Source organism: Diadema setosum, chromosome 12 (genome assembly GCF_964275005.1).
Source record: "Diadema setosum chromosome 12, eeDiaSeto1, whole genome shotgun sequence".
In the NCBI taxonomy this organism is placed as follows: domain Eukaryota; kingdom Metazoa; phylum Echinodermata; class Echinoidea; order Diadematoida; family Diadematidae; genus Diadema; species Diadema setosum.
Window position 1 is genome coordinate 38,063,401 of NC_092696.1, and position 72,089 is coordinate 38,135,489.

At 38.4% G+C, this 72,089-nt stretch overlaps 2 protein-coding genes across 2 annotated transcripts; both read left to right on the forward strand.

Moving 5' to 3' along the window:
- Nucleotides 1-46,733: 46,733 nt before the first annotated feature.
- On the forward strand, nt 46,734-50,117 carry LOC140235932 (uncharacterized). Its single transcript, XM_072315924.1, has 3 exons — nt 46,734-46,871; nt 47,429-50,073; nt 50,114-50,117. The coding sequence occupies exons 1-3, from the start codon at nt 46,734-46,736 to the stop codon at nt 50,115-50,117; spliced, it is 2,787 nt and encodes a 928-aa protein (XP_072172025.1).
- A 104-nt stretch (nt 50,118-50,221) lies between these two features.
- LOC140235620 (uncharacterized) lies at nt 50,222-50,986 on the forward strand. The gene has a single exon (XM_072315627.1). The coding sequence runs from the start codon at nt 50,222-50,224 to the stop codon at nt 50,984-50,986; it is 765 nt and encodes a 254-aa protein (XP_072171728.1).
- Nucleotides 50,987-72,089: the final 21,103 nt, after the last annotated feature.

Below are 72,089 nucleotides of genomic sequence, written 5' to 3' on the forward strand. Positions count from 1 at the left end.
CCCAGGAGTGTTTCATAAAGCTGTTCTTAAAGTTACAGACAACTTACGAGCGACAGGTGATCAGTTCTTGTGCTGAATTATTGAAATTACGATAAGTGTAGCACATCACAATTGATTGCCAGTCGCTTGTAAGTTGTTAGTAAGTTTATGAACAGCTGTATGAAACACCCCCCCCCCCTGGTCTCTCTCTTTTTTTTTTTTAATAACAGAAAGACTTGTCTACAACACACTCTTTTTGACAATGACAGAAAGACTTGTCTACAACACACTCTTTTTGACAATAAATCAAGTACTGAACCATTTGGGCCCCTTTGTATCCTTGGTCAACAACGATGATATTTCATCCTCATCTTAGTTACTACAATTAGAATTTAAAGGAAAAAAAGCCGACGATACCAATGTATTCTGTTCAATTTTACACTTACAGTCAGTCCTAAAAGGATATAAAAGCCTCCTTTACACGGAATTAGCACAATTGTGTATAAAATTATATAATATAGTTGTAGAGCGATAGATTATTATTCGATTTTATAATTTGAAAAGAGACTGGTTTTATTCATTCATACAAATGGGAAATGATAAAGATACACAACATTTCAGTATTAGGATGCATGGCTCATTAATAGAACAAAAAGAAAACACTTATTTCTTGAGAATGCTATTAATGGGCATTTGAAGTAGAGCATTATGTACATTTCCTGCAATTTCAGCAGGCTTACATTGAACGCTCTATAGTAAGTTGAAGTATTGTATTCCAATGAATATTTCATTCCTGCTTTATGAGTTTCATTTTCGTACATTTCATATTGCAATATTGAGCAACTTCGAAAAACTAAAACATACAACTTCTACAAAAGAATGTCATGCATATTATACAATAACCCAGGTTTTAATGAACATTCAGATCCCTTTTTCGCAGAATTAAAAACTCTGAAGGGAAATTACATTTTTTTTTTTTAAGATTGACTCTGATTTTCGTTTATATACCCGACAGTTATCATTTTTTTTTTGTTTCTCATGATCTTTAATAGTTCGACAAGGACACACTCTCTTATTCTACAGGACAAATTGAAAAAACAAACAAACAATAACAACAACCCTGTATTTCTGGAACTCTTTTCCATGTGATATATTCGAAATACAAAGGCTATAATGATGTAGTCTGTTAAAAATAAGAAGCTGTCAAAACAATGCTCCTCGCTAGATATCAGTGTTATAGGATATTGATGCATGGTAGCTGTACATGAACTTCTTCCTTTTTTCCGCTTTTTTTTCAAATTTTGTTGCATTTTTTTTTTTAGCCAAAAACGTTGGGGCTGCAGTTCCTTCAGCCCCCCCCCCCCCGTTCAGCGGGCAGTAATCAAGGTGATACCTTACATGAACTAAAAGGTAAACAGAGTTTCTGAAAACAGTCAAACGTCTCCCTTCCCTCTTCCCTCTCTTTTACCATATCTTAAGAGATGTAACTTTCCTCTTTCATGTTCTTTTTCTCTTCGTTTGTATTACCCTATGTATCGTTTATCATGCATATAAGGGCTGCAACAAAGCGAGCTTCACTAATGTTGGGGATAGCCCTTCTGCGACATTTATTGTTCAGCGTACACTTTTAATTCAAACTCAATTCTCTTATGCAGACTCCTATGTCTCAAGTTATATGAAATTATTAAATCATGATATTGTGCATTGCCATTAAACAGCATTGGAAATCCATTCAAGATAAAATTACTTTGTAAACAACGTACGCATATATATCATAAATGCTATCAATAATGTAAATGTGTACATGTACAATGCTGATGAAGAAACCAATTAATCAATTCAAAGGAAAGGCAAATCAGCACAAAATCCCCTTCACTCTGACAATCATCAACATGTGCACACGATATACTTGAATTATAATCCTACGGAACAAACTTTGCAGCGCGAGAGCCTCACTAGTTAGATACATCAGCTACAATACTAGTAGGTAGCTACAGTGTACTTACAGTGTACTGGCTTTCAACAAAGAGTATGATGCCTGCATGTGGGAACGAACTGAATGAAAAATAATGGGGTGCATTAACCAAGGCATTTCCTTTTTAATAGCCGAAGTTTACACTTTGTTGATAGCTTAAATCAAGGGCGACTGGCACATGCGGGTAACAGCGTGTGTTCTAGGTCGGATATCTGTTTGAGGGTTCAATGACATTTTAATCTGCGACAATTGCTCCCACGAAACATCTCTGCGATAAGACAAAGATAGACTCTACCCACATATCATAACGCTAAACCTAATTCTAATCTTCACGTCAAACTAATCCTAAACCCATATCACAACCCTAATCCCATAAACCCTATAACTCTAACCCTAAGTCCCTGGAGAACATAAGACCGAAGCAACTGTCACAGGAACAATTATCGTGTCACCCTGTTGCAGTTTTCGGTGTTTCAGGTACGTGAATTCAGGCACTCAGATATATAAATTTACAACTTGAGGGCTACATTTATATAGTAGTGTTTTAAAGCTGTACATGTACTTGTCTCAGGCAAAGACATTTGCTTGACAGACAATAAGATAACTTGGATTAAAGAGGAAATGAATTCATATGTTAATGTTTATTGATCTTTCAATCCTAATTTTCTTCTTCTTTCAACCTCAGGTAGTAAAATGCTGAATATTCATCTTTGTACATTGTCTCCCCATATTTCTAAGCCAACACGTATTACGCATACATCAGAAGCGATTATTGATAATGTATTTTTCAAATGTTCTGACTCACGATGATTTTAAGTTGAATATTTCGGAGTGGTATAATGGGATCATCTCCTTATTTTTGCTGTCACAGAAAATACGGCGTTTTACCATAATCCCCAAGCTGAATGTCGAATGCGCGGAAAAGAAACCAATGCTAACATTGATTGATTAAAACTTCAGTTTAGCGCAGGTGCTTCATTTTGTTTCACTTTACAGAAACGTAGTTTTATTTTGTTTTGGAAAGCAAAATAAATGCAAGGAAGCAAATGCCAGAGAGAACGTCAACTCATAACAACCGATGTTTCCTCTGTGTAATAGTCTCATATCAGCAATCGTGAAGTAAAGGACAATGAGACCTTCTATTTCACATAATCCCATCTACATCGTGCAGATGATAGCGATAGTATACTATACTATCACGTCAAAATAAAGATATCATAAAATCAGTACCATATCATTAAATCATAAATAATTTTGTCTTATTCATAACTTGGAATACGAATCCAAACACATGACTGTATCATTTTTACCATTCTTTATGGTGGTTTTGCGGTGACTTCACATGACGACAATGCAGCATTACATTCAGTCATCATAAACGATGGCAATTCTCTGCAAATTGAGGCCCATATTACCTCCGAGTTCATCCCGTGTTATGGGATACAGCAAGGAAGTCGCACTGTTCGAAGCGTAGTCTCTGGTGACCACCACACCGTCCCCCCTCAGCCAGTACACTGTGTCGTTGAATATGCTCACATCCCTCAGGTTTCTGCTACTGGCTGCACTTTGTATGTCAACTCCAAGTATCTGAGTCCTCCCTGAGCTCCCTGGAGGCAGGTTAATGTAGTAGCCTGCGTCGGTTCCAAACCAGTTACAATAGAGCAGTCTGCCAGCTGTGAGACAAAAATACAGATTGCGAGAATAGGAAGATTCTCTCGCAGACATTTAAAGATATAATGGTCACAATGTGCATAGAGAATGAACTTGCCGATGGCTTTCGGTATGTTCAGAAACGATATGGGCATAATTTTTCAAATGTGAAATGTTGAATTACGGCTTCATTTCAACCCCTACAGTAATAGTAAACTCCACAATAGCATTTTATTGTGCGATATGTATCCTTCTTTCTGATGAGAGATAGGCCCTACACTTGGTCATTATGTTTGACAGTTTGTACTCAACTCTATTGGCATTTATTCTTAATTATCGAGCCCTATCAATTTTCAGTGTAATGCATTTTACAAACATTGAGATGCGAAATGATAAAATTTCAAAATATCTCATGTGAAGCAGTGCACCTCCATTTAAGCATTGGGAAGAGATTAAGCTAATTTGTTTTAGTTTGGAATTACTCTCTTTGTTTCTTTAGAGCTGAATCTCAACCATATTATGTACGTATTAGTTATCTAAGCTTGGATCTGGGAATCATAATAAAATGTTCCATCTTGATTTCGTCTTTCAGGTTTGACACACTGTAACACCGTGTTCTGCAGTGGATAATTTCTGTTGTGTTGAGCCTACATGACAAATCAAATAGCAAAATGACATGTACATAGAAACAATAAAAAGAGAACATACAAAGATGTGTAGAAAAAAAAAAAAACCTTCTATGGGTTAGAAAATTATGTTATAATCTTTAAGTTTCCGTGTAATAACTGTTTGTTTCATCATTGCTTCTTTCTTTTCGTAGAAAGACTGGTTTCTTTGTGCTTTATCTATATAGTAGGATCGTGTAGTTTGTGCCATCTTGTCAATAACACGGTACGTAATGACACATGAGAACACCACGAGAAAAAGGAAGGACTGCACTGGAGGTGGGGGGGGGGGTGCTACCAACGGAACGACGAACACAGAAACGCACACACACGCATACACACCATCACGCACACACACACACACGCACACACACACACACACATACATCAGTTTCAGTTTAGAAAATAGTAGTATATGAATGATACATGACAATACTGTTGCAAACAAGTGAGACAATGGGCGATTTCAAGTCAGTTACTACTACTGGAAGGGGCTGGTGTTATGTTTCTCACAACAGCAAACACAAATGCACCCGCATGAGCAATTACATTGTAGAAGTTAACAAATAGCAGATCAGAAATTATTGCATTATTCAGTTGCATCTTGATTTTATACAAATACTATAGTGAATGATCAGAAGTGCGATGTCACACGATTTTGCACGAGGTGAAAGATAGAGCGCCTCATCTTTCACCGAGTGCAAAATCTTGTTCCACTGCAAGAGTAAAGACCATACACTATTATATATATATATATATATATATATATATATATATATATATACAACACCTCGAACGTCAACAGATTGGTCTACACATATTTTTGAATTTAGCACAGAAATGGCAACCATTTTCCGTGAAAGACGAATGAGTAGCCGACCAACAGTCGCAGTTACGTAACCGTGTACGTACGCATGCGAAACGAAGTTGTTTACAAAAAGAAAAGAGTGCCATAAGTAGGGGAGACCGGGTCTAGTTGTTACAATTTTCACATTTTTAGGTCTGTACAAAAAACGAATAGAGGAATCGGCTTCATTTTTGCTTTGATGATACCTTATTTCCTCCTTTACTTAAAAACAGTACAAACTTTGGAAGTCCAGATAATATAAACAAGATATTACGTAATCAATAAACACAAAATTTTGTAACAACTTTCCCCGATGTTGGGGTAGGTTGTTACAGCACATGGGGTACTTTGTTACACCGTAGAAAGTCAACTCAAATCGGGTAATGCAGATCTGACGTGTTAGGTAATTCTTAATATTAACCTGTCTGGGTGTGCATGTTAGCCTATGCTGGGGTGTATGAGTGTGTTGGGTGTGTGTGGGTGTGTGTGTGTGTGTGTGTGTGTGTGTGTGTGTGTATACATATATAACCATAAATTCAATTGAAAGTGCATTGGGGTAAGTTGTTACACCACTCGATTCTCCAGACGGGTCAAGTTGTTGTAACAACTTGACCCAGTGCGTTTTCAAAAACTTTTCACACGTGTGGCCAATAAACAATCAAACATCACGTGTTGCTACTTTCACCAAAAGACAGCCAAAACACGCTTCTTTCAACCACATACTCATCACTTACTGGAGAAGAATGGATTTGGTGTAATAAAGAAAAATCGAATTTTTCAAAATTTTACTCGGAGAGGTAAAAAAGTGTTTTTTGGACCTACCTTCTACATGTGACGTCCAGGCAACGCCAGATTTCGCATGCAGAGATCGTTGGCTATACGTTTTGATTTGATATTACTTGTATAACACCATCTTTTGATCATAATAGAGAAAATGACAGTGTAACAACTTGCCCGTGTAACAACTAGACCCGGTCTCCCCTATGCGCTTGTAAGCGCGCTTGTAATTGTTGAGTGCGCGCAAAATGTGCAACAAAATGTTTAATTTTATTGGGCCATTCTCCGAAAAAGTGTGCAATTACCGTTGTACAAATGACAAAAATTAAACATCAGATATTTCATTCATTTTTTATGGATTTAGAAACTTCAATCCCTTAGGAATATAAAACAATCAATGGGTGATTTTTGGGAGCCCATATTTTTTCTAAAAACATTTCTAAACGTAGAGTCATTTTTTTTTTTTTTTTTTTTGCATGTTAAAACCAAATATTAGATACGTTGCCAGAGGTAGCATCTTGGAAAACTATGATTGTCTGCTTATTTCTCGCTTTAAAATGGCAATGCTTTTGTAAAACTACAAGCCTAAACATCTACAAACATCATGAAAACATTTTGGAGTCAACCTTGATCTAATCTGGAATGAAAATGATCGTAAGTTATGAAATGAAGGCTAAATAAGAATCAAGAACATACACATATTTCTGCTTAAAATTTGTTACCCTAATCTAACTTTTTTACCTGCATTTGATTAATATCAACAATCTCATTGATTATGTATGAAACTTTATGAACAAGTATTATACTTCTCAAAAACAGCAAATGCCAGGTAACATCTCTGCAATATTAAATACATTTCGGCTCGAAAGAAGAACGGTGTGTGGTAACGTATCTGACGCATCAGACGTTCCGTTAGTATACCATTTTAAACCCAACACCAATCCGGCCAATATATTCATTATAGCTTGTAAGAACATCACAATATGATTGTTTTCGTTAAAACACCGCATTTCTAAACATACAGAATAATCTCGTCATAGATAGATTAGATAACTATTCAATAAAACTTTGAGAAGTACGTGAAATACGAGAGAGAAGCAGGCACAAATCCACAATATTTCTTTCCTGATATAGTTCCAAATTCTGTTATTATGATACACTGAAGACGGTTAGAATGAACTTGGAAAAAATTTACGCAAATAATACATATAATTTCAATTTTCCTTTGTTCCTGTCTATAATAAATTAGGTCTCAAGAACCAATAAACGATGGTAACGTATCTAACAAACTATTTATGTTCATTGACACAATAAACTACCGATTTACATGAAGCCCCGATCACACAAGCATGTGATTAAAAAACCCGATGCAAAACGTTGAACATCAAATCCAATTCTCATTTACAGAACATAAACCTACGAAAACAGGAAGTGCTCTTGACTTTAACCATAATGATAAGATCATTTTATATAGTTAAGATGTAAAATTATAATAAACAAAGGTAGACAGTTCATGTTATTGCGTTTGCTGTGAAGTTGAAAAAAAGTGGGCACCACACTTCAAACCTTAAAGTCCTATGTTATTGTGAAACAAAACACACACACTCACTCACACACACACACACAAACACACACACACACACAAACACAACAAAGCAGAAATAAAATGAATTTGTAACGTATATCTGACGGCCCTTTTTGTAAATGCCACATTTCTATTAAAGGGATAATACAGTTCTGGTTTTAATGAGCATTTAGGTTTTATGCACGATACATTCTATTGGTAACGTATCTGACATGTTTGATGGTAACGTATCGTTTTGTCCAACAGTTTCTGCTGTGTGATTAATCATTACTTTACGTATTCAAAAGTATCTGAGTTTTATTTTTATTCACAACATACTTTTTTTTTTCTAAATGAGGCAAAGTTTATGTAACGTATCTGAGTTCTGCTCATCGTAAGATTAAGCTTCCGCGGCTTCTGATCAGTATATATATATTTTTTTTTTTATTTCTTATTTATTATTTTTTGCAACAAGACATTCAATGAATAAATCATGGTTCCATGTATGCGTTAGGTTGACTCTGTTTAGCACATTTCAATCAGGTTTATTCACAATACTGCCATGGCAGCCAAATGGCTGAATAGCGGATTAACATACACTTGTATATACAATAAAATATAAAATGCCATTATCAGATGAAAACAATACATAGTAATCATATACAATCATATCATATCATATATATCATGAAATTACATTGCCATGCGGCATTTCTTTGATCTTCTCTCAAGAGTCTGAAAAAGTGTAACGTATCTGACAGCGATTTGGCGACATGATGTAAATGATCTCTTAGAGAAATATAAAGGCATCATATTGTTATGTGATTTTTTTTTTTCATTCAGGCACACGAGGGGCAATGGAATGAGGTACAAAAGATTTGATTTGAATGATGTGTTAATAGGTAACAACTTCTATATAATATGAGCACTTCCTTTTTTGGCGACATGGGGTATTTAGGGTTACATCAAACTTCGGATCGTATTCCTAATATTATCCATGATGTCCCGATAACTATTTCGATTTGTATTTTATAAGTTTAACCTCTCGGATGAATTTAACGTTAAAAAAAAATGATATCTGAGGAACAAAATATCAATTTAAACTGTATGAACATGCTGGCGACACTAAAATCACAGTTTTGCACACAGTCTTTTTTGGAAGAATGGCCCTATTGTGCCATCAGAGTCGTGCAATGGAACAAAAACTTACGGGTGACGTCAGCCATTGGGCTATCCATTTTTGCTCATACAAAATAACACGGCTGACAGCTAGGGCGTGCGATGGAACTTTTCACTAAATGTCACGTGATAGGCAATCGACCAATTAGATAGCTACATTCTAAATAGGTGTTGTATAAATGCAAATATAAGGCATACTTCACTACAGACTGGGAGTATGACTTGGGGAGACCGGGTCTAGTTGTTACAAGGGTGAGATGTTACATGATCATTTGCACAAATTGTAAACAAGAGTCGGCGTTTAAAACGATATCACATCAAGACATAAGCGTATATGAACATATTTCTGCTTGCGAAATTTAATCATATCTGGGAAAACCCTAATGGAGAAGTTTAGAGAAAAAAAAACCGCCGTTTCACCTGTCTGTGTAAAATAAAAAAAAAAATCAATTATTCTTTTATTCTATCAGAACCATTCATCCCAAGTTAATGATGGTCACGTGAGTGAAAGGAGTGTGTTTTGGGCGTCTTTCGGTCGGGTAGCAACGTCTGATGTTCGTGTGTTTATTGAGCACACGTAAGTTATCATTAAGTTATAAGTTGAATAGGGTTGTTAATAAGCACATGATCATGAGCTTGCCTGACCATGCAGCTAACCACAGAGCAAATGGTGTTCCTCGGCGGGAAAAAAAATAGGGGGGGGAGGGGGAGTAACCGACCGAAAAATCCTTCCGAGCCCCTTCAAAAAGACGACTTTCTGCCACGTGCTTGTACTTTTGAAATGTTAAAAGTGCAAGTTCAGTTATAAACAAAGTGATACACCCTCTCTATCTGCTTCACCTCCCCATTCAAAAACTTCAAAACTCTGTAAGTGATGAAGGATGAACCAAACTTGAGAGAACATTTAGCGAGGAATTAAAGCAGTGAGATAAGTTTGAGGTACAGAATCGTCAAAATGTGTGCCGTACCATTGTTGTTACGTTGATTTCCCATAGACATGGGACTCCATGCAGCCTGAGAATATTCACGACATTAGTCTTCAGTTATTAGATTTAAGTCTCATAGTTTATTCTAGATAAATGACAACAAGGGGTTTTCCGTGTCATACATCATTCTTCGTAAATACCCCTCAACATTATTCACTTGTTTTTGTTTTTTGTGTTTGATTCATATTTTATTGCGCAGATGAACCCATTGTCTAGTGCTAAACCGGGAGAGCCGAATGCTTGTTTGTTTGTTTGTTTGTTTGTTTGGTTATCCGTAAGAATTGGTAGGAATGAAACATGTTCTCATGAAACTTTTTCGAGCATGCGATATTCATATTTTTTTTTAATCCATTTTCCATTTTCCACATTCAGTTCTACATTCCATTTGCTTTTGAAAAAGAAATGTTTTTAACACAATGGTCAATTTGAAACAAAATTGCACAAATGTATAAGGACGTATAATTGACGTGTAATATGGGGAACCCACTAAAAAGCAAAGCTTGTAGAATGCGGGTTCAAAAAATATAATATATTCTTTTAGTACAGTATATCAATGTCAAAAGTGACGTAACATGCAAAAATACAAGATGTCGAGAATATTATAAAGTTTACGGAATGTACAAAGTATTGTATGATGTTTGTGATTAAACTTATGGTATCAATGCCAAGAAAAGTAGCAAGTTGATCAAACAAATGTGACCCTGCACCACAAAACGATCAAAAAGTCGCCAGACATAGATTTTTAGTTATAGTCAGATTCTGAAAGAGCAGACTCTAAGCTTAAAAATGATATATAACTCAATCCAAATTGACTGTCCTAACCTATCGAAATATTGGAAAGAATGTACACACTCTTGATGAGTGTGTACTAAGAAAAGAGGCTCTGAAGCACTGGGTCTCTTCAAGCGTATAATCTCTACCAAGCGTGCTAGCTGTGCGATGAATGGAACAAATAACATGATGATAAGCCATCAGAGCAACAACAATGAAGGGATTATCAGATTAAGCTGAATTTATGCATGCTGATGATCAATGCCAACTTTCAAAGCAGTAGCGTCGTCCCTTCTAAAAATATTGGAGTTGAAAGTGATGAGCATGGACAGGTTTTTTAAGAAACCCTAATAACCATGGGCGTAAATCCCGGGGGGGGGGGGGGATATATCCCCCATCCCCCATCCCCCCCCCCCCCCGAAATGGAGGAGGGGGGATGGCCTGTACAATCATCCCCCCCCCGAAATTTGAGAAAAAAAATGGAGGAAGCAGAAATGTGATTGTATCAATTTTGGAATATTGCATGACGTTCGTACGCCCGCCTTCAGACAGGACAGTGCTGAACAGTATTCGCTCGCGAAGAAAGTAATATCGACATAAGGTATGGTCCAGACGTTGACAACGTCAAATAGCATAGGCTTACATGTAAACATGCTATGACGCGAGCAACTCGGGACCATCTGCAAATCATGTACGAAAACGAACAAACAATAACAAAAACTATACCGCCATAATTGAACCCCCTCCATTTCCTGAATCATTCCTGAAACGATGATGACTTTGATACATCTATGGGCATACCCAGGGATGATCAGGGGCATCGAATCTATCTGGGGGGGGGGGGGGGCATTTGCCCCGCCCCTACGGAAACAAATCATAGTTGCCCCCTAAGCAATTCCCGAGATGAGGAGATATCTAGATACTTTCAATTAACGGAGGGCCCCCCCCCAAAAAAAAACAAAAAACAAAAAACAAAAAACAAAAAAAAAAAAAATGTATACACATCTGGGATTGAAATTTTCCCAGATTACATATTATGTGTTTACGAGATATTTTCATCTGAATTCTAAAAATGCAAAAGCACCCTCGTATGCAGGTGCGTCGATCCTGGAGGACGGGGAGCGCGGACGGGGGAAGAGGGCAGGGGCAAACATATCATTTTGATACACAATGATTCCCGAAATGAGGAAAAATTTCTTGCGTTTTTTTATAGAAAAGTGGAAGGGTGATGTTAGCACTCGCTCACGCCTTCTCCCTGCTCGCCCGTCCCCCCCCCCCTATGTATACAAGTAGGCTGTGGTTACACTTTGAACACAGACAGTTTTCAAGTTTTCAAAATATGCAACAAAATGTGTGCAAAATGCCCCTTATCTACACCCTCTTGTGCTTGCCTTTTTTTTTTGAATTGCTTAACAGACAGCGTTCATGATAACTATAAATCGTAAAATTGATACAATAAGTTTATTCAAATAATACCATTTTATAGGCAAATTGTTCATTGTAATCTACATCAAAATATTCTGCTACCTTAAACAAGTGGGACTGTTTAAGGTCGATAAAACTCCCAAACATGCATAAACTTGCACCATTTACAACATCAAAATGCAAAAAGTTTTCACGTGGGAGGGGGACACCCCCTCCTACACCCACTCCCCCCCCCCCCCGCCGCTCGCTCCGTTCGCTCGGGCTCGCTCACGTTCATGACATTCAGTGGAAGAATTAATACAAGAATTTTATTTAAATGATACCATTTAACGCAAATTGTTCAATAATAATCGACATCAAAATATTCTGCTACCATAAACAAGTGGGACTGATTCAAGTCGACAAAACGCGCAAAATCATGCATCAAATTGCACCATGTACAACATCAAAATGCAAAAAGTTCTCACCGTCGGAGGGGGCACACCCCCTCCCACACCCTCCCCCTCCCCCTCCCCCCTTCCACCCCCTCCCCCTCCCTCGCCCCCACCACTCGCTCCGCTCATTCGGGCTCGGTCGCGTTCATGACATTCAGTGGAAGAATTAATACAAGAATTTTATTTAAATGATACCAGTTATAGTATAAGGCAAATTGTTCAATAATAATCGACATCAAAATATTCTGCTACCATAAACAAGTGCGACTGTTTCAAGTCGATAAAACACGAAAAAAAAAAACCGTATCAAATTGCACCATTTACAACATCGATATGCAAAAAGTTCTCACCGTTCTCACCCCCTCCCACACCCTCCCCCCTCGCTCGCTTCGCTCCCTTGCATCTAAACGCTCCCCCTAAGATCAAATCCTGGCTACGCCGGTGACAGGCCCCACTATTTAGTAGGCCTTAACAATTATGTCGCACAGGCGGAGCAAGAGCTGATATACCACAATGTAGTCATTCAATTATCTATGAATATTTCTTTTTCTTAACAATAGGTCGCTCCGCTCCCTCGCACAGATATTCCAACTCCAAGTCCCTCCCCCGCCCACCATCATTAAAATGGAACGATGCCCCTGGGATGATTTGCTTTATTGACTTAAATCAAGAAAATTGAGGAATACAATTAATAGCTACAGGAAAATATCTACTACGTTATTGCATACGAAGAAATGGATATCCATACTAAATACCATCTTACTGAATTTATTTGGACATTATTCAGGACAACGCTACGTTTTTGAAGGGGGGGGGGGGTGTCAACATCGCCTGTCAGTCAAGAAGAAAGAACATGAAAAGACAAGAGAAACAACAACAAAAAAGTCTTCATACTTTTAAGGTCTGATTTTTCGCCGAAAGTTGGTAGACAAGCAAGCAAGCAAGCAAGCAAGCAAACAAACAAACAAATAAAAACAAGAACAAAAAGTCTTCATATTTTTGCTGCCACTTCCCTCCCAATTTGCATGCAAAAGAGTGGGACATTCGATCCCTGTAAAGTGTGTATGTGTGTGTGTGTGGGGGGGGGGGGGCAAGCTTCCCTCCCCCCCCCCCTCCCCCACCCCCAGGGCTGCGCCGGTCCGGTTATGGGCTTGTCATCGTGGTGATGGTGACTATCGCCGATCATCCCCCCTCCCTCCTCAGTACGGATTTACGCCGTTGCTAATCACGTGCACTATTCTACCAAAAAGGGTTTCAGAAAAACTGCTTAAAACCCAATTTCCTTATCGTTTTATGATCCCAAATTTTAGTATAACGTAGAAGAAGACTTGCTCTTTCAGAAAATATGAAAAAATCAAGATTGGCAAGGTTGACCTATTTCACCTATTTTCTGCTCTTACACAAAATCAGTGCGTGCGACTTTTTGTTCGCTTTGTGATGCATGGTCACAAATGAAGTCATCCGAGCGAGGCATCATTTTGAGTATGCAAATTTTTTTCAAGTGATCACGGCAAAATAATTAAAAGTAGGATTTAAAAAAAAATGCTTTAAGATTTTGCTTAAAGGAACTTAATGAACTTGATTGCAACCGAACGGAATCTAACTCATTCCAGAAAGAAGGGCCGGTCGAAGTAATTGTCCTAACGGCTAAAACTGTACGAATAGGGGAAAAATGATAGGATTCACTGTGTCTTGTAGGGTAAGTACACTCTTAGAAAAAAAGGTTCTTTTGAGCACCATTAAATGGTTCTCAGCACTCACAATAGCGACACCCTTTTAGGTGCTCGTGAGAACCTTTTCTAAATGGTGCTTGTCGGCACCTTTTGCAAAAGGTGCCCATTAGAACCTTTTTCCCGATGAAATGGTGCTCGTGAGTACCATTTAAAAGGTGCCCATGGGCACCTTTTTGACTCTTTTCAAAAGGTGCCCATGGGAACCATTTCACTGGAAAAGGTTCTAATGGGCACCAATGTTAAAAGGTGCTGACAGGCACCATTTAAAAAGGTTCTCACAGGCTCCAAAAAAGGTGTCGCTATTGTGACAGTGCTGAGAACCATTTAATGGTGCTCAAAAGAACCTTTTCTTTTTTCTTAGAATGTAGTATGTGAATTGATGTCTGTGTATTTTTGGTGTGTTTCACATGCAGTGCTGGTAAGGTGCTTCACTGGCACCATTCTTAACGGTACATTACCTATCTGCATTGAAATGTGCATCACAAACTCATTTGAAATGAAATGAATTCATCTGAATTTCATCTGATCAGTCAAACATACGTTCAAAACATGTAAATTAGCAATACATCAGCGTATCATACATTATCATTGACACTAGAAAAAAAAAAAGAGCAAGGATAACACACCCATGCACACACACTTTCACAAGCATGAATACATGTACATGACATTCACCAATATTTTTTCATGAAACATTACTCAATAACTGAAAACCATAGAAATTTGCTCTTTCACAAATTCGCAGAAATGTATTTATTCACCTTCACTTTTACAATCTAAAGTTGAGGTTTGTATTTGTCATGTTATAATCTGTCAAATATTCTTAACAAAATATTTTCATTTGTTCACTAATTTTTTCCCACAATATGTGTCATTTGTGTACCGAGCAGTTCTTGAAACACCATCACACATCTCTGTACAGATGATATGAAATAGCAAGAGGTGCATCAGGCTTTTGAAATACATAACAAAATTTCTAATTCTCTCTGAAATAATTCCTGCATGGATGAGATACAGTAATTGTGTAAGTCTTAAGATAGGCAGAAGTCAAGTACATTACCTGCTTAAGTAGTATGAGGAACCTTTTCCACATATGTGCTAGTTTGTTCGGTGTTGTTGTTTTTTTTTTTTCTTTTAACGCATATTTGTCCTAAAAGCAACTACATAGGGCAGGAAAACAATTCCATTAAACAGGACCTTTGGTATTGTCACAGAAAACATATATTATATTGCTGGTATGATACTTGGGATAGGATAAGCTTTACACTTCTTCGCTTCACTTCACTTCACATTCATAACGTCGAGTACTTGAATTGACTTATCTTTGTTTGTATACGAGTGACCTTTTTTGTTGTTGTTGTTCTGCAATTTGAAAGCACCATAGACACATCTATACAACTGCAAATACAAGAAGAGTATCAATTCAGGTTAATCATGACTTCTGACAATTTACAGCATGTCCTACGAAAACACACACAAAAAAAAAGAAAAGGAAAGAAAAGAACACATTGTTTTATAATGAGAAGGATAATAAGAATCCAAAGGGGAAAAGAGCTAGGATACCACACCCACACAGTTTCACAAGCATGAATGAACAAAATTCCTCAACCATGATCTAAAATATATAAAATTGGGAATCGATAAAAATTTGAAGAGTTTGATAGCAAAAACTGATAAGTTCATTTTCGAAGATTTTGAAGAATGGTCTCTGTCATAAAGTACAAAATAATACCTTTTAAATTATATATTGGTTACTACAAAAGGTATATTTTTTTAAGTTATGGTCAAAAGAAGCAAAAATTGTCTTATTGTTCTCTTTATATTTCTTGACCTTTAATCACAAATATCTCCATTTGGCAAATATGGACTTATCGGCTTTTGCAAACAAACTCTTCATTTACATTTTTTTTAAAGCAGAGCAACAAATTCATTAGAGTAAACTATATAAAATGCAGGCCTAAAGCTGAGGTTTGAATTTGCTGTCCTATAACCTGCCTATGACAATAATATGTTGTTAGCATTTGTCATTTTGTTCACCAAATTTGCCAACAGTTTTTTAAACACCACCACCACGTACATGTACATTTTGTATTTCTGCAAAAGCAATATAAACTGGTGACAAGAGGTGCATCAGTGCTTTGAAATAGATTACATAATCTTCAATTCTCTACACAATATGTAATTCCTGCGTGGGTATAAATGCAATAAGTTTTACCAGTCTAGGTGCAAACTTTAAAAGTGTGCAGAAATCGACCACACAATGACTGGAGAAGTATAAAGAGCATTTTCCGTTTGTGCTTTTAAAGTTTAGAACTATGAATGACTCCACTTCTCAGATTGGCATCTGGTCTGATCTCATTACGTCTACCCCCCCCCCCAATACAGTTGATTCAAAGCTGTTAAATGCAAATTATAGTGAAACATTATCACTGGTACATTGTAAGTTGCAAATACCGTATTGGGATCATAACAAAACATATGTGACCCTCCTTCACACAAACCAACAAAAAGTCGCCTGACATGAATATTTGGTTGATGGCAGATTCTGAAAGAGCAGCTATAAAATACACTATAAGTCAATGCAAACGGACTTACCTACCCCATCTACATATTTCTCAAAGGTTTTCTCTGGCAGCATCAGTGTTTTTTCTTTGACTCAGCTCATTCTTGGCTAGCGTAGGTTTCTGGTCGATGCTGTCAACGGGCTATCAGGCTAAAATTGTCATTCTGATCGATGTATTCTTTTGGTCACCCAGCTCATTCTTGACTAGCCCATCGGTTCTGTTTGATGCTGTCAACGGGCTATCACAGGCTGTCATTCTCATCGATGCATCGTCTTAGCCACACAGCTCATTCATGACTAGCCCAGGGTTCTGGCTGATGCTGCAAATGGGCTATCCCGGGCTCTTATTCTGATCGATGCATTCTTGTGGCCGCCCACCTCATTCTTGTCTAGTGTTAAGCCTACGGTTCTGGCCGATGTTGTCAACGGTCTGTCACGGGCTGTCTCTCTGATCAATGTAGAGTCTACCTTTTCCCTAACCGCACCAGCGACCCGAACACGTACGTACTGCTTCATCGTCCCGGCCAGAGTTACTTGTTCCCTGGTTTCTGTGCATGTAGGTGTGTCCACTTCCCTGATATATGAATTGAAAGATACAATATAGACCTACACCGCGTTAATAAAACAATGTCGTTGCTATAATTCGATAAACAGAACACGGCATTACATGACGTGACTCGTCACTTAGAACAAGCCTGAAAACATATTGAAGAGATTTTGACCTAACAGTTAGGCCTACTGGGCTGTAGACAGACCTCTATTGGCTCTAGCGTTAACACTGACAGTTATAACATATAGGCTTAAGTGCGAATATAGAACAACGACGGTATAGACCTTACCCCGGGGCGCTCCTTGTACACAGTTATCTTTGCGTTCGGCGTTTGGGCTATGTTTCGGAGTCAGTAGACTCTATTTTTAATAGGCATAGAAATGTCTAAACGTTACATGCATACCTAGCTAAGTAACTTAGCCCTGCCCAGTCGCTGTAAAAACGTGACAGCCATGCTCCGGCCCCGCATGGCGTCTGTTCGGGCTAGCCCATGAGCCATTGCTACCGGTATGCCAAATTTCTAATTGGGAGAAGTGTCAGGCCTAACATGTTATTGTTAGATCTGTACCTGGTAAATATTATACAAGATAGCAGCTTCGATCAACTTAGATCTAACATTAGGATCTAGCTAACCGTAACCGTTAAGGTTAATCACTGACTGAAAACGAAAACTGAGTGATGAATCTAACACGTAACATTCTAACTTGATTTTGTACCAACGAATGTCATCTAAAAATGAGATAAAACCACATTAAATCTAAAAATCTTACCTCTTCTCCTAAATTGTGATGACTGCCATGGCGAAAATGGAATTGACAGTGATACGTTTCCAGTCCACTTTGTCGAAATTAATGTCTAACGTTACCGGGTGCCGCTCGTTATGGGTGTGATGTGTATGTGTATAAAGTGTCTACACTAGCCGTCTGCTGCAGCTGCATGCATGGGTATTGCATTGGCACTCTGCCGCTGTGCGGTGGTGGTGGTTTGCATAGGCGCAGGCAGGCAGCACAGGGCTACATATAGCCGCGGCGCGTGCCGCCGCGGTTACATAGTCCTACAGTGCAGTACTAGCATGTGTACGTTTACGCATACGCATATCTGATCGAGCGCTAAAATTGGATGGTGGCAGCTGTCAGTTGGCACGCAGCCAAGAGAAGTCATTAGTCTACGATAAAAACAATATGTACTTTTTATTATCACAGCAGTAGAAACACATACAATATTTTTGTACCAATACCACAGTTTTGGTGATTCTTACATCTGGCATTCGAATATACAGCAAAGGGGAAAAATGAAAGTGGACCTAAAGATATTGTTTGACCTGCAGGAGTACCACAAATAACACTCGGGGACTGGATCGCATACTAGCAAATGGTGACGAACGGAACCATTTCGATTGGGAACCATTTATAGGTGCTCATCGGAACCATTTTGGAGAACCATCTGATGAGAACCATTTTGGAGCCGACGAGAACCATTTGAGAACCTTTTTTTCTTAGAGTGTATTGATATCACTGTTTGTAATAAACATTGAGGAAAATATACTAGGAAGATCACCAGTATTCAACTTACACATAAAAAATTCCAACATGGCACATATACAAATCAGAAATTTTTAACAATTTTCTTTAAACAAACAATTCATTAGTGTGATCAAAAAAATGTGCACGATTGAATCAAAACTAACGAATCGATTTTAGTCTTTGAGTAATTCCCCCAGGCCAATATTCCGTAATTCAAGTAAGGTAATAATAAAGTTGTATAAAGAGAATGCAATATTCGCTTTGGGAAGAGACATTTCAGTTTGTGAATAACTCCAACATTTTTACACAACAATTCACATAAATAATCAACGTGTACCTTCCATGAAAGGTTACTATCAATATAAATACCTAAAAAATTTTGTTGCATCTATATTTGGTTTAACTGTAATCCGTTCACTAAAACTAAACCTGGAAGAGATTTTATTGTGTTACTGAAAACCATATAATTAGTCTTATTTATATCAAGCGACAATTTCTTTGCCTGAATCCACTCAAATACCAAGTTAAGTTCATTAATCAAAGAATCGAGCAAAACATAAGGATCTGAGTGAGAATAAAATAGACTTGTATCATCTGCGAACAGAAGAAAAGACAGCAGAGAGGATGAGTTCCGGAAGTCATTGACATATGTGTGGCGCTCCGTCGGAATGAGTCAAAAGTCGCAAAAAATGAAATCGTAGTTATGCCTATAAGAGAATTCTACAGACTCTAAGCTTTACACTGATATGTAATACAACTCATTTCGACATCCCTATAGATCATAAAAACGAATATTAACCACGTTTGTTACGTCAGTTGATTTTCTAAACGGAGAAAATCGCTCTCAAAGTTCAGGCTATGTTCATGCTCACAACCTGTTTCTTTCACGGGACGAAACAATACAACTGTCCTGCTTAGCGACGGCGTTTACGCTCCATCGCACGCACTACCGTATAAGGCGATAGCTTGGGTATGTAAGATAATCAACCAATCGCAGGACAGGTCTATCATTAACGATTCTGACCAATACGGCAGCCCGAATGTAAACTTCGGCGCGTTTGTGTCCGTGTCGCTGCCGCCGCATGAATGAGTCGGTACGCGTTGTGTGTCGGCTGCGTTGTGGTTTGCCGCAATTTTTAACTCACAAACAATAGGAAACAGTAGAAAGAAAAGAAGGCACGCAATGCGTCTTACGAGAAGCGTCTTTTAGCGAGGGCGTTGATCGCTTCCATTCTCCTCCCATACATGTTGTTGTCAATGGAAACTAAAGAGGATGCGTTTAGCAAGTACCAATACCTAAATAGAACCTGAGAACCTATTGTAGGCGGGCACGCAATGCGTCTTACGAGAAGCGTCTTTTAGCGAGGGCGTTCATCGCTTCCATTCTCCTCCCATGTTGTTGTCAATGGAAACTAAAGAGGATGCGTTTAGCAAGTACCAATACCTATTAAATAGAACCTGAGAACCTATTCTAAGCGGGGGTTCAAAAGACAGCATCTGTAGAAAAAGTCAATGAAGTTGATTAACGATAGTCGTCTTTTGAGATCGTGTTCTTTGCGTGTACTTAAAACCCTCAAATTATGCACATGGTCGTAATGTTGCAGAGCATCAAAAACTGCTTTCGCGTCTTTTCTGCTGCAGCTGTATACAGCCGTAACATTATGAATTCCCGCCATATTAAAGGCACATTTCCTTTATAGGCGTTGCGTGCACAGCAATTATCGCTTATCAGAAGTATCAGAAGTATCAGAAGCAAAGGTTGATGTAGGCTTGACAGCTTCACGTTGGGTTTACAATTATTCTCAGTCACTTTTCTAATAGCACAGCATATACAGCTGTAAAAAACAATTAACTTGTAGCTTAAGCGGATTTTTTTTTACATCACATGCGCAGTTACAATCTTTCTGCGTTTGAGAAGTGGATCATAAATAATAATACTGAAAAATATTCGGAATTAATACTTAGGCCTTCTTCACTTCGTTTTGTATTCACAAACCTTATCAGAAAAAAAAAAATGATTGCTTGATTACTTTCGGGTAAAGGAACTACCGGAAAGGAACCGCATTTAATTTTCTTGTTAACGAACCTAAGCTAATAGCAAACCATATTTCATTGTGTGATTAACGAACCTTCAGAATAATCAATTGTATTACCCCCCTCCCCCAAGGAAAAAAAAAAAGCATTTCAATGTCATGCGTTGTCAATAGCGATAAAAGGCCCGTTTTTATTTCGTAGTGTGTCTCAGTACTCCTGTGCTTATTTTTAAGGATGTGCCTCTCTTAATGATTGCGATTGATGTTCAACTATTTCTTTCACGCGAGCTTGAACAGGAAGAAGCTAAAATTCAGGCAAGGAGACGAGTTTTCTTCCATGAGATGCAATCATTAAGACACATCTATTCACGAAAGTTGTGTGATTGCTTATGTGCTAAAGAATTGTGTCCATTACATGAATCAGGCACTATACAAAACGGTTGAAATCTACTGAAAGTCGAACTTCGTTTTGTTTTTTGTTTTTGTTTTTTGTTCAATTTCATTTCAATTTTAAGCGGGGATAGACTAGAAATCAGTTTGTCTATACTGGCAGGAGACATTACAGTTTTCCAGTACATGCTTCGCATTTAAACAGTCGCCATATTTTCGTGGTCAGAATCAGATAATGGACACGTGATATATTATAAAAATGAAAATAGAAAACAACGAACACGCCATATGTACAAACATTATGAACTTCAATGAATTAAACTTACCTGTGATATTCTGCATAAAAAACAAGCACGCCGATTAAATGATTTAATATAATTAATAGAGCACACAGCGATATCATGCACGGCAGATCAAATCAAGTTCAATTGGTGAGAAAGCTAAATGAAGTTAAAAAGTTGACTTCTTTTCGTTTCTCTTTCAATTCATGAAAACAGAATTACATTGTATATCTATTGAAGAGGATTGTCTCTGTTGCGAACGATCGCCATATACAGCACTGTTAGTCTCCTGCGCAAATCCGAATCCCTAAATACTTTAATTTTTGCTTGATAATGTAATAACCCTGCTCATAATTTCATAAAGGACTCGCAAACTCAAAGTTTCAAACCGTATACTAAAACATTATATTGTATACGGTGTATTTCAAAAAACATTTTGAATGCGTTGCGTGTTAGCATGTTAATAGCACCAATCTGCCTTTTATTTTCCGTATACGTAAAGCGCACAGAAACGTAACCAAATGTTACAAAATACAGTGAAATGCATTGTACGGCGTGGTACTATCATTAGAAGTATATCCCATTCCTTTTTACTTTTATTTGCTTGAACCAAACCATGTGTCATTTTCGTAGCGACATCACTAGGAATTAGAATGTATGAAGATAATCGTTACTCATTTTTTTTTTTTGCGCTACTATTATAGCATTTACATTTTCCATTTTTTATTGACATGCAGTACTATGTTACTGTATTGTTACGATTACGAATGTTGGTTATTAATTCAAAAGACTGGTTTATTAATCGAACTACAAAGGTAATAGCTGTTTTGAAAGTAGTTCGATACAAGTTCAAAACGCGATCGAAGTAATTGTCATAGGGGGAACTGATAGCTCTAGAAAACTTGTTTAGGCTAGTAAAGATTGCCGTATAGGCAATCTTTGTAGAAAGTTTTGACTTAGGCCGTCTATTGAGTATTTTGAGAAATTTAATAAAGAATTATTTGTTTTGATTATGTCAAGAATTAGTTTGAACTATGAGAATAAAAAGGCGCGGTTACCCAAACAATGTCGTAGTTCGATTAGACAGTCATGATGGGTAAAGTGAATTCATGACTTGACTAATCCTTACTGAATTGATGATCACTTCTGTAAACCATCAGTTATGTCTTGTAATCGTAGTCAAAATTCTTTTGAGCGATGAGACGAAAACCAACAAACAAAATGCCGTGTATCATCGCTCGAGATTCCAACATTTGGCGTCACCCGACCAACAATAAGTGACAAATCAAATGGAATATTATGTTGTGGGATAGCAGACTGTGATACGATTTTTAAATGTTTCGAGCAATTGTTAAAAAAAAAAAGAGAGAGAAAATGAGGCAAAGTTCAAGAAATTAGAAAAAAGCACGTAAATGCAGGCGATCATGTTTGATAATCATAGTAAGAGATTACAATCGGCCGTGCGGATGTATATGATTGCCTTATTTACATGTCTGATTTCTGTAAACTATGTGATATTTAAATTTAAGTTCCCTTCCCTCCTTGATAGAAGTTTTGTTGGGTTTTCGCTATAGGCATTTATTAGGAAACGCTGTAAAAACGACAACAAATGCCTACTATACATCAAGAGATGACCTATACATACATGAAACACAAAAAATCTCTACGTTCTGATATAAATCAACTGCTTGTTTGTTTGTTTGTTTGTTTGTTTGTTTATTTGTTTTGAATTACCATGGTCTTTGTCGGGGGAAAGATGAAGAAAAGTAGTAGAGTGTATCACTCTCAAATCCGGATGATTGCGATAAGTGTGTATCCCCGCCCTTTCTATACAGGTAAACGATTTAAGCTTGGTATGCTATCATAAAAGCCTACACAACCGTACATGTGTCACGCGGAAGAACTGATTCCGTGATCACTTTTAGCCTTTCATAAAATTCACGTTTTAAGATGGTAACGATAGCTTGTAGGAGATAGAGTAAGTTAGCGTCACTGACTGTGGTTCTGAACACAAAAGGAGACTGAAAAATTCCTTTACAAATTAGCAGACATAATGCCGATCCTCCAACACTGTTGCTCCATTCCGTCATTGATTCTGCTATCAATGGCGAAGAAAGAATACTAGTTGCGTGATTATCCACCCCTTGATAGCAGGAAGTTTACCTTTCATTGTTTAAGGCTTCGTTGATGCGGGGTTTACTCGGATACAAGGCGTGAACATTGCCGTCCGAGTTCTTTCATTCGAAATTCCTCAGAATACGCAATTCAATGGGCAATTAGCGCTGCTACTTGGCAAAGCTGTTAGCCAACCCAATTGTCCCAATTCTTTGCAGACTTGACCTGTCACATGTCAGCTACACGCAATACACGGCAAACAGCTTTCATTACAAACATTCTGATTAAAAAAACAAAACAAAATGAAGAAGCACACTTTTGAGTAGCGACACAGCTTTCTGTCCCTTTCTCAAATAGGTCCTACTTCTAAAAAAATACACAGATGACTAGAGTCAGAATATCCTCCAAAGGGAACACGAGCTATCTGGGCATTAATAATGTTTGTCTTCCTATTTCTCTCCATGCCGTCACGGCCCAAACCATCATAAGTAATAAGGCAATAAGTTTCATTAACCAGGGAAATAATAGTACGCATTACATACATTTGGCGAATTATCACACAAAGTGTCGACTTTATAAAAACGAGAATAATTGACAACTTAGGCCCTACTATATCTCCAGAGATGAAGTTTAAACAGCAAGTCACATACCAGGGAACGAAAGTTATGATTATTTGAACAAATTCATTAATGAGGCCAATTAATAACCGTTGTAAAAGTACACACACTCATAAAAAAGGTTTCGAGTTCGATATGTGATCATTGTATTACCTCATAGATAAAGTATCATACATTTTGCGTGATCGTTCGTTGGAATTATTTTTTTTCAGTGCGATTTGTGCGTCATGTCAATCACCACTCATTGAAATGGAGTGCATGTATCAAACGAAACTCGCTGGTCATGCAATCAATAGCCTTGGTCAGCTCACTATTATTGCGTAATTCTATAGCCCTCGCCGCTTGGCCGCCGACGCCGCCGCGCGCACCATGCTTTGTTTTGTCTTCAAAGGGGTCAAGAGCAATGCCTCATTAGCATACACCATAGCAACGGAGGCGGAGTCTCGATCTGGCAAGAACAATAGGTGCGAAACGCAACGCAAAGGCGAGCGTTCGAAAAAAATGTAACCGAAAAAAATTGTCTCAGAAAAACGGTGATTTGGGACACTTGTACTCATTTTCACACGCTGAAATTTTCTGTACAAACAGATAAAACATAAAGGAATCAAAATCCGTCATAAAAAAATTTCGACCCGAGTAGTGCTTCCCCTTCATTTTCGGCTCATTACGGGAAAACTCCCCGTGCGACTTATGACTCATTTTGTCGGAGCGCCACACATATAAAATGAATAAAAGAGGACCTAAGAGGGAGCCCTGTGAACACCACAACAAATCGAGTTTATTTCAGAGTCATGATTATTTACTGAAACAAATTGAGTTCGACCGGTAAGATAACTTCTGAACCACTCCAAAGCCCATCCCATCAAAAAATCCCATCATGACCTGTACTCTTCTTGGGGCTAAAAGAATTGACAATATCTAAGACCTCTGCTTCAAGTACTGGGAGAAAAAATACAGACTGAGGATTGGAATTTAGTAGATATGAATGACAGGACTGTGTGCAGATAAAATATTGCGGGCCAGAATGGGACCAATATTAACAAAAAAAAAAAAATGCTTCCGCAATTTCCAAATCATCTGTTACATTTCCCTTCACAAAGGATATTATCAATAATACCCTTATTTACACGTTTATGAATAACACTATTTTTTACATGTCAAGTAGATTTTGCGTCTGACTTGTGCTATTCAAACAAAGAAAAAAATAATCTTTTTTTTTTTTTTTTTTTTGCTTTACGAAACAGGGATGTAAGAGTGTTCGGATATTTAATGTACTTCGATTTATTAAAAGCTGTATTACGTGATTCATATCTGTAAAACAAAGTATTTTCCTGTTTATGGATCTAAGTAAAGCTTTTGTTATCCAAGGTGAGCGCGGAACTGTTTTGTAGTTTCCTCTTTGATTTCTCAAAGGGAAATGCGAGTGATATAAAGGTACCATACATAATGTTCATAAATCTGTCATACGCATCATTCAGATCAGTAGAGTCAAAAACCTCATTCCAATCAATTTCGGATAAACTTTGTTTGAACAGGTGGATAGTGATCGGAGAATACTCGTGACTGCGATAAATTTTTACACACCTTTTTATTTATGCGATTCAGGTATAGCAGAAATGGAAGAAACTATAACGGGAAATTGATCTGATATGTCCGTAACAACGATACATTGATCAACATAATCATGGTTGTTTGAAAATGTGTTATCGATCAGTGTTGCGGAGGCTCCAAATAATCTTGTTGGCTTGGTAATACAAGGAGTGAAAGAGGATGATACCATAGTATCAAAAAATCACGTGTTTGTGGCTTATCATAATCAAGTAAGTCTAAATTAAAATCGCCCATTATATACACGTGTTTGTTGCGGAAATGGGGCGAATCTAAAATAATTTCTAAAACTGAGATGAGGTCAGAATTATCACAGTTTGGGGGCTTGTAAATTTCTCCTATTAATACATTGTTACCAACTGGCATACTTATATCAATATTTGACGCATAAAGTCTCACATGAAAGGAAAAAAATATATGGATGTTTGGGTTATGAACTTTGTTTTTTTCGAAACCATAGCGACAAAAGTCTAAAGAATTCACTCAACAACTTAATTCACCATTTGAGCGTGAAACTGAAAATTTGGTAGCACCACTGTCCATTGTTCTAATCCTGTCTCGTGTCTTGAATTATAGTCAGGTCGCTTAACGTCAAATTTTGCTATTACCGTTAATACACTGCAGATAAAAGCACCAAATTTGAAGAGATGACCCCTCAGGACCTACTCACTGATATTTGTGTAGGAGCCCCCTGTATCTTTTTTTTTTTATTATTTTCATGGTATGAATGCTGAATTTCATTTTGCAGAAAATTTCGCGAACATGAAACTTTCGCACATTTCGTGAGGAGCTGTAATTCGCGAAAGCAAAATGCGCGCGATTCTAAACAATGCATTCGATGCCAGTGGCAATTCGCGGAATTTTCATGCCTGCGAAAAAGACCGTCGGCTCTAAGTCACCAAAGGTTAATGTCGCGAAAATAACACCGTATTTATGTATCTGGGGCAGTAAAGTAACAAAAAAGAGGTTCACATATGTTGTACTTTTTTCCCATTTTTCATGGAACTGGAAAACTTAGACCCAATCTTCAAACATGGAGGTGCCATGGTTTTGATTGACTCATTTCTTTATGCAAGAAAATGTTTATACATAACCAGGTCAATTATCCCTTTAGATAATTGCAGGTATACATCAAAAGTTACAAATCACAATTTTAAGAACATACATAAGAACAATTAATTACCAGTTTATGAAGTTTATGTTGAGGTGTCACAGTGTTGAGGTGTCACAGTATGTCACAGTATGGTGTATGTCCCTAATATTCCCAATTTAATTACGTTTAATATCAAAGGGGCTTGGAACGTTTTCTAATGTCAAGGGGGGTGGGAGATCACTGACCCTTGAACACCCCCCCCCCCCGAACGGTTCGCAGCCCCCCGCCGTGTAACGGTAACTTCACTAAGCGACCTATTATGAACATTGAATACATCAAATGAAAGATGAGAAGCTTACGTTTCCATTCATGTGAATCTCATAAAGAAAATGTAAGATTTCGACAGATAAAAACTACAAGGAAACGTGGTTTCGTTTCCGTTTTGTTTTGTTTTTTTTATCTGGGACAATCTGCATTGCATGATTTACAATGCTGCCCGCTAAAGAAAAACCGCAGTATCTGATATTTTTAGTAATATTCACTTTTTTTGGCATTAAAACACCCTGTGCACAATGTTTTCTCTTTCACTTGATCTGTTTTGTGATATTATATATAAATACAAAACGAACGTTCTTTTTTTTTAGTGCCTCCGCCAGGAAGTGTCGGCGGAGGCATTATGTTTTCGGGTTGGCCGTCTGTTGTCCTTACGTCCATACTCAAATTTGTTGACAGCGTAACTAAAAAAAAAAGCTCTTTCAGAAAATATGAAAAATGCAAAAATGACTTTGTTGACCCATTTCACCTTTTTTTAGTCCTCACGTAAAATCAAGGGGTGCGACTTTTTGTTTGTTTTGTGATGGACGGCAAAAATGGTCAAGGTCAAATGCTAAAAATTTCACTATTTCATTTCAATTCAATTCAATTCAAGATGGTTTATTGTGCAAATATAAAATAACCATCCAGCAGCTCGAAGGCTGATTCGGTCGCTTAGCATTGATAATGGGATAAATGAAAGTATTGCACAACAGGAAATTAGATTCGTACGTGAAGGATTAAGCATGGCAAGATGGAGAAGAGCGTTCAAGGAAATAAAAATGTAGAAGTGGAGAGGTAGATTCTGATTCTGATTCTGATTTTGATTCTGTGCCCAAAAGCATGAAAACTTAAGATAACTATATGACACCGACACAACATCAAAATGAAATAATGTAAGCTATCATACCATGTCTGTATATCATTAAAAAAAAGAAGAAGATAGAAACAGGAGATGTATTCAAAAAGTGGGAGAATTGAGGAAACGATATGCAATATAGTAATATAAGATTGCGGGGAAGACTAAAGATTACTGCCGACTGTATCATATAAAATTCGATACCACTGGATACCTAAAAATCAACAGGAGATAAGAGAAAACAATAATATGTTCTTTTATTGAAGAAACTTCCCACGGGAAATGAGAAAAATACCGAATGAGATGACACATAATATGACAGGTGAACGGACAACGAATATCGAAGTTCACCCACAGATGGCGCCACCCACCAAAACACAAGAATATATAGAATATATTGAAATCATAATTTCCTCCATCATTACACATATAATCATCACTGTCATGTTCAGCACATAATAATAAAATAACTCAAACTCCTAACAACCTTATCCTCCGACTTTGCCTGTCGGGGCGCTATTCAGTGCAATAAAATTATTTAGGATTTTCTCTCTCTCCCCCCCCCCCCCCTCTCTCTCTCTCTCTCTCTCTCCCTCTTTTCCCTGTTTTTTTGTTTCCTCTTTTCACACTTTTGCTTTTTTTCTCTCTCTATTCCCGACTTTCCCAGTTTCCCGCACTCTTTGTAGTTGTAAGCTTTTCACCCCCTTATTTCCCCCTTTCCCTCAGAGGTACCCATATGATACAAGCCTGGTCTTTTGAGTGGGTACCTCCACTTTTTTTTTTTTCGCAGAGTGTATGTAGAATGTAGGTATCTTTTTTTTTTTTTTTTTTTTTTTTTTTACTGATCTTGTAGAAATGAACATGTTAATCCTGTCTGGTTATATATATATTGTTACTCCCATGTCAAACTCATGATTGTTTCGTGTACATTCTGTTGGAAAGAAAAAGTGAAAATAAAGTTTGAATTAAATTTAATTAAATTTGAATTGAACACAAGAGAGAGAGAGAGAGAGAGAGAGAGAGAGAGAGAGAGAGAGAGGGAGAGAGAGAGAGGGGGGGGGGGGGGGAGAAAGGGACAAAACTCCCTTAAATATTCAAAATGATATAAATTAAATGATGATCCTTCAAAAACACAATTTCTCCATACATTTTATATATAAACACATATATTAATTAATGCCTATGTTCTTAAAAGCAGATAGAAAAAATAAGGAAAAAAAAAATCAGAGCCACTCACAACAAAAACACTTCATATACGGATTGTCCATCAGGATATTAGAACCAAAAAGTTCAGTTTCATCCATAGCCATATTCAATGTACTGCCAACTGAAACCGGGAGAAAAAGAAAAACAACAACCCTTACTAAATCTGACTGACTGGCTGGGGAGGTAAAATAAAACTGCCTCTATATAAATCATTTCAGAACGCCATAATACAATAATGAAGAATCTTAAGGTCAATCTGAACACTAAGAGTTTACTGCAGTGACAAGGAGCAATGACAACGAAAACCTTGATGGTGACACTGATGCCAACGAAATATTAAATTGTTGTCATATCCGCAAAAAATAAAAGAAAATAGCCTTTCACTTTACACATACAATATTGTGGACTTATTTTATGATTGAGTAAACACATGCAGTGTTTGGTCAATACATCTCGGTCATTCAGTCGTCAAAACGAGTTGGGCCAAGCAATTATTCACACCGGTGATTCACAGGACAGTAATGTGTGACAAAATAACAGTGAATTAACACAATGCCTGTGGCACGCTTCTTATATAAATAGCACTTCATGGCCAACATACTCTCTTTAAAGATAGGGGATACCTTTTATAGACCTCCCAAAATGCAGTAAAACATTAAATATGAACCTCAGGGGACTTGTTTAGGCCACTGCTGAGAAATTTGGAAGTCAACAGTTATCTACAATTTGAATAATGCACAAAACTCAACTACTCAGTAGTTCTGTGTGTCAGCCACACTTAAGCCTTTTTGTTGCAGTCTTCTGTATTTTTTATCTATAAACACAAATCTAAAAGTATAAGAGCTGATGTAATAACATATAGAGTGTGTGGCAAGAATGTATATAGAAATGTTTGTGTGTTTTGATGAACTTTCTTCACAAAATATACATGATGGACACACATGCAGTGCATGGGTCTGCAAAGGTAGCCTAGTAATGTACTGGAATTTACGGTGAGCCCCGAAAAAAATTCAATTCAAAATCTAACGGTCAATAAATATGTACTAAATGTTACCTTCCACTTTCAATACTTTATGGGAGTTTCTAAAATGATACTCTCTTCAACATACCACTGTATTTACACAACTCTTCATTTGAGGCATGCAAATGGGATTCCCTACCTTTAAACACTTTTATTGGGGTATTATGAATATCAACAGCAATCAGCTAATACATCAAAACTGAATGAACACCATTATGCTTCTGTTGTAATTAGCCAGAAGCATCAGTTATAAAGTGATACTGATATCCAACTGTATGAAAACCAGTCAAATTCATGTAATATTATAGATTGGAGTTTAGTGAAGCAAGATGAGGTATAGCTGACTGTTTATACATCTGGGTTCTACAGAAAGGCTTCATGGAACTTCGTAGGCCTATTATATGCATACTGAGTACAAATATTCAGAATTTGCATATACTGACTGGCAGTGACTACTATAGTATCTAGGGAATGGGGGGGGGGGGGTCATGGGTCCAAGGTCAGGGGTCAAAGATCAAAGTCGACTCCTCAAAATGTTTATCATTTCCCTCATGCAGGATTTTACATGTATTACCAATACAGATTTTCTTGGAAGTTTTTCCCCAAAAGGTCAAAGGTCAAAAGAAAGTCCTAATAAATTATGTATTTCTCCGAAGGTTTGTATTGTCTTCTTATGTTACTGTAGTGTTTGTTTATATTTCCCATTTAAGGGACCCCTGCGTAAAACAGCGCTGAATAGGGTTATCCCTACATTGAAGATCTGCTTTATGTAATATGATATATTTTGTTTGTATATCTTTTTAATGGCGGAAAATGAATAATTTTAACACAATACAACCACAGGTTTAGCAACTTTCTTTGAGACAACAATACGCCTATGGATGGTATTATACGCTCTTCAACTTTGTTTTGATGTTGCTTACATAAAAGTAAACATATCTTACACAAACAATAGATTCTGACATCCCTTCACCGTTAGCGTCTTTTTACAAAATTTGACTTTAAAAGAGACCTCCGGACTTTTTTCAGATTTTTGCATTAAAAAAAAAAAAAAAATCTATGAATGTTTAAACTGGGTCCACAACTTCAGACTTATGGTGATCATGGGATGATAAATGAACATGATTTTAAAGTCATAACAATCCCACTGAACAAGGATGGTTTCATAGCACCTTCACTTGAGAATTGAAGTATCGATGAAGTGCTTAAGAAAACAAAGCAACAGTACATAACGTGCATAAATTCAGCATAGGTGAACAAGTGGTATTGTAACAAAATTATGTTGGCACACTGCTGAAATGTGCGTATGTGTTGAGGGGTTTCATAACATCATTTGTCTGATCAAGGACCACAATAAATTCGACAAATCTATAAACGTCACTATTGAATTTAATGTACGCAGTGAAATCATAAGCATCATATGTAGTGTCCCTGAAATTCTTAGGCATGACTGCAGTAAAGATGACTTAGAACAATTCATTGTACATCCTATACTTACAACTTGTGTCGATGAACAAGCCGGTGATGTACCTGTTACCAGGTGTGCTCAGAAGAGTGCAGTCGGCTCCATCTTGAAGGCTTTTACACTTTATTCTTTCTTCACCCCATCTCGTCCAGTACACATACCTGAAGCAAAGAAAAAAAAAAAAACGACACAAATTCTTCCACATGGCCATCGTGTTTAACTGATGAATTACGTTTCTACCATTTCTGACCATCAGACATGGTTAGTTTCAATGCCGAATATGAAACGTGGGCTAGAAAGAAAGACACCCCCCCCCCAAAAAAAAAAAAAGAAAAAAAAGAAAAAGAGAAGATAATCTTTAGCTTTTTAAAGATACATTGTTTGATCATTTTTATTACTTCAACTGCTCCTGCTCCTTTGAATAATATTCCTTAAGGACGCTCTGTTTGCTTGCTTGTTTCTTATTAAAAGGGCATTTTGTTACCGTTTTTTTTTATTTTTTTATATGTTGTTCTTTTAATTCTAAAAGACCCAGCGGCGCAAACAGAATCAAAATTTCATTACGATTAAGTCCGTAATTTAATGTTAAAAATTGAACTTTTTAGGTGAGTATTATGCTAATGAGCTGACGAGCCCGGATGTTATGATGTCACAGGTGCTCTCACTATTACTGATTACAAGTGCTTGCATACGCGTGCGTTAATTCGTATCGAGTAGCAGACGACGCTTAGGCCTAATTTAGCTAGCAGGCGGCGCTTGTGTACTGTTCTATCCATGTAGATATCTCAAATTTCACTAAACCAAATCGCACCAAAATTACAGGATATACTTCATAGCATATTTCAAAGTATTCTCTTATATATGAACGAAATCAGTAATCGAGAAGCAACATTGACGCCGACTTTCAAGTCGTCACTCAAAAAAAAAAAAAAAATCACTCTTCGCGAGAGATCTTGGCGAACGCAAGATGCACAATCTAGAACTGAAGTTAGCCGACTAGTACTGTGCGAACGGGGCATTTACGCGAGAACTAAACTCAAAAGTGTAATGATTTTTGCGACTTGTGTGATATAGGAACTACATTTTTCATTCAACTTACCACAAATAATTTGTAAATGTATTTATTGCCCCCGATTACTTGAAAGATTTGTCTTATGCTATTAAATGGCTAACGTCAGTCTGTGCGTGCGCAGCAGATAGACACTCTAGGTAGGGCCTGGCCGCAATCACTCATGTTAGTCGTAGAGCAGATTATTTTTAGCGACGCCGACAGGAAAGTCGACATTTACACTTACGCTTCCCGACATGTGATTTGTTTCCAATCAATGTGAGCTGTTGGATATGAATCATAAAGTACTTCCTGTGAGTTTGGTGCCATTTGGCAAGGTGAATTTTGAGATATCTACATGGATACGGAAGTACGCTAGCACCATACCTATACCAGCGCTGGGATCGCGAAGCGGCGACACTGTGTTAGAATCTACGTGGTCAGGCCACTCTTCCGAGATATGGGTCCTAGTAGGCCTACTGAAACAATTAGTCCTTGGTGTAAAGAACACCACTATGAGATTTACCCGACTACAAAACATCGGAAATCCATAAAGCAGATACCTTACCTGAAAAATTCAGCACAGGAACAACAGTGCCTTGCAGGACAAGGGTCCAGATCTAGATCTGGGGTCTGGACTTTCGTCTGGACTTTCTTCAAGTTCTGGCAGCAGGGTATGTAACGTTACGCTGTGCCTTAGCGCTGTTCACATACTATAGGGCCTACAGCTGCAATGTCGACGGTGAGTATGTGTAGGGCCTACTCATCAAAACTTGGACTGCCACGTAGAACCTACTCCTTGACTGCTCAGTAGTCCTAGTCCTAGTTCTAGTATTTCAGAGTCTATGTGTACTTGGTACCGTCTTCATCTCACTAAGCGTAAATCGTGCGTGCCGTTGAAGAGAGTCTATAGTACTACATTTGGATTTTCGAGATTCACTCAGTTAGCCCTCATCTACGTTAGATAGTTTGAACTGGCGAACCATCTAGTCCGGGAGCCAGCGGGGGTCAGCCTAGCTGAAAAGGTTACCAATTTTTATGTATATAGCAATTTAGTACATATGCCCCTAAGTATGGAAATGCACGTCTGGCTGGTCATCGGTGGTGGGTGTGGCCAGGAGGGCCAAAAAAAGGACCCCTCAAAATTAGGCTAGCCTAGCTGGAAAAGTAACCACATGAAAACCACTGGAACCTGTTCGTTACACTTACAGGATAAATGAATGACCATTGCCAGACGTTTTAAGTGGTGGGGGGTAGCCGCCAGACGCTCTTAAAGGCCCAACTCCAGCTAGGCTAGCCTAGCTGAAAAAGTAACCTCATGAAAACCACTGGAACTTGTTCGTTACACTTACAGGATAAATGAATGACCATTGCCAGACGTTTTAAGTGGTGGGGGGTAGCCGCCAGACGCCCTTAAAGACCCAAATTTTTCCAGCTAGGCTAGCCTAGCTGAAAAAGTAACCTAATGAAACCCACTGGAACTTGTTCGTTACACTTACAGGATAAATGAATGACCATTGCCAGACGTTTTAAGTGGTGGGGGGTAGCCGCCAGACGCCCTTAAAGACCCAAATTTTTCCAGCTAGGCTAGCCTAGCTGAAAAAGTAACCTAATGAAACCCACTGGAACTTGTTCGTTACACTTACAGGATAAATGCATGACCATTGCCAGACGTTTTAAGTGGTGGGGGGTAGCCGCCAGACGCCCTTAAAGACCAAACTTTTTCCAGCTATATAGGCTAGCCTATAGCTGAAAATATAACCTAATGAAACCCACCGGAACGTGTTATTTACACTTACAGGATATATGCATGGCCGTTGCCAGACGTTTTAAGAAGTGGGGGGGGGGGGGGGGGGTGTAGCCGCCAGATGCCCTCAAAGACCCAATTTTACCAGCTAGACTATAACCCTGGCTGGAAAAGTAACCTCCTGAAACCCACTGGAACTTGTTCTATGTTTGTATCTCACCTGATAAACACTGTCGACATAGTATTCTGGTGTTCTTTCAATAACTTTCCACACTTTTGAGCTATATGATCACCAAATTCACTCCTCAGATCATCTAATGATTGCTGTCAAGTGTTAATATTGGTGAAGTCCGACTACGTCAACAGTCAGAAAGTCAATGAACTAGGCCTATGCCATCTGAAAATCTCTGTAATCACAAAGTCGATATGTGGACGAGACATCACTTCGCTTTTGCCTTGTTAAATGGTGAATATTAAATTAATTTGTAAGCTTCCGTTTCTAATTCATACAGCGCCAGCATACATGTCTGAGAATAGCGGTAAAGAAGATTAGAGTCTTTGGCAACAAGTGCAAAATTAAATTCTGTGCCTTATTTGCTAAACAAACGTGGTAGGAGGACAACGACCTGTTAGGCAATATGGCGGACCAATAGCTCTATATTATTAGTGTTATAGAATAAATGACAATGATGTAGTTCTAAAGCATACTTTTCATTAGATGCTTTTGCAATGACCCAATGTATACTTTTAATCGAACTAAGTATATATCCATGACTTGCTCATGAATTACGGCAGAACGATTCCGTGAGGAAAGTTTTCTGTCATGTCATTACGGAAGAAGTGACGTGTCAATATTTTGCTATTTGTTCCATATTTATTTCTGAAGTGGTTAAATGTATTTTCCTAAAACATTTTTTTTCTTTAATACAGTATAATACCTACGTTGCATCCAAATGCCTATTCGTTGAAAAAATGCGAGCCATTTATTCAAAGGTCAAAGATCATAGGTTAATGGAAGTAGGGCATACATTGTACAACATTTCACTAAGTTGTTTGTTTCTTTTTTTTTTGGGGGGGGGGATGATTCAAAGTGTCCTAAAACCTTGTATTTTAATACATGTATTTAGTTTTGTAGTCACGACTCTTGCTATGAATGATGCCAAACTCTTCCCGCTCATACAAATGCAGCCGTTTCAGGGAAATAATTATGATAATGATTGGTAATGCTGAAGTGGTTCATAACATTCCATTGATACTATGTATAGAACAGAAAGTGAATTTGACAATGGTATATGATATCCGCAATTTACTCTTTGACAGGTTCTATCATCCGATTAATAATGTATAAATTGAATATACAGTAGTCCCCTATTCAGTAACTACAGGTTAAGTTAGATAAGCTAGTAGTATATGAGGGTCATTTGACCGCCATTTGGAGGGAAATTTTTGAGGATCACTCGCGGAAAACAATAGATAATCCCCTAGAGAACAATAGCGATCCTCAAAAAAGAACAATAGGAGTGAGGATCTCAAGAACAATAGGAGTGAGGATCCTCCGCGGACTGAGAGTGCGCTGAACTGAGACGGTCGGTGACTGTATACTGACGGACTTGAGACAGTAATTTTTTCTCTCTCTCACTTTTTTTTTTTATTTGAGCGCATGGGTTATGGTATTGTCACCAGAAATAAGAAGAGTAGGGTTACATCATCATGTACACTGGTATAGTGCTGCGATGTTGTTTCACAGCTATGTTTGCCAGGATTGATGAGTGAAATCTATACTGTATGAATAATGAAGATGGTACTGCAATAATGCTTCTGGTTAGGAGTGTTGACTGAATGTCGTGTTGCGTTGTCATTTCCGATATGTCATGTTGTCGTTTTTTATTCATCTTTGGCAGCAAGGGATATTCCATTTTGGACGTAACGGTTAAAAGAAGTTGCATCTCATGCACGTTAAAGTATGTTTTTTTTTTTTTCTTTTGTTTGTATAGCAACTCCCCTATAGCGATTACCATTTGGCATGATGAAATGGTTTGTACTCCGAAACAGCTAGCTGGCATTGCCATTGTTAGCAAACACTCCTGCAGATACACAACGATGAATGATATTCAATGAAAGCATTCATCGCGGGTTAACGACATAGATGTAGTTGAGAAAGAAACTACGATGAGGTTCCTGATGTCGCAAGATGTGTGTCTCTTATACCACCTAAATCATTGTCTTCTAAAGTAGCGACAGTCTCATCCGCGAAAGACCATCGATGATGGTTATAGTGTTTCTTGCTGAAAAGTTATTCCATATTTCTATTCGTCGTTTTGTCACAATACTAGAATTGTACCAGTCTGTTGGGATGTAGGTTTACACACCCAGCATCTCACTCGCAGTTATGTATACCACTCCGAGGATATATACACACATATTATGTGATTTTATATGTATTTACTATATATATATATATATATATATATATATATATACATATATATATATATATACATTCCGCTAGTGAAAGGGCTTGAAAATTTTTGAGGTTTTCTCCCGTCATGTTCCGAATCCGTCACAAGGTTGTTGATGTTGCTATGGTTACAGGTTATACGTTAAAAGTTCAGTAGTGACTGATAAACCCGCTTGTTGCCGTTGTTGTTCAGATATTTGTTGATTGGTTCGCATTACTCCTCTTGAGGAACGATAGAACGAGCTCATCTCTGTTTTATCACTACAATGTGGCTGTTCAGCAGGTGTTGAATCAGATATTATGAAAATGTCTACATGTTCGACGTAGTGGTCCTTCCAACAGAGTTTCCAACCAAAGCGGCTAAGAGAACCAACGAAGGAAATGAGTGTCAGTCAGGTTTGTCATTGTTCTTGTAAAGGTGACAACAAAACAGTTCCATCCCAGTTATCTATAGAAAGTGCTCTACAGACAAAATCGATCGGCAGTACCCGTTCACCCTCTATTCTTTCATTATTTGATGGGCAGTCAAAGTGTCCGAAATAGAAGGACAGCGCGGGCGTGACGTCACAGCAAACCTCTCCTTTCAGTGCCTTTTGTGAATGAGACACGTTGGGACGTGTTCTCGAGGTGTCTAAATAGGGTGTATACAAACAGATCGCCAGGATCGCAGACGTCTGAGCAGGTAAACCATATAGACCAGCATCTCATTTCATTACAAATATGGGATAATCAAAAATTATCCGCAGCTATCCCGCAAATAGTAGTCATGTTATGGTGGAAGAACTAACGAGATCCTCGCAAACAGTGCTTTCATCCGATGCCCATTATTTTTAGAGTAAAAATGTGGGGAACTTACGATCGGTGTATGCATGGACAGTCATGTGACATGCTTTAAGTTTGTGACTACGAGTTAAAGTGAACGCTGTTGACAGACTGTGCCACTCGATTAGACATTCATCTTATTGCGTTGATATGTTTTATCTGCAATGATCAATGTTTCGTGCATTACAGGAACGTTCCATTTAAGCAGCGATTGACAGCTGCAGTGTGGCCGCATTAACAAAATAGAACTCATAACGATGATTGTAACGCAAGTGCTGATATTTTTTAACGAATCTGCTGATAATGCCGGATATGGAGACTGTGCGCCCTTTTATTTTGCAGTACTATACACTGTGTTGTTATGTTGTCAACAACATTATACAGCGATAAACGAGTTATTTTACCCGTGATACAAATTAAATGCCGGGATAGAGGGACCATGTTATTTACTGTGCATATGCATGACTGGGCAATGATTGTACATCACACGCAGACGACAATGTCAATGGTCTTTACCGACGAGTACAGTATAAGGTAATTACAGCCTCGCAACGGAAGAGGGTCAAAGAAATACACTCGTTAGTATCGTACAGTATACTTGACATCTCAGGATAAGACAACCAATAGTGAAACGAAAAAACGTGAAGTATCGTACATTATAGTTGAAATGTTATTATGTTATTGCTTGTTTTCAGAGATTGCGGACTTAATGTACCAAATCGGTCAGTGTCAGCGATAGAAATAACGTCCAAGGAAAATGACCTGGATGTTGTGTTCTGTTGTTTAAACATGTTGTATTAACTGAAAATACGTCTCAATAATGATGAATGGAAAATATGGTCTTTAAAGGCGCCGGGCTAATGATGTTTAATGCGCAGCTTGTGCAAAACACGAGCTACATGAACAGTAAAGGTATAAGGATAATCAATTCTTGTAGGCAAAGTTAAACAAAGAACACATACCATTTTATCTTTTCACACACCAGACACACTTGAATGAGATTGACCGCAACGAAAATACTGAATGAGGCATGTCGCAGATCGCAAAATACATTCGCACTGAACTCCAATTCAAGAACACTCTCGCCAAAACTAAGTCATCTACGTGTATTGTACTGTCGTGTGTGTGTGTGTGTGTGTGTGTGTTTGTATATATATATATATATATAATATTTCCTTCTTTTCTTTTTCCTCTTCGATATTATGGCATGGTGGCATAAAAGAAATATCAACTGTGTTGGTATTTCTGTATGTCATTTCTTAACAATGCCGCTCTAATTGCATGTATTTACTGCTATTGCTACGCAGCTAAGTACAAACTAACGTTTATAGCCACAATACGTATTTGTATGAACACGTTGGCCCTACTTCGAGAATTCACCCACTCAATCGATATTGATATAGTGTATAAATACCCCCATTGAGGGAATTGAATGAAAGTTCTCCAGACAGTAATATGCAAATATCGTGTGAAAGGGGTGTATTGACGTACTAGGGTATCGGCAAACTCACTGAACCATATAAAGGGGTATTTGTTGTTGCTATATAAACAGATAAAAGCTCCTATATATTACGCAATGCAGACACCTGCATCATCACTTGAGCTCTGCATCTTCGTGTTCACTCTGGAAGACAGAAGGTTGACCATCCGATATACATCATCTGTAGACAGCTCCAACTAGACACCGTGAGAAGCATCAAGCAATTTTACATGTTCTTCGTTGCATTTCATCGTTTAACAGGTGAGACGGAAACGTGTGGTGCGTGTTGAAATATTAAACCAGGCCAACAGTTCCTATTAATCGAGGAAAAGCTTAGCATGTGTGCAAAGGCGTATGTATGTTGTGACGGAGGCAGGGAGTATATTGGTAGATTAAACGTGTTATTTTGTAGAAATATCTATGTGTTCAGTGTTGCGTATACGTGTACCTTGTTTAGCATGAACAGAATGGTCGCAAAGACATTCATAATCATATTGGTTTCGTCATCTTAGGGCAGTTCCGTAAAGTCGGACGTACATTTCGGACACTTTGAAGGCCTAGATTTTTATTGTCAAAGGGGGCATCTATGTTTGTAAGTGTGCAAGATGTGTAAAGGTGGTAGTACTATAAACTCACTTATTATTATGGTGGTACCTCACTTCATTATGGAGTTATGTGTTAAAAATACCATGGTGTCGGACGTACGCGCACAAAATGACTTTTTCAACATTGAAGATTCATGTTCAAAAGTCTGTGATGTGTGAGGGCTTACAGTAAAACTGATACTAGTTTTGATTGTATGAAGGATTGAGCTTTATAACATTTACCAGCATTATATATAAATCTGTTCCGAAAGTTGTGTAAATCATCAAAGTATGTCGGTGTCGGACGTACATTGTACGGTGTTGGACGTACTCGTGTGAAATTTTCAGAGGGTACGTCCGACACCGCTTCGGCACTCCGTATTTTCGGAAGTACAAAGAATATTCAAGTAATGATTCATATTTTACACTCATAAGGTAATACTCCATGCAGACATATATATTGAACATTCACTGGGATTTACTATCTTCATTTCAACCAGTGCGTAAAATTGAGAAAATCAGAAACGTACGTCCAACACCAAAATGTAATTTCCTATTTTGAAGAAAAAATGGTCAAATTTTCCTTGTATCAAAAGCATTTGTACTCATAACAAATTGAATTCATTCAAAAGCAATGATGAACTCTTTTATTTTTTGATTCTTACTTCTTTTTCCAAATGCACATTGATGTAAATTACCCAAAAAAAGTTTGAAAAATCCACAATTTTGAAAATTTCTTTGCATTATCAAAGATTAACAATGGTTAAAACAATAGAACAAGAGAACAGTCTAATTTGATATCAAGCCAACTTCAAAATCTTTGAAAAAAAATCACAGCTCAACATTCAAAATAAAACTTGTGGCCTTTGTGTTTTAAATGCCAAAATACAACAATAAAACTAAAATCATAAACTCCATGAACAGATAAATTCTACTTAAGTCCATGCTTCAGAAAATGTTTTATATTATATTTATAACTGTATACTGGATGCTATAAAATGTCAAATTCAACAAGTTGCAATGTAAGTACATGTTGTATGTATACTCTCCAATGTATTTTGAGAGACACTGCGTGATCAATGTAATGTTGCCATTTTAGTAGAAATACAAATTGTAGCTGCCTAGCTTACATAGGAGAGATTAACAAACACTTCCCTATCATTCCAGTGATTGATAAAACTCATTTATTTGAACTGCAACCATAGCACTTAAGTGTGTGTAGATAGGTGCATTATCATGTACTTTAATAATTCAAATGTTATATTTTTGACCAACAGTAATAGTGAATAACGCCTTAATATTTGTTCAAATTTAAGATGAGTTTAATAGGAAAGCTGAAAGAATTTCCAGAATATGCAATTATTGCATTACACATATACTACTTAAGGTTACATGTGACTTACACAGAATATTATGAAGAATGATTTGAACAAGGCTGCTTTTAATACCCCATATGGCATATTGCATGCACATGTACATGTACCCAGATTCTACAGTCATAAAATATTAAAAAAAAGAGTGTCAATCTTTAACACATTGCACACATGCTTTTCTTTCCATCAATTCTGAAAAAAAAAAATACGTAGTGGATCATGCCCTTTTCTTTCTTAACCAGCAACATTCGTGTACGTGTATGTGCTGAATTTCAAGAGAAGAAAGTTTAATAATACAACTTACTAACCTATATGTACTTTGTCAGTCTGTGTTTCTAGGGCACCAGTTTTTGGCTATCAAAAGGCAAGTTCACCTTCATGTGAATTGAGAAAATGTGGCAATATCAATAGAACACTCCACATCAGTGAAAGTTTGAGGAAAATCAGACAATCTATTGAAAAGTTAGGAATTTTTGAAGTTTCAGTGCTGGTATCGCTGGATGGGAAGACTATTACAACTTATGATGTGTTAAACAAGAAAAAATGAAGAAAATTGAACATGTTTTCACCTTTCTCGCATAATAAAAAAGAGTGCTTGACTTGTCTCTCTGAGAAGGAAGTGGGAATAATATTACATTTGAAGGGATGGTATACACAGTTTTCGTCAAGATGAGGTTCAGGTTTCCAACTTTATGAAATATTAAATAACATTCAATTCTACGAAGAATTTAGGTTTATTTGATGGAAATTGGCTTTGAAATGGCAGAGATATCCAAAAACAAAATGTCTTTTTAATAGTAAAATGTGTGGCCCACCTTTTATTAGGACCAGTTTGCTTTTCTTGGTTTTTTTGACATCTAAGTCATTTCAAAAAAACAATTTTCATTAAAAAAACTTTGAATTTCTCTTAGAATTATATGCTCTTTAATATTTCATACACTGTAAGTGGTTTTTAATTATCTCACAAAAAGTTGAAATCTGAATCCCCAATGTCAACCAAAACTATACCATCCCCTGAACATTCATCAGTGACAGGTTGGGAGAATGTGTACTGATTAAGAAATCAAATTTTGTGAATTCTCTGTGTATTTTCTTTATATCCTTCCATGCATGTGACATCATAACCATAGTAGTCTTCTCATCCAGCAGTGACTGCATAGAAACTTTAAAAATCCATACATTTTGAATGGATTGTCCGATTTTCCTCAAACTTTCACTAATGCCCATGCATGGAGGTGAACTTAGAACAGAGCAATGCAATCAATAACTTTCAAATACAAAATGCTGGATTCAAGCAGGGAAGTGAGACTAAAATTTCTCTCACCTCACTGATTCAAGGGGCAAGCCATGCAGTAAAACTTTTTGTGTAAAATATTTTAAAGATTGTTCATACAGAAAAAAAAAAATCTTCAGCAATTCAAGCTTTTCTGCAAATCAGGTGCTGAATTCTGCTTTCTGTTGAATACTGGTACCCTTAATTGGGGTACTACAATGTAAACTTTAAAAAAATCAAAGTGCCTAGTTCAGCTTGATCTATTTTTAGCGACACCGACCCTTGTTGGCAGGCATGCTGTAACTGTATTGAACTGCATGCTCCAAATCTCTTTTATAACTTGACTGTTCAAAAATTCCTCATAATTATGTATAGTGCGATTATTTGCTTTGATTTTATCATGAATTCATATGCAGAATACTCTATAATGAAGAAAGGTGTAAACTTAGCTGTGCCATGTCTGATAAAATTGAAATTGAAGGGGTTACTGGAGTGACAATATGGTGTCGGACGTACACAGTGTCGGACGTACATTAAAAGTGTACGTCCAACACCATGATATCTCAGTTTTGACAAAGCATACAAGTGACCTTTGATATTGGTTACATTGCCTATGACAAACTCACTTTGCATCCTAAGTGATATGTTTTATCTCGCTTCAGATTAATGTGAATATTAAAAAATGTATGTTCACGGTGTCGGACGTACATCAGCAAAGTGGTCGAACCTAGGAAAACTGTTACTAAAAAACAAAAAGACTGGGGGTTTTCTCTGATTGATAATTGAAAAGTGTACCTTTCAACCTTATTGGCAAGATATAAGAGTTGTGTAGTTCTGAATTCTTCAAGAGATAAATCAAAAGTATATTTTGGTTATTTTTTTACTAAAAATGAGAGGAAAATTAGCCTCTGACTTCAAAACCTGTAATTCTTAAAATACACATAACAAATTGAAATAAAAAAAGTCCATGAAAATATAATCTATGATGATTGATATGATATGTTACTTGCAGTGATTTGACGATTTTGAAATTTCGACGTTGAGGTTTACTATTTTACGGAATTGCCCCTTAGCATAATTATCACGAAGAATATCTTTGATAAGTAGAATTTCGACAAAAATAATGATAGTTGACTGGTTTCTGTTCGTTTGTCTTAAATCTAATATGTCATAGACCTGGTGGGAGAAGAGAGCTGTGTATACCTAGGAGTGGCTCGTAACGTCATCACACTTGCATCCATCAAGCTATTCTTGAGTCCAACATCGAGAGATTAGTTCGGTAAGTCATATAAAAATCAAGAATTATATTGATCAGTGTGTTTTAACGTCACATGAATAGGCCCTGCTTTCAGTTATGGGTCAGGTGGTTGTACCTATTACGCTCGATATATAGCTATAATTGGTAGATAAGTATAATAAAAAAAAGAAGAAGAAATGAGCAATAACACAAATAATATGATCGCTGCTGATTTCGTCAACATGTTTGAGGGTTACTTTAACAGAACTTTGGTCCACGAGTCATGCATAGTTCACGACTTTCATTTCGAAATCTATGTGGAGTTAGCTCGTATACTCATGAGTGCTAATCACATTTCTTTTTCTTTTCTCGGTAGGTTATATGGGCTTAACACTCGTTTGAAAAATGACAAAATGCACATAATATTTTGTGAAATTCATGTCCTACCAAAGAATGCATACTTAGATGACCAGAATGGTCGTTGTATCAGCAGTTGGAGCACCATATTTCATTTCATCGTTTTGCATTGAATGCATGAAACATGTTCTTCAATCAACAATTTGGGAACTATACCCAGGCTTGCTACATTTTTTTAAGATCAGTTGAATCCATTGCATCATTTTATGCTGATGACAGTAAATTATGATTATATCGTCGCTGGGGCGACAAGACCTTGTATCTGAAATTTTGGTGAAAATGACTTTTTTTTTTTTTAAATTAATGGTCAAATAATGGGTTAAGTGATGTCCTGTTCAAATCCCTACGGTCTCTTCCAAAAATAAAGCCACCACAGCATGTCAAAGGAAAGGCTTTTCCATTCGCCATAGTGCTTTGGCCGCCATGTCTTTTTTTTTTTTGGCTCTCCTGAACATTTGACATTTTGTAGATACGAGGTGTTGTTGCCCCAGCGACGATATATATGTATACATATATATATATATATATATATATATATATATATATATGTTAATACAAACTAGTTAATCGTGTAAAAGAGAGATCAGATGCTCATTATTTGCACTACAGGATTTAAAGGTTGTGATCATGACACTTAAATCGATGGTTGAATATGTCAGAAAATGGAATGATCTATGTTTGTACAGACGAATTAGACTGTGGCATCTCTGTTGAGAATAGTAGGTCTTTATTTTTGATACTTCGACAATATAAGCATCCTAATCACTGTTGTTTATTAAATCAAAATATTTGGCTTCACGCACTTGCAAACGAGTCTTATCATTTGAAACAGATATTGCGTGTCATAGTTATCGTTGTGTGTATATAGTGTAAGCGAATTACGAACTCTGTTACATAATCTTCCAACAGATCCAAGCATACTGGAAATTCGAACATCGTTTGTGCCTCATTAACCGAGGAAAGCATCAGTGCAAGAACATGTAAGTATATCAGTACATATGAAACATGTATGTGAAATAGGGTAGAAAGAGTTGTAGGAGACCATGTTCAACGCTGTGAAATATGAACAACGGTAACAAACGATGACATTTTGCTTACAAGTGCTAATCGAATACTTGATACAGGGTGTTAAGTTCGGCGATGAGCTATGGGTTCCTGTGTCTATCTGCGTGTATAATCATGTTTCTTTACGTCATTATGAAATGCACTGACTTGTAATCTTTCTCTAAAGTATTTATACAATATTATTACATCGCAACATTAAAGGGAAATCCGTATTACAACCCACATCTTTTTACATTGTACGCAAATATAAAACCCAGGTTAACGTCCCTTCTTTGCCTTGAACGCATGCAGGCTTAGGTGATACATGCAATATTGTATCCCGCAGTAGGGCGCTCGGATCCTGCACAGTCATCCCAGGACATTAATGCACATTGTTGTTGTTATTTTCTCATTGACCCAAACATAAAATTACAACTATGGTGTGTAATTTGTCTTTTTTTTTGTCTTTTTAATCCACCTTTGCATTTCACCTCTCGACATCTAAAATATATTTCGATTCTTTCGCTTTAAATCGGTGTTTGTTCGCTTTATTTTGTTTATGTTGTTTATGAGTATTTATACAATATTATTACATCGCAACATTAAAGGGAAATTCGTATTACAACCCACATCTTTTTACATTGTACGCAAATATAAAACCCAGGTTAACGTCCCTTCTTTGCCTTGAACGCATGCAGGCTTAGGTGATACATGCAATATTGTATCCCGCAGTAGGGCGCTCGGATCCTGCACAGTCATCCCAGGACATTAATGCACATTGTTGTTGTTATTTTCTCATTGACCCAAACATAAAATTACAACTATGGTGTGTAATTTGTCTTTTTTTTTTGTCTTTTTAATCCACCTTTGCATTTCACCTCTCGACATCTAAAATATATTTCGATTCTTTCGCTTTAAATCGGTGTTTGTTCGCTTTATTTTGTTTATGTTGTTTATGACGCTCTCAAAATTTAGTATAGAATGTTTCAAAGACATGAAATGATATATAAATTTATAAATATATATATATAAATATACATATATATATACATATATATGCATACATATGAGGTACGCGGTGTGCTGTCCACAAAATAATTTGTTTAAATCATATTAAAAGCAACATTGGAAGCGAATTACAGTTGTACTTAATTATTCATAAGCCGTGATGTAATGCGTTTTAGCATCCTGATATCATACAACCTAATATGGTATGTGACTTGAAGCGTGACATTAACTCCATCCACTCTCAAAAAGGGGCGTGGCCTACTTTATTTCAATTGATTTGATTGGCTGCTACAAATGAAATGAATCATCTGAGGATCTATAAGAAGGTGACTCAGTAGGGTTTCATCTCAGTTTGTCGTTTGGCAGCTATACTATTCGCATCGTGGAAGATTTGTCTTATCACAAAACGGCGTGGTTCTGCTCTAAAGACACACTGTGAAAACAGATTCGTGTCCTTTCGTACATGATACACTGTAAGTTGGCTCATGACCTATGATGTATCAGTATATTCATGCTGTGGTTTAATGTTTCTTTGAAGTAAAATACGCTTTCCACTCTTATCTTTACAGCTTATACGGGAGAGAAGTTCTTGTATGTCCATTAGCCAACACTCCTATCATCATGCCTGCCATCACGGAAACCATCAACTGTCACACATGCGGAGCAGTCTTCCAGCACTGGACAAATCTGTATCGCCACAAGAGGATCTACCATCCAAGTGATAACCATACTCATCACATGTGTGATATCTGTGGAAAGGTATTCAGTCGACGCGATAACCTGTTGAGGCATACGAAATTTCATACCTCCGCTGTGGAGAAAGCAGGATGCCGGAAGTGTGAAGTCCAACTGTCTCAAGAAAATGATGTACGGCGTCACGGACATCCTAATCACCGACCTCAAATGTACGCTTGCGAAATTTGCGAAAAAGAATTTACTCGGAAAGACAATTTGGTTCGACACCAAAAGATTCACGATGCTGACAGCGGCAAGACCGACGACTGCAGGGCGACACCACCCCAAACAGACACCGACGATAACACATTACCGACTGAAGCGGATATCCTTGCAAAGCATCGGAAACTGATACAAACTTATTCACGGACATCCAACAAGGTGCGACATCTTTTTAATTTTGAACTGGCAAGCTTTGATGACGAGGAGATGAAACAGTTGGCGAGACAAGTGTTTGACAAACAAAGGACGGCATTCAAGGTGAACGTGGCATTTGGGTTCATCTTACGGAATAACGAGACGGGGAGTTAAGATATCACTACGCCTCTACCAACAACCGATTATTCCCTGCTCCCCATCAGATCACGGACCAAACATCTTTCGATTCCTTTTTGAATGACCTCGAGAAAGCGGACTACCTCGAATACGCGAGACAACAGAGACCAAATTCAAAATGGACCGTCCAGCGCATCACCAACCTGTCATTTTACATTTACCCATTGCGAGATTTCCCCATCGGATGCCAAAGAGGTTCTCTACCCGATTACATTATTCGGAACAGATCTATCCTTGACCACTCTCTGATGAACCTTGATGAGAATACCAACCTGTGCTTCTTCCGTTGCCTGGCCGCCCACTTACACAAGAAGAAGAGGAGAACTGAGAGATTGACTCTGAAATATTACCGACGGTACACATCGGAGTCACCGAAGTCATTTAAAGGTGTCAAACTCAGTGAACTGGATGAAATGGAACAATTGTTTCATGTAAATATCGTGGTATTTGAGCTGGCAAAGACGAACGAAGATGACCCCAGAACAGGGAATGAGGAGGAGAAGGTCGTCGCACGAGTCATCCGACGAAGTGTCAAGAGATATGACGACACTATGTACTTGAATTTGTACAACGACCATTTCAGCTACATCACGGACATCCAGAAATACTCCAAGCGCTTTGAATGTAGAAAATGTGGTAAGCTATGGAAGCGCTCCGGTAGACTGGTTCGCCATGAAGCTTCATGCGAAAGCAATGGTACTCGGACTGTTTATCCTGGAGGAGTGTACGTCACACCACCTACTGTCTTTGAGGAGTTGGATGGAGAAGGAATACCTGTAATGCAAAGTGACCGCTACTTCCCTTACTTCGCCGTATTCGACTTTGAATGCTTTCTGAGGTCCCTCCAAAATACTGATAACATGGAGAAAATGGAACTCTTAAACGAGCACGTCCCAGCCAGCGTATCCATATGTAGCAACGTACCGGGCTACGAATCTCCCCAGTGCTTAGTCTCTAATGGTGACCCCGCTGCACTTGTAGCAGACATGGTCGCCTATCTCCATGAGATTAGTAGCGGAAGTAGGGAAATCATGGAAGAGCGTTTCCTACCAATCTTCCAGATGATCGACCAGAAGATAGAGACCATGAGAAAATTGGCGGACAACATGAAGCCTACGCCCACTGGCCCTGAAGATAAAGTCATCCCAAAAGTCAAGTTCTTGACGAAACTGAAACATCGCCTCACTGGTTTTATGCAAGAATTGCCCGTCTTGGGTTTCAATAGTGGAAAGTACGACATTAACACCATTAAGAAGTACTTGTACCCGGCACTCTTGTCATCCGACCCCATCACATTCGTCGTAAAGAGGAACAACAACCACATGGCTGTCAAGACTGAAAACCTCAAATTTCTCGACATTCTCAACTACCTGGCTCCGGGGTTTTCTTATGACTCATTCCTGAAAGCCTACCACTGTGCGCAAAAGAAAGGGTTCTTTCCGTATGAGTGGTTCGACTGTCTCGACAAGCTAGACCATCCCACATTACCTCCCCACGAAGCCTTCCACACATCTCTCAAGAACGGGAATATCTCAGTCGAAGAGTACGCGTACTGCCAGCAAGTGTGGACGGAGAATGGCATGAGTACCATGCGGGACTTCCTTGCGTGGTATAACAACAGAGATGTTCAGCCATTCGTCGAAGCCGTGAAGAAAATGATCTCCTTCTACAGTGAGAGGGGCATCGACATGTTCAAGGACGGTATCTCGGTGCCTGGGCTCACGATGAAGTATCTCATGAAAGCTACCCCACTCAATACTCACTTCAGCCTTATCCATAGAAAAGACGCTGATTTGTTCCAAGCCATGAAGAAGAATCTTGTCGGTGGTCCTTCGATAGTCTTCACCCGCTACCACGAGCAAGGTGTCACCAAAATACGAGGTGGAAAAATATGTCAGAAGGTGGTAGGGTACGATGCCAATGCGTTGTATTTGTGGGCAATTATGCAAGACATGCCCACTGGACCCTATGTACGTCGCATGTCTGACCAGCAATTCAAGCCGAAGACCAAACTTTCCATGGCGCAAGAATGGCTCACGTACAAGAGCTACACAAATGAGATAACCATTCGACATGCAGGAAACAACACGGAGAAGAGAGTGGGACCCCGTAATGTCCCAGTGGATGGATATTGCGCCGAGACAAACACAGTCTACCAGTTTCAGGGATGTTGGTGGCATGGCCACGATTGCACTTTGAATGCTGGGAAAGACTATAACGTTAGAAGGAGACGTTCAATGAGAGATCTGTTTACTGAGACTCAAGAGATGAACGACTACATAAGGAAGTGCGGCTATAATCTTGTAGAAATGTGGGAATGTGATTACAGAAGGAAACGGAAATCGGACATTGGTCTGAAAAGATTTCTGGCTCAATTTCGCAGACCACTTCATAACAAAGCGAAGATGGCCGAGGACGAAATTATGAACGCAGTTATGAGCGATAAACTATTCGGTGTCATCGAATGCGACATCCACGTTCCCGAAAGCATGAAACCCGTGTTTGCAGAGATGTGTCCTATTTTCAAACATGCGGATATCGGTATGGCTGACATCGGTGACTTCATGAAGACTGTGGCGGAGAAGCATGGTTTCATGAAAACAGCAACACGAAGTTTGATCGGCAGCATGTTCGGCGAAAAGGTGATGATCATCACACCCCTCCTACAGTGGTACATTAAACACGGTCTTGTCGTCACTAAGATTCATCAGGTGATAGAATACACTCCACAACGCTGTTTCCAACAGTTTGGCCAGGCCGTGTCGGATGCTCGTCGAGCAGGAGACAGAGACAAAGATCAGTCCATCATTGCCGATACGATGAAACTGATTGGCAATTCTTCCTATGGGAAGACTATCACCAACAAAGAAAAGCACCGGGACATCAAAATTTTTGACTCAACCGATGCATCGAAGTATATCCAAGACATGAGATTCCGGGATGTGGAACCCATCGCTGATGACTGCTTTGAAGTTGAAATGGCTAAGAAAACCCTCAAGGAAGATTTACCAATACAGATCGGTCTGTTTGTCTACCAGTATGCCAAACTTCGCATGCTTCAATTTTACTACGACTTCCTGCTGAAGTACATCGACCCCGCCGACTTTGAAATGTGTGAGATGGACACGGACTCCGCTTACTTAGCTATCTCCGCTGAGACTGTAGATGACGTCATCAAGCCAGAGTTAGAAGAAGAATACCTCAGAGATAAAGCTAACTGGTTCCCACGTGATGACACTCCAGAGCTGGCCAGGTATGACAAACGAACACCGGGTCTATTCAAGGTGGAGTGGCAAGGAGATGGCATCATCGCCCTGTGCAGCAAGACGTATTACTGCTTCGGACACCGATGTGGAGACAAGTACAGTTGTAAAGGGATCAACAAGCGACAGAATGACATCACGAGGCAGCTATACTTGGATGTCCTAATGAGCGGCCAACCAGCATCTCGCAAGAATACCGGATTTATCGTTAAACAGAATGGCGTCTTCACCTACAATCAAGCCCGAGTGGGATTCACCAACTTCTATCCCAAGCGTAAAGTGCTCGACGACGGGATTACGACGACATACCTAGACTTATAAACAATAGCAGCAACACCTTCATTGGGGAACTATATATATATATATATATATATATATATATATATTATACATGTATATTCAAAGAACCAAGATGAGGCAGTCTAACAAGTTTAGTCCATTTTGGCCCGTTTAACGAAGCAAACTATACACATGTACAGCAAACCTCTAGTTTACCGTGTAAGTAAAACAGGAGAATATTTACTGAGAATAGGTAATGTTATTGCTATTCTGATGTATCGCCTAAAGTGACATGGTACTCTCATTTCTTGGACCAAGATATCGGGTTTTCGTTTGTCTCTGGAAGAAGCACTAATGACATACTGACTGTTCAATCAACTAATTTACAGTAAAGATCAAAGATATGATCTTATTTAACTGATTTTCATTGTAATGTATGCCTGATATATCATGTCGATTTGCTAATCAGCTACTTCTGATGGCTCAGAAAGCTGCTTCTCTCAAAAGTTTCCTTATAACTTTGCATTTATCTTTATAGCCGTTTAATTCTGTGTTTTACAATATTAGGTTTACAATTTTTCATAACTATTCATTAGGTGACATGCAGCTTTCATGATGCTTCCTTCCAAAATATGACCGGGGGATTCGATACTTCTTGCGTAAGTAAATCAACGAATCTGTTGACTGATTCGTACAAAATATTGTGTACAGATTATGCTCAGTTGTTGTTGTTTTGTTTTGTTTTTCCTCCACATTATATGTACAATTTAACTGGATGTCTTACGATATGATGCGTGGACAACAATTCAACGTGACTGGAAATAAAGGCACGTGACAACGTGTTTTTACGAAAGGAAAACAAACGCTTCTGTGTCCTCTGTCATTGATGTCTGTATTCATGCGACGAGTTGTGATTGAGTGGGTGAATTCTCGAAGTAGGGCCAACGTGTTCATACAAATACGTATTGTGCTATAAACGTTAGTCTATACTTAGCTGCGTAGCTATAGCAGTAAATACATGCAATTAGAGCGGCATTGTTAAGAAATGACATACAGAAATACCAACACAGTTGATATTTCTTTTATGCCACCATGCCATAATATCGAAGAGGAAAAAGAAAAGAAGGAAATATTATATATATATATATATATATATATATATATATATATACAAACACACACACACACACACACACACATACACACGACAGTACCGTAGATGACTTAGTTTTGGCGAGAGTGTTCTTGAATTGGAGTTCAGTGCGAATGTATTTTGCGATCTGCGACATGCCTCATTCAGTATTTTCGTTGCGGTCAATCTCATTCAAGTGTGTCTGGTGTGTGAAAAGATAAAATGGTATGTGTTCTTTGTTTAACTTTGCCTACAAGAATTGATTATCCTTATACCTTTACTGTTCATGTAGCTCGTGTTTTGCACAAGCTGCGCATTAAACATCATTAGCCCGGCGCCTTTAAAGACCATATTTTCCATTCATCATTATTGAGACGTATTTTCAGTTAATACAACATGTTTAAACAACAGAACACAACATCCAGGTCATTTTCCTTGGACGTTATTTCTATCGCTGACACTGACCGATTTGGTACATTAAGTCCGCAATCTCTAAAAACAAGCAATAACATAATAACATTTCAACTATAATGTACGATACTTCACGTTTTTTCGTTTCACTATTGGTTGTCTTATCCTGAGATGTCAAGTATACTGTACGATACTAACGAGTGTATTTCTTTGACCCTCTTCCGTTGCGAGGCTGTAATTACCTTATACTGTACTCGTCGGTAAAGACCATTGACATTGTCGTCTGCGTGTGATGTACAATCATTGCCCAGTCATGCATATGCACAGTAAATAACATGGTCCCTCTATCCCGGCATTTAATTTGTATCACGGGTAAAATAACTCGTTTATCGCTGTATAATGTTGTTGACAACATAACAACACAGTGTATAGTACTGCAAAATAAAAGGGCGCACAGTCTCCATATCCGGCATTATCAGCAGATTCGTTAAAAAATATCAGCACTTGCGTTACAATCATCGTTATGAGTTCTATTTTGTTAATGCGGCCACACTGCAGCTGTCAATCGCTGCTTAAATGGAACATTCCTGTAATGCACGAAACATTGATCATTGCAGATAAAACACATCAACGCAATAAGATGAATGTCTAATCGAGTGGCACAGTCTGTCAACAGCGTTCACTTTAACTCGTAGTCACAAACTTAAAGCATGTCACGTGACTGTCCATGCATACACCGATCGTAAGTTCCCCACATTTTTACTCTAAAAATAATGGACATCGGATGAAAGCACTGTTTGCTAGGATCTCGTTAGTTCTTCCACCATAACATGACTACTATTTGCGGGATAGCTGCGGATAATTTTTGATTATCCCATATTTGTAATGAAATGAGATGCTGGTCTATATGGTTTACCTGCTCAGACGTCTGCGATCCTGGCGATCTGTTTGTATACACCCTATTTAGACACCTCGAGAACACGTCCCAACGTGTCTCATTCACAAAAGGCACTGAAAGGAGAGGTTTGCTGTGACGTCACGCCCGCGCTGTCCTTCTATTTCGGACACTTTGACTGCCCATCAAATAATGAAAGAATAGAGGGTGAACGGGTACTGCCGATCGATTTTGTCTGTAGAGCACTTTCTATAGATAACTGGGATGGAACTGTTTTGTTGTCACCTTTACAAGAACAATGACAAACCTGACTGACACTCATTTCCTTCGTTGGTTCTCTTAGCCGCTTTGGTTGGAAACTCTGTTGGAAGGACCACTACGTCGAACATGTAGACATTTTCATAATATCTGATTCAACACCTGCTGAACAGCCACATTGTAGTGATAAAACAGAGATGAGCTCGTTCTATCGTTCCTCAAGAGGAGTAATGCGAACCAATCAACAAATATCTGAACAACAACGGCAACAAGCGGGTTTATCAGTCACTACTGAACTTTTAACGTATAACCTGTAACCATAGCAACATCAACAACCTTGTGACGGATTCGGAACATGACGGGAGAAAACCTCAAACATTTTCAAGCCCTTTCACTAGCGGAATGTATATATATATATATGTATATATATATATATATATATATATATATATATATATAGTAAATACATATAAAATCACATAATATGTGTGTATATATCCTCGGAGTGGTATACATAACTGCGAGTGAGATGCTGGGTGTGTAAACCTACATCCCAACAGACTGGTACAATTCTAGTATTGTGACAAAACGACGAATAGAAATATGGAATAACTTTTCAGCAAGAAACACTATAACCATCATCGATGGTCTTTCGCGGATGAGACTGTCGCTACTTTAGAAGACAATGATTTAGGTGGTATAAGAGACACACATCTTGCGACATCAGGAACCTCATCGTAGTTTCTTTCTCAACTACATCTATGTCGTTAGCCCGCGATGAATGCTTTCATTGAATATCATTCATCGTTGTGTATCTGCAGGAGTGTTTGCTAACAATGGCAATGCCAGCTAGCTGTTTCGGAGTACAAACCATTTCATCATGCCAAATGGTAATCGCTATAGGGGAGTTGCTATACACACAAAAGAAAAAAAAAACATACTTTAACGTGCATGAGATGCAACTTCTTTTAACCGTTACGTCCAAAATGGAATATCCCTTGCTGCCAAAGATGAATAAAAAACGACAACATGACATATCGGAAATGACAACGCAACACGACATTCAGTCAACACTCCTAACCAGAAGCATTATTGCAGTACCATCATTCATTATTCATACAGTATAGATTTCACTCATCAATCCTGGCCAACATAGCTGTGAAACAACATCGCAGCACTATACCAGTGTACATGATGATGTAACCCTACTCTTCTTATTTCTGGTGACAATACCATAACCCATGCGCTCAAATAAAAAAAAAAAGTGAGAGAGAGAAAAAATTACTGTCTCAAGTCCGTCAGTATACAGTCACCGACCGTCTCAGTTCAGCGCACTCTCAGTCCGCGGAGGATCCTCACTCCTATTGTTCTTGAGATCCTCAGTCCGCAGAGGATCCTCACTCCTATTGTTCTTGAGATCCTCACTCCTATTGTTCTTTTTTGAGGATCGCTATTGTTCTCTAGGGGATTATCTATTGTTTTCCGCGAGTGATCCTCAAAAATTTCCCTCCAAATGGCGGTCAAATGACCCTCATATACTACTTAAGCTGCATTCATTTTGCACGCGACCATGGCGTTATAGCCAAAGATGATTGAATTCTGTAAATCTCTGTGTGCCTGCACAGGATTGGAAAACGAAACAACTTTCTGTGCATAGAACAACGAAACAGAAACTGGTGCATGCATTATCTCAGTCACTTTGTTATGCATCATGATGGTTTGCTCATTGCAGTTCCGGAATCTCAGCTCGAGGGACTCGAATTGATCCTAAATCAGTCGGCATGCGTGTATCACCCAAAACAATATCTGAACACAATTATAACTGCAGTCCTCCATAGTCTGTATTGGTTGTCGATAAGGGCTGGTATCAAGTTTGATTTTCATATTATTTACAGTACCGAAGTTGTATTTAATTGTTTTCATCGAAATGCCCGTATACGGTATGCGTATCTCAGTTACTCTTTAAACCATAGTTGTAATCTACGTGCCAAGAATCTCATGTTTTCAATAAGCGTGAATTCCAAGACATGTCGTGATAAGGACTTTAAGACAATTGGCATCGTCATTATAAAACGAATTCCCCTTTTACAAGACACGTTTTAGATTTTAGATAGAAATATGGATTCGTTTGAATGCATACAAACAGCTTCTTAAATCCTCTTACATTTTGTTTTTAAGATATGGTGTATACTTTAGAAGTGTAAGAAGCATGCTCTTGTTTTAGAGGCTTTGAGTACTGGTAAAAAGCATATGTTATTCTTATAGATTATGTGAATAAGTACGCATTCAAGAACGTTTTGAATAAAACGTATCCTGACAACTGCATATCATATTTTCACCTCTTCCTTAAACATGCAGATGTATACTCTTGCCGAGAAGGTTAACTGTTTGATAGATATAGTGCCCACCTTATTGAAAAGGTAATTGGATAAATTTTTGGTTTCAGCATATTATTCAAACACAACTAAGTTAACTTTTACATTAACATTTTCACAACTCACAAATTCTGCACGCACACACATTTCATGATTCACAAGATCCAAGTTACACTAATCCTATTTACTTTGCAGAGTGCAACAACAACATAAGTTATATGCTGAGCAAATAGGCTTACATCAGTTCGCACTATTCAAGGTTTAGAGTAGTTAAGGAACTAAATCGTACCCGATTTTGTGATGCTAAGTTGCACCTTGAGATGATGGGCAATATTGCCCCTGTAAAGGAGCAGGCAGTGACACTGACTTGCTCCTTTGAAGGAGCAATTTTGCAGCAGTCATGGAGCAAATAAGCACCACATAGGTGCAACATCATACCAATTAGGCACAAGGTTGCACCCTCAAGAGAGGGTATATTCTTGCATCCTTCGGGCATAAAGTTGCACCTAAAGGTACGAGGTTGCGCTTTTTTCAAGGGGGCAAAGTTGCTCCCGAGGGTGTAACTTTCACCCTTTCTTGAGGATATACAAAGTAGCATCCAAAGTTCCAAGATTGCACCCTCAAAACAATTAGGCACAATCTTGGAACTTTGGGTGTTTCTTTGCACCCTCACGAAAGGATGTAAAGTTGCACCAAGATGTAAAGGCTACACGGGGTGCAAAGGTGCGCCGAAAGGTAAAGGGTGCAAGATAGCACCCTCAAGAAAGGTGCAACTTAGCACTACTTAATGTGGGTGGAAAGATGCACCCTCACGAAGAGGTGCAATCTAGCACCACTTAGTGTGGGTGAAAAGATGTACCCAAGGGAATATTTTCGCACCCTCAATAAAGGGTTCAACTTTGCACCCTCTCTGCAGTATTATTTTATACACACGTGAATTCCTTGTTCCTGTGAGCTACGTTTAATATGAGCATGACCCAGTATTAGACACGTGTCAAGCCTTTGCAGACACAAAATTTTTTCTTCATATTCTTTAAAGGTCATTTAAAACAAATTTAAATATATATTTATTTCTTTTAAGTTAAGAGGAGCAAATGTGGAGATCATGACCTGTGATACATGTTACGGGAAGTCTATATTTTTATGTCTACTCGTTTGTTTTTTGTTTTTTCAACTACAAGGAATTACCTATGAGCTAATTGGATACAGAAGCTGAGCATTCCTTTTTTTCATCAGTTAATGTCAGTGCTGGTGTATTATTCTTGAAAAGTTGGCATCTAAATGTCCTCCAAACCAAGTACTTACTGTATAAAATTATATTTCTGTGAGTTACGTTTCTTATGAGCATGACAGATCTGTAGACACGTGTCATAGTGGTTACAAACACTAAGTTTCCTTTGCTTTCATCGTTATCAAGAAGCGATTTTGAACAATTTCAGATGTTCAGTTTTTTTTCAATTTCGTTACGAGAAGGCAATAATGATTTCATGTAAAATATGTTAAGGAAAGTTGATAGTTTGGTTATTTTATCATTACTTATCTTCGTCTTCTCAACAAGAAGATGATACACATGAGCTCATTTGCTAAAGAAGTTCAAGGATGTTTAATTGCTGGTAGCCACGTAGGGGCTTTTGTCATAAATCCCTCGAAACTAAGTACATGCAGTATTAGTTTATAGAAAACATAATATTTTTGTTGTTGCTGTGACTGAGCTTATTCATATGAATTTTAGACATGTTTCTCATATGTTTCTGTCATATGCTTTACTGAAGAACAGCAAATGTTGAGTTTATTGGCAAGAGAGGTTGATCATTACTTTACATTTAAGCTCATTAAAGTGCCGGAGCATAAACTTGTCTTGAAATATTAGCATCCAAAACCCTCCAAACCAAAAACGTGCAATACTAGACACGACAGAAATTCCTTGTTGTTGTGAGTTATGTTTCTTAAAAACACAGATCTTTTTTCTTTCTGCTTTTGCAGTGTACTATGTTCAAAAACACTCTTGAACAATTATCAGATTTCGTTTCTTTCTTAAGAGAAGAAAACTGTGAGGTAATGTGAAGCATGTTCCTTATAAGTTTTATTTCGTTAATAATTTTTCTTTACCCATCTCCTCAACCGTAAGGTGATATGGTACCTTAAAAGTCATAGGCCAAAGGTGTTGAGCTTTACTTCCCCTTTTTAAAGTAAATTTAAGAGCTGGGGCATTATTTTTTTTTTTTTTAAGTTGGCATTATAAGCTATGTACACCGAGGACGAGTCTTACTGAATGGATTTCTTGTTGCAGTAGAATTGTATTTTTTATGAGCTTGATGGAGTATTAGACAATTGTATAAAGTGTTTGCAAAAACTGTTAATGTATTCCCTTTTGCTAATGTCCAAAGAGTTCATTTGCCAAGTTTTGATCGTCTTTTGTTTCAATCATCAGGGGTCTGTTTTATCATGGTCATAGAGGAAAGAAACTTATTATAAAAAAAAAGCCTTCATATAAGAAGAGATACTGTAGGACACAATTTCATCAAAAGTTGTGATTTTCAACATTTCCAAAATGCAATTGATGAATATTTCTCCCCAGGGCACAGAAAGAAAGTAGTTTTTGGTCTTGTTTTTTTTTTTTCACGTCAGTATGTTATAATACCCGCGGGTTTAACGCCCATCCCACCAATTTCCATCCGGATACTGTACCCGGCCCTGTTTTTTTTTTTTTTTTTTTTTTTTTTTTACACTGCAAAGAAAATGAGAACACTGATGTTTGAGAAAAATCCCGACATGTTTGATTGGGCAATTCTTTTTTGATGTCTATTATTCTTTCCAAATAAGTTTTTTGGTTATCACTGAGGACAAATATAGATACCCTATTTCTTCTACCAAAACCACAGCACTGTATATTCTCATATTTCTACAGTATTTTGTCTCAACACTTGCCCTATTAATATTTCAAAGCATGCATGTTTCCATGTGCGCTCAAGAAACTCCCCCATTAGAGGAGACTTCCGGGTGATTCTCAGATGTTTACATTTGTACAACTATGCATTAGTTATACTGAGGACAGAGTTTCAGAATTTGTGATAATTGGGATGAGGAATAAGAATATTTTCAAAAAATAGAGCAAATTGCAATGAACAAGGATGATGACATGGGAGAATCACCATAAGCAGGGCTCGACACTAACGGAGGCCCGGTGGCCCGGGGCCACCAAAAATGAAAGTCGGGCCACCAAATCTAAAAAAAGGGCAAATTTGGTGGCCCGCCTCGGGCCACCAAAATTTTTTGAAAAGTATGTCAATAAATTCGTAACTTTTTGCGCCGGAAATTAGCAGTTAAATTTGTTTAAAGGATGGATGAAAAGGACTGAATGAGTGCCTGAGAGTGAGTGTTGCAAGTTCGTTGAAGTTTATTGATGAGTAGATATGTCTAACTTCTAATTCTTACTATCATAAAACTTAAATATTTGACTCATTAAACAAAAAGGACTTTTAATGTTTGTTTGTTTGTTTTTTTCGGGACACCAAATTTTTCTCTCGGGCCACCAAAAATTTGAAATCTAGGATTTTGGTGGCCCCATCGGGTCACCAAACAAAAAAGTTAGTGTCGAGCCATGCCATAAGAATGCATGAGTTGGGGCTCAAGGAAGCAGAACAAAAGAATAAGGCATGCATAGATTATAGACAGGTGAACTCGCAAGCTAGCGGCATTGTTATGGAATTACACTGCTATCATTTCTGAAATATTTGAACCTTATAGCTGGTAAATTTGTGTCTTTGAGAGCGTCTGGGGGCTACGCCCCACCACTTAAAGCGTCTGGCAACGGTCATGCATTTATTCTGTAAGTGTAAGAACAAGTTCCAGTGGGTTTCATGGGGTTACTTTCCTAATTTTCAGCTAGGCTAGCCTAGCTGGTAAGAGTTTGGTCTTTGGGGCGTCTGGCGGCTATTGTCTGGCAACGATCATTCAATTATCCTTTGAGTGTATCAAAAGAACAAGTTCCAGTGGGTTTCAGGAGGTTATTTTTCCAGCTATATATAGGCTATAGCTTAGTCTAGCTGGAAAAATTGCGTCTGGCGGCTTCCCCCCCCCCCCCCCACAACCACCATTTAAAACGTCTGGCAACGGTCATGCATATCCTGTAAGTATAAAGAACAAGTTCCAGTGGGTTTCACAAGGTTACTTGTTCAGCAAAGCAAGCCTAGCTGGAAAAAGTTTGGTCTTTAAGGGCGTCTGGCGGCTACCCCCCACCACTTAAAACGTCTGGCAATGGTCATTCATTTATCCTGTGATAAGTTCCAGTGGGTTACATTAGGTTACTTTTTCAGCTAGGCTAGCCTAGCTGGAAAAATTTGGGTCTTTAAGGGCGTCTGGCGGCTACCCCCCACCACTTAAAACGTCTGGCACTGGTCATTCATTTATCCTGTAAGTGTAACGAACAAGTTCCAGTGGGTTTCATGAGGTTACTTTTTCAGCTAGGCTAGCCAAGCTGGAAAAATTTGGGTCTTTAAGGGCGTCTGGCGGCTACCCCCCACCACTTAAAACGTCTGGCAATGGTCATTCATTTATCCTGTAAGTGTAACGAACAAGTTCCAGTGGTTTTCATGAGGTTACTTTTTCAGCTAGGCTAGCCTAGCTGGAGTTGGGCCTTTAAGAGCGTCTGGCGGCTACCCCCCACCACTTAAAACGTCTGGCAATGGTCATTCATTTATCCTGTAAGTGTAACGAACAAGTTCCAGTGGTTTTCATGGGGTTACTTTTCCAGCTAGGCTAGCCTAATTTGGGGGGGGGGGGGGTCCTTTTTGTGGCCCTCCTGGCCACACCCACCACCGATGACCAGCCAGACGTGCATTTCCATACTCAAGGGCATATGTACTAAATTGCTATACACATAAAAATTGGTAACCTTTTCAGCTAGGCTGACCCCCGCTGGCTCCCGGGGTAATCGCTCAGCTCGATCATGATCATCAATGCGTAACGTTACTTACACACGGTCTTCTATGGGCAGCACGTTCGGATAACGATGCCAATTTCATTTTGCATATCTGGAATTTCCCCACAAGTTTTATCTAAATAAAAAGCTGTTGAAGAGCTTGCTTTTAAAGATTAATATATATTGTTTAACATATTTATTATAGCTCCATATTGCAATTATACTAAATAACAGCTTTTGGAGTTCTTCGTGTGATATTTCATCAGTAAATTGGCATTATGTAGTTCGTCTTTGCTAATGTCGGAGTTGTGCATAAAGAGCACCTGTGACGTAGGCCAAATTGTGTGGATCGTTCCATGGCTTGCTCGTTTTCATTTTTTTCAAAAAATCATTACAGGCTTATCCTGGGTTTTACAATCCTCTCTTTCCGGTAGTAGGCATCAAAAAATGTAGATTAGAATTATCAGACAATTAGAAAATGTCAGTACAGTTTTCTTTTAAAGCGGCCTCTGCCACCAAGTAGAGAGTTTAAGGAAAACAAAGGAGCAATATCTGGAAAATGGGAAATTTGAAAACGAATGCATAGTGCTGACACAGTTTTCACAAAGCTTCCTTTGGTACACGTGAACGTGTGTATCTATGTATTCATGTCAAATACCAAATATGAAACTCATGATACCTGATTATGGAAGCATAATGCGTGTTAATTCTTTAAGCATGTCTATATGTGACTGTGCATCACAAAACGAACAAAAAGTCGCACGCACTGATTTTGTGTGGGAGCTGAGAAAAGGTGAAATACGTCAACCTATCCAGTCTCGACTTTTACATATTTTCTGAAAGAGCAAGTCTTGTTTTACATTATACTAAAGTTTGGGATCATAAAACGAAAAGGAAATTTGGTTGTTAGCATTTTTTTCTGGAACACCTTTTGGTAGAATAGTGTGATGAGGTTTTTCTCATAGAGTCAGCTTTTCATTTCTTAAAAACACTGTCCATGCTCATCACTTTTGTTACGACCAAAATCACTCTGAGAATGATCGCACAAAAGAAACAATCAACTAATGTTCAGGCGGTTTATTAACAGTGATATTGTGGGTACAGACTCATAATCGGTTTTCACATCAGTACAATAATGATCAATAAAACAATTATAAATCAATAGTGGAATCACTTACACGTATCTGATATCAGGTAATCCTTTAATTGAAAAGGTCCAAATGCGATGTTCGGTGCACAAATGAATAATCCTTGACATGCCGCTGAATGATTCCTCCGACGTAACTCCAGAGGCACAGGTTGCGTTAATCCACGGTATTAATCCGGGGTAAAAATCCAGGATATACGTCCACAGCGAAACGTGCAGAATCCACAGGAAATGTGCAGAATCCAAATGTTATGACGACCACGTCCAGTTGATGCGTTGAATGATGATTCACTTTATAATGTCCAGCAAGGAATCCAGCCCGTCACAGCTTTGCCGTAATAATGTCCGTTGACACTAAAATATGGAGTCTATCTCCAATGTAGGCAAATTAATTCTCTGCAGGCAAAATGTCTCCCAGACCTTATCTCCACAAACACAGTTTGTATAGCAGGTCAGCAGGTAACACAGGACGGACTATAACAACTTGAAGTCGCTTCAGAGCCAGAAGTGACGTAACTCTCAGAGCAGAGGTGTTGGGTACTCTCCCTACTGCAGAATTTCTCCGGCTTATATACTATCCATTCACCCCTTTCTAGTACATTCTGTAATTTTCTCCAACCTGGGGCCACATACCTGAACATACTAGCAAGTCCAAATTCCAGGAATCCTGGATGACTCACTGCCTAACTATGTGCATAACATCATTGCCAAAATTAACTACCAATCACATTGGGCTACAGGGACAGTGCCTCACTCAGCCAAATAATATTATGTAAGCACTTCCTAGAATTTTCTGGAATGGGCTAAATCATTCTAGATTGAATGAGCTATAATGTATTTCCTGTCACATGCATATATGTACTGTAGCTACATTGTATACCACATAGAAAATTCTCCACTGATCTGGTCAGCCTGTATGTACTATATCTATATCATATAGAATGTTCTCCATTATTCTGGTCACCCTGTGTACATACACATTAAAACAACCATGCATGCAGCCTTGATACATGTACATAACTACTTGTGTGTACATTTGTGACACCATCCCCCATGGAAAAAAGAAAGCCTTGCCGTAGCAAGGGTTTCTTTTACCTTCACAATTTCTCATTATAATTTATAACGAATGTGAAGAAAAATCCAAGTCAAGTAACAATAATCACATACTATCACATGCCTTTTGAATAGCTGCATTAAATCCATGTTCTCTTTTCATGGATACCAGTTACATTGATATTGCTTGGATTCTCGAAGCTTATACAATCATGTCAAACTGTTTTGCATACATTAATGGATATGCTAAACACATACACTGTAAATGATATGCGGTGAAAACTTTTCACCCGTGAATTCTACTGTGCTATCCACTACCTATGTCACACCAACTGACTTTCTGTCATAGCACTCTTTCAACATGTTGACATGACACATTCTCTGTTCGTTGCGTCTGTCTGGTGTACTGATCACATAGTTCACATCATTGGGCTTCTTTTTGACACAGTATGGGCCACTGAACTTGGCTTTCAGTGGTTCACCTTGTATGGGCAGCAGTACAAGAACTTTGTCACCTGGTTTGAAGGTTCGGGCTTTGGCATTTTTGTCTGCCTTTCTCTTCATTGAGTCTTGTGACACTTCCAAATGTTCCCTAGCTACCTCACAAGCCTTTGAAAGCCTTTCACGAAACTTTGACACATAGTCAAGTAGGTGGACCTCATCATCCTCAGTCATGAATTTCTCTTTGATGAGCTTCAGTGGGCCCCTAACTTCATGACCGTACACCAACTCAAATGGGCTGAAACCCGTCGACTCATTTGGGGAGACCCTCGTTGCGAACAGGAGGAAAGGGATGCCCTTATCCCAATCCTCGGGATACTCCTCACAAAATGCCCTAATCATTGTCTTTAGGGTCTGGTGGTAGCGCTCCAACGCACCTTGGGATTGGGGATAATAAGCTGACGACTTCAGCTGCTTCACACCCAAACGATACATCACCTCTTGAAATATGCCTGACATGAAATTTGACCCTTGGTCAGACTGCACTTCCTTGGGCAACCCATACCTAGTGAAAAACTGCACTAGAGCATCTACCACAGTCTTGGCAGTGATATTTCGCAATGGGATAGCCTCTGGAAACCGTGTAGACATATCCATGATTGTCAAGAGGTACTCATGACCCGACCTAGTACTAGGCAAAGGTCCAACACAGTCAACTAGAACCCGACTGAATGGTTCTTCAAACGCAGGTATCGGAATCAATGGCGCCGGCTTCACTGAATGCTGTGGTTTACCAGCCACCTGACATGTGTGACAAGTCTTGCAAAACTCAGCCACATCCACATTCAACCCTGGCCAATAGAAATGCCTCATGATCCGATCCTTTGTCTTTCTGACGCCTAAATGGCCGCCAACTGGTAACTCGTGAGCAATCCTCAAGATCTCATCGCGGTAACTGGGAGGGACAACAACTTGACGGACCACCGTCCAATCTTCATCAGCTGGCCTATGGGGAGGTCTCCACTTCCTCATCAAAATGCCATCTTTGACATAATAGCACTCAGGGACCTTTTCAGCCTCAGCCTCAGAACACGCCGTCTGAGACAAGCCTTTCAACTCAGAGTCTGCCTGCTGTGCTTCAACCAAGGAAGACTTGCTAAACAGCCCATCACTGTTAGCCTTGGAGCCTGATACAGCAACCCCATCATTCAAATCCTTGAAAAAGGTTTCTGCCAACCAAACACCAGAATTCTCCTCCACATCAACAGAATCCGCATCATCTTGAACAGCTCTACGAGCCTGAGACCTAGTCACAACACAATCTGGAAAAATCCCAGAAAACTCCTCCTGCAACTGCTCAGTTTCAGCAACCACCACTGGTTTATCCGAAACAACTGGAGACACAACCACCTTGTCCCCAGCCAAGTCATTCCCCAACAGAAAGTCAATGCCTACCATGGGCAACTCAGGAACAACTCCAACAGTCACAGGACCAGAAACTAGGTCACACTTCAAATCCACTCTATACAGTGGAACTGACATATAACTGCCATCAACAGTCTGAATCAAGACTTTTGCATTCACTGCACTATCTGGTGGAAAAGTCATACCACCATCCACCATCAACGACTGAGAGGCCCCCGTATCCCGTAGGGTGACTACTGGCTTACCTGCCTCACCAGAAGTACATGGGGTCACCTCACCATCAAACAAAAAGCTACGATAGCTCTCATCCACCTGCTTAGTTCTATCTTTGAATTTGGGAGATCGACTTTCAATGGCCTGTGTTTCACTGAAAGGGACACTATTTTCGGGTAGGACACTTTTTGACATGACAAATCCCATGTCCTTCTTTGTTTTGTTTTGCAACTTCCAACACTGTGACTTTACATGCCCTGTCTTGTTACAGTGAAAACATTTGATGACATTTGCACTTGTACTGGACCCTTTGTCAGATTGAGGCTTTGGTGCCGATGAAGTTTCAGAACTCGTGCCTTTTTCAGAACCAGCATTCTTTGGATTGCTCGATTGATTTTTGTCTCTCTTATTTCCAGAGAAATTCCTGAAAGGTGGTCTGTTGTCATTTCTGTGGGTCAGCTCATACTCATCAGCCATCAAGGCTGCTTTATGCAAACTTGTCACTTTGTGATCATCCAAATGCGACCTCACACTGAAAGCAACACTCTTTTTGAATTCTTCCAAGAGAAGAACCTCACGTAGGTTATCAAAATCCTGATCCACTTTCAGGGACCTGTACCACCTATCGAACATCATTTCTTTTTCACGAGCAAACTCAACATGTGTCTGGCCTGGTTTGCGGTACGAATTTCTGAACTTATGTCTGTACGCCTCTGGCACCAACTCATAAGCATTCAACACTGCCTTCTTGACTGTAGCATAGTCACGTGATTGCTCTTCAGAGAGAGAAGAGTACACATCTGCAGCTTTACCAACAAACACACTTTGAAGGAGCATGGGCCAAAATTCCTGTGGCCATTTCAAACTGTTAGCCACCTTCTCAAATGACACGAAATATGCATCAACTCTGTTTTCTTCAAGCTTTTGCACCAATCGAATGTTCTTGGCCAAATCAAATTCAGAGGGAGCCCTTTCACGATTTCCAACAGTCTGTTCATGAGCCATTTCCATCTCACGCAATTTCACCTGTTGCTCCACCTCAAATTTCCTCTGTTCCATTTCAAGTTTCCTCATTCTAATCTCATCTTCTCTTTCTCCATTTCCATTTTCGCAAGCTCAAGCCGTGTTTGATCAGACATTTGGGCTTGATCTGAAGTGTCAATTTCTTCTTTGAGCTCCATGTGACTTGCTACTAAGTCAAGAATCTCTGCCTTTCTTACACCTTGTGGCACATCTACACTTAAATGCTGTGCAATAGCAGTCAAATCACATTTGCGTAACCTTTGCAAATCTTTGAGGGACAAGTCTGTCCTCTGAACAAATGCCTGAACATCCATTGTGCTGATTGACATTGTCACAATGTATTACACACAATGTACAATTGAACAATTAACTCAACTGGTATTATGCCTGTACCAATATTCTGGATTCCGGAACGTTTCAAATTCTAAGTTTTGGCTTTTAATTCACTTCTCGGACACAAGCCCCCAATTTTGTTACGACCAAAATCATTCTGAGAATGATCGCACAAAAGAAACAATCAAGTAATGTTCAGGCGGTTTATTAACAGTGATATTGTGGGTACAGACTCATAATCGGTTTTCACATCAGTACAATAATGATCAATAAAACAATTATAAATCAATAGTGGAATCACTTACACGTATCTGATATCAGGTTATCCTTTAATTGAAAAGGTCCAAATGCGATGTTCGGTGCACAAATGAATAATCCTTGACGTGCCGCTGAATGATTCCTCCGACGTAACTCCAGAGGCACAGGTTGCGTTAATCCACGGTATTAATCCGGGGTAAAAATCCAGGATATACGTCCACAGCGAAACGTGCAGAATCCACAGGAAATGTGCAGAATCCAAATGTTATGACGACCACGTCCAGTTGATGCGTTGAATGATGATTCACTTTATAATGTCCAGCAAGGAATCCAGCCCGTCACAGCTTTGCCGTAATAATGTCCGTTGACACTAAAATATGGAGTCTATCTCCAATGTAGGTAAATTAATTCTCTGCAGGCAAAATGTCTCCCAGGCCTTATCTCCACAAACACAGTTTGTATAGCAGGTCAGCAGGTAACACAGGACCGACTATAACAAGTCGCTTCAGAGCCAGAAGGAACGTAACTCTCAGAGCAGAGGTGTTGGGTACTCTCCCTACTGCAGAATTTCTCCGGCTTATATACTATCCATTCACCCCTTTCTAGTACATTCTGTAATTTTCTCCAACCTGGGGCCACATACCTGAACATACTAGCAAGTCCAAATTCCAGGAATCCTGGATGACTCACTGCCTAACTATGTGCATAACATCATTGCCAAAATTAACTACCAATCACATTGGGCTACAGGGACAGTGCCTCACTCAGCCAAATAATATTATGTAAGCACTTCCTAGAATTTTCTGGAATGGGCTAAATCATTCTAGATTGAATGAGCTATAATGTATTTCCTGTCACATGCATACATGTACTGTAGCTACATTGTATACAACATAGAAAATTCTCCACTGATCTGGTCAGCCTGTATGTACTATATCTATATCATATAGAATGTTCTCCATTATTCTGGTCACCCTGTGTACATACACATTAAAACAACCATGCATACAGCCTCGATACATGTACATAACTAGTTGTGTGTACATTTGTGACACTTTCAACTCCAATAACTTTAGAAGGGATGATGCTACCGCTTAGAAAGTTAGCAATGATTATTAACAGACTGTGTTGCTAAAATATACACACTTTCAGCTTAATCTGATAATCCATTCATTGTTGTTGCTCTGGTGGTTACTATCCTGGTTTTGCTCCATTCATCGCACAGGGAGGGCGGCTTGGGAAAGATTAAGCATTTGAATAGATCCTGTTCTTCAGAGCCTCTTTTCTCAGTTCACACTTATCCAGAGTGTTTACGTTCTTTCCAATATTAAGATAGGTTAGGAGAGTCCATTTGCATTGAGTTATATATCATTTGAAAGCTTAGAGTCTGCTCTTTCAGAATATGGCCTTAACTAAAAAATCCACGTCTGGCGACTTTTTGTTGGTTTTGTGGTGCAGGGTCACATTGTACATGCGCGTCATGGGGGGGGGGGTACGCTGGGTGCGAATGCACCCCCTTCAGACCCTGAAAAAAATACCGCTTCAGTCTGCGAGCGACCTCAACGCGAGACGCTAAATAATTATTCGTTTTTATTAGTGTTTTTATCTTTTTATTTTTTTTTGCACCAGGGACAATATATATATATATATATATATATATATATATATATATATATATTGGAAATATAAAATCGCACCCCGGGCTCTGGCAGCACTGATTGTATACATATCTATTTACAGTTTTTACTATTCATCGACTGTACTGTATCCGTACGGTACGGAGCACGTGCACACACTTTTGCGTGTTCGTGTACGTGTGCTACTATAAGGATGTAGGGTCTATGTATAGCACTTTACTTCTGACCAATCCAAATTGAGAATGCGAGCCTAAGTGCGAGCCTTACAAAGATTTTGCAGGGGCAAGCACACTATGATTTTGCCTCCCTCCCAAATAATGAGTAATTCCCGACATGAAGAAATTTTCTTGCTTTTTTGACAGAAAAAAACAGTTCCCCATAAAACTATTGCAAGGGTAAGCATATCGTTTGCTCCCCTCCCCGCATGATTATGATTATAATCATAATTATAAATCTGCGATTTTGTTTCGCCCATAACGGGGCAGATAATACACTAACAATATAAATTAGTATATCTATACACTAATATTAATTTTACTAATCATGAGTAGATTTAGTATATAGATGGTAGCCTCGCGTCCTCGAGTGTGCCCCCTAAAACGTACCTTTAGTAAACCTTATATTTTTCCTCTTCTTCTATAATTCTATACTGATGAGAACAAATTGTATTGTCCAAACAAGGCGATCACGTTTAAGCTTTTAATGAATGCATTTCAGACGAATGGCAAATTGAAAATCATAGTTCTTCGCAGTGATTTTTTTTTACTATGTTTAATTTCCTAGAAATTTGATTTCAAATGCTCCGTACACGCAACTTTTTTTTTTTTTTTTAAGTCACTACCCTGGGAGGGTGCATCCCCCTCCCACACCCTCCCTCGCTCGGTCGCTTCGCTCCCCTGCTCGCCGAGGATCTCACACCGTCACATAATGTACCCCCGTATGTTATAATCATAGTCCTTCACAGTGATTTTTTCACTAGGTTTAATTCTCTAGAAATTCGCTTTTAGATGCTCTACAAACGCGAATTTTGTACTCTGTTTTTATTTTCTATTTTGCTATTTTTTTTTATTTTTCACCAGGGACAAAAACAAAATATATTGGAAAAATGAAATCGTATCCCGGGCTCTGGCAGCACTGATTTTATACATATTTACAGTTTTTACTATTTATCGACTGTACTGTATCCGTACTGTACGGATCACTTTTTTTGCGTGTTCGTGTACGTATGCTACTACAAGGATGTAGGGTCTCTATATAGCACTTTACTTGTGACCAATCCAAATTGAGAACGCGAGACTAAGTGCGAGCCTTAGCCTCATAAAGATTATGCAGGGGCAAGCACACTATGATTTTGGCCCCCTCCCAATAATGAGTAATTCTCGACAGGAAAAATGTTCTTGCTTTTTTGACAGAAAAAACAGTTCCCCATAAAACTATTGCAAGGGTAAGCATATCGTTTGTCCCCCTCCCCACATAATTATAATTCCCAAGATGAGAAGATTTTCATGCATTTTTGTGATAAAAAAGGAAGGAGCTACCCCCTCCAACACCCTCCCACCGTCAAGTTCCATGTCTTATTATATGCCTACACAATGATGTTGCACAAGTGGAAACAAGGGCTGAGATGCCGCGAGTTAGTGAAGCAGTTATCCTTTTCATATTTTTTTTTTATATTGTGTCTGGAAACATACCAGCCAAAGTTCATTGAGACTTGCTTGAAATGACTCATTTTTAAAAGGCTTCTTGTGTTTCATGGTCGAACGCAATTATGATGCATTATATTATTTTTCTAATGAAAATGTGAAGTCCTATGTGTCAATATAGGATCGATTTATACATACATGATTATTACAATCTTTTGATAGTCAAAACAAATGAATACGAATCAATAAAGTATTTCTGAGTAAAAACAAAACAGAACAGTAAATGTGATGGTGTTGTTCATTGAAGTTGGTTAAGAAGAATAAGAGAGGAAGTGATTACGGGACTTTATAATGATTAATTTATGATATGTTATCTATATTTTATTAATGTGTGTATGGGCATAATGTATGGGGGATTCTAGGAACACACTGATATATCATCAATAAATATAAGATATAAATGTATATGGGACATTTATTATTATGATAAGATAAATAATCAATAATATCTTGTTAGTCAATCTATAAGGGCAGTAAACATGTTGCAGGGTGCCCTCTACATAAGCGTATTCTATCTTGTCCCCAGAACCTGTACGGTTAAAAAAAAAAAAAGATCATATTGTTGTGTTTTGTTTTGTTTCTTATTTGTACATATTCGTTCAAAAAAAATCCCTTAAATCTCCCTCCGTGTGTGTGTGTGTGTGTGTGTGTGTGTGCTTGGAAGCGAGGGGGGGGGGGGAGCAAAAGGACTTCCCCAAGTGCCCCCTGTATCAAATATTTGATCAATAAATAATTATTTAAAGACCAAAATGAACAATAAAGGCGATTTTCTCCTCTGAAAGTTATCAATTTCATAAATGAGAATGCGATTTTTTTTTCTCGCCCATAACGGGGTAAATAATACACTAACATTATACATTATTATATCTATACACTAATATTTACTAATCATGAGTAGATTTAGTATATAGATGGTAGCCTCGCGTCCTCGAGTGTGCCCCCTGAAACGTACCTTTAGTAAACCTTATATTTTTCCTCTTCTTCTATAATTCTATACTGATGAGAACAAATTGTATTGTTCGAACAATGCGATCACGTTTAAGCTTTTAATGAATGCATTTCAGACGAATGGCAAATTGAAAATCATAGTTCTTCGCAGTGATTTTTTGTACTATGTTTAATTTCCTAGAAATTTGATTTCAAATGCTCCGTAAACGCGACTTTCTTTTTTTTTTTAAAGTCACTACCCTGGGAGGGTGCATCCCCTCCCACACCCTCCCCCGCTCGGTCGCTTCGATCCCTCGCCGAGGATCTCACACCGTCACATAATGTACCCCCGTATGTTATAATCATAGTCCTTCACAGTGATTTTTTCACTATGTTTAATTCTCTGGGAATTCACTTTTAGTTGCTCTACAAATGCGAATTGTGTACTCTGTTTTTATTTTTTTTTTGGCTACTTTTTTATTTGCACCAGGGACAAAAACAAAATATATTGGAAAAATGAAATCGTATCCCGGGCTCTGGCAGCACTGATTTTATTCATATCTATTAGTTTTTACTATTTATCGACTGTACTGTATCCGTACTGTACGGATCACTTTTTTGCGTGTTCGTGTACGTATGCTACTACAAGGATGTAGGGTCTCTATGTAGCACTTTACTTGTGACCAATCCAAATTGAGAATGCGAGACTAAGTGCGAGCCTTAGCCTCATAAAGATTATGCAGGGGCAAGCACACTATGATTTTGGCCCCCTCCCAATAATGAGTAATTCTCGACAGGAAAAAATGTTCTTGCTTTTTTGACAGAAAAAAACAGTTCCCCATAAAACTATTGCAAGGGTAAGCATATCGTTTGTCCCCCTCCCCACATAATTATAATTCCCAAGATGAGAAGATTTTCATGCATTTTTGTGATAAAAAAGGAAGGAGCTACCCCCTCCAACACCCTCCCACCGTCAAGTTCCATGTCTTATTA

Excerpts from the sequence above, each read along its gene's own strand:
- LOC140235932 (XM_072315924.1), top strand. The coding sequence starts at position 46,734 with ATGCCTGCCATCACGGAAACCATCAACTGTCACACATGCGGAGCAGTC. Across the intron at positions 46,872-47,428 it reads TGTGTGATATCTGTGGAAAG|ATCACGGACCAAACATCTTT; the intron begins GTATTCAGTCGA and ends GCTCCCCATCAG.
- LOC140235620 (XM_072315627.1), top strand. The coding sequence starts at position 50,222 with ATGAAACTGATTGGCAATTCTTCCTATGGGAAGACTATCACCAACAAA.